This window comes from Leptodactylus fuscus, chromosome 8, assembly GCF_031893055.1.
Source record: "Leptodactylus fuscus isolate aLepFus1 chromosome 8, aLepFus1.hap2, whole genome shotgun sequence".
NCBI classification, from domain to species: Eukaryota; Metazoa; Chordata; class Amphibia; order Anura; family Leptodactylidae; genus Leptodactylus; species Leptodactylus fuscus.
The window spans coordinates 87,685,405-87,757,493 of NC_134272.1; the positions used below are offsets into that span (position 1 = coordinate 87,685,405).

Genomic DNA, 72,089 nt, shown 5'->3' on the forward strand with positions numbered 1-72,089 from the left:
AGCGCAGCTCTGGAGTATAATACAAGATAAGTAATGTAATGTATGTACACAGTGACTGCACCAGCAGAATAGTGAGCGCAGCTCTGAGGTATAATACAGGATAAGTAATGTAATGTATGTACACAGTGACTGCACCAGCAGAATAGTGAGCACAGCTCTGGAGTATAATACAGGATAAGTAATGTAATGTATGTACACAGTGACTGCACCAGCAGAATAGTGAGCGCAGCTCTGGAGTATAATACAAGATAAGTAATGTAATGTATGTACACAGTGACTGCACCAGCAGAATAGTGAGCGCAGCTCTGAGGTATAATACAGGATAAGTAATGTAATGTATGTACACAGTGACTGCACCAGCAGAATAGTGAGCGCAGCTCTGGAGTATAATACAGGATAAGTAATGTAATGTATGTACACAGTGACTGCACCAGCAGAATAGTGAGCGCAGCTCTGGAGTATAATACAGGATAAGTAATGTAATGTATGTACGCAGTGACTGTACCAGCAGAATAGTGAGCGCAGCTCTGGAGTATAATACAGGATAAGTAATGTAATGTATGTACGCAGTGACTGTACCAGCAGAATAGTGAGCGCAGCTCTGGAGTATAATACAGGATAAGTAATGTAATGTATGTACATAGTGACTGCACCAGCAGAATAGTGAGCGCAGCTCTGGAGTATAATACAGGATAAGTAATGTAATGTATGTACACAGTGACTGCACCAGCAGAATAGTGAGCGCAGCTCTGGAGTATAATACAGGATAAGTAATGTAATGTCTGTACATAGTGACTGCACCAGCAGAATAGTGAGCGCAGCTCTGGAGTATAATACTGGATAAGTAATGTAATGTATGTACACAGTGACTGTACCAGCTGAATAGTAAGCGCAGCTCTGGAGTATAATACAGGATAAGTAATGTATGTACACAGTGACTGCACCAGCAGAATAGTGAGTGCAGCTCTGGAGTATAATACAGGATAAGTAATGTAATGTATTACACAGTGACTGTACCAGCAGAATAGTGAGCGCAGCTCTGGGGTATAATACAGGATAAGTAATGTAATGTATGTACACAGTGACTGCACCGGCAGAATAGTGAGCGCAGCTCTGGAGTATAATACAGGATAAGTAATGTAATGTATGTACATAGTGACTGCACCAGCAGAATAGTGAGCGCAGCTCTGGGGTATAATACAGGATAAGTAATGTAATGTATGCACACAGTGACTGCACAAGCAGAATAGTGAGCGCAGCTCTGGAGTATAATACAGGATAAGTAATGTAATGAATGTACATAGTGACTGCACCAGCAGAATAGTGAGCGCAGCTCTGGAGTATAATACTGGATAAGTAATGTAATGTATGTACACAGTGACTGCACCAGCAGAATAGTGAGCGCAGCTCTGGAGTATAATACAGGATAAGTAATGTAATGTATGTACACAGTGACTGCACCAGCAGAATAGTGAGCACAGCTCTGGAGTATAATACAGGATAAGTAATGTAATGTATGTACACAGTGACTGCACCAGCAGAATAGTGAGCGCAGCTCTGGAGTATAATACAAGATAAGTAATGTAATGTATGTACACAGTGACTGCACCAGCAGAATAGTGAGCGCAGCTCTGAGGTATAATACAGGATAAGTAATGTAATGTATGTACACAGTGACTGCACCAGCAGAATAGTGAGCGCAGCTCTGGAGTATAATACAGGATAAGTAATGTAATGTATGTACGCAGTGACTGTACCAGCAGAATAGTGAGCGCAGCTCTGGAGTATAATACAGGATAAGTAATGTAATGTATGTACGCAGTGACTGTACCAGCAGAATAGTGAGCGCAGCTCTGGAGTATAATACAGGATAAGTAATGTAATGTATGTACATAGTGACTGCACCAGCAGAATAGTGAGCGCAGCTCTGGAGTATAATACAGGATAAGTAATGTAATGTATGTACACAGTGACTGCACCAGCAGAATAGTGAGCGCAGCTCTGGAGTATAATACAGGATAAGTAATGTAATGTCTGTACATAGTGACTGCACCAGCAGAATAGTGAGCGCAGCTCTGGAGTATAATACTGGATAAGTAATGTAATGTATGTACACAGTGACTGTACCAGCAGAATAGTGAGCGCAGCTCTGGAGTATAATACAGGATAAGTAATGTATGTACACAGTGACTGCACCAGCAGAATAGTGAGTGCAGCTCTGGAGTATAATACAGGATAAGTAATGTAATGTATTACACAGTGACTGTACCAGCAGAATAGTGAGCGCAGCTCTGGGGTATAATACAGGATAAGTAATGTAATGTATGTACACAGTGACTGCACCGGCAGAATAGTGAGCGCAGCTCTGGAGTATAATACAGGATAAGTAATGTAATGTATGTACATAGTGACTGCACCAGCAGAATAGTGAGCGCAGCTCTGGGGTATAATACAGGATAAGTAATGTAATGTATGCACACAGTGACTGCACAAGCAGAATAGTGAGCGCAGCTCTGGAGTATAATACAGGATAAGTAATGTAATGAATGTACATAGTGACTGCACCAGCAGAATAGTGAGCGCAGCTCTGGAGTATAATACTGGATAAGTAATGTAATGTATGTACACAGTGACTGCACCAGCAGAATAGTGAGCGCAGCTCTGGAGTATAATACAGGATAAGTAATGTAATGTATGTACACAGTGACTGCACCAGCAGAATAGTGAGCACAGCTCTGGAGTATAATACAGGATAAGTAATGTAATGTATGTACACAGTGACTGCACCAGCAGAATAGTGAGCGCAGCTCTGGAGTATAATACAAGATAAGTAATGTAATGTATGTACACAGTGACTGCACCAGCAGAATAGTGAGCGCAGCTCTGAGGTATAATACAGGATAAGTAATGTAATGTATGTACACAGTGACTGCACCAGCAGAATAGTGAGCGCAGCTCTGGAGTATAATACAGGATAAGTAATGTAATGTATGTACACAGTGACTGCACCAGCAGAATAGTGAGCGCAGCTCTGGAGTATAATACAGGATAAGTAATGTAATGTATGTACGCAGTGACTGTACCAGCAGAATAGTGAGCGCAGCTCTGGAGTATAATACAGGATAAGTAATGTAATGTATGTACGCAGTGACTGTACCAGCAGAATAGTGAGCGCAGCTCTGGAGTATAATACAGGATAAGTAATGTAATGTATGTACGTAGTGACTGCACCAGCAGAATAGTGAGCGCAGCTCTGGAGTATAATACAGGATAAGTAATGTAATGTATGTACACAGTGACTGCACCAGCAGAATAGTGAGCGCAGCTCTGGAGTATAATACAGGATAAGTAATGTAATGTCTGTACATAGTGACTGCACCAGCAGAATAGTGAGCGCAGCTCTGGAGTATAATACAGGATAAGTAATGTAATGTCTGTACATAGTGACTGTACCAGCAGAATAGTGAGCGCAGCTCTGGAGTATAATACAGGATAAGTAATGTATGTACACAGTGACTGCACCAGCAGAATAGTGAGTGCAGCTCTGGAGTATAATACAGGATAAGTAATGTAATGTATTACACAGTGACTGTACCAGCAGAATAGTGAGCGCAGCTCTGGGGTATAATACAGGATAAGTAATGTAATGTATGTACACAGTGACTGCACCGGCAGAATAGTGAGCGCAGCTCTGGAGTATAATACAGGATAAGTAATGTAATGTATGTACATAGTGACTGCACCAGCAGAATAGTGAGCGCAGCTCTGGGGTATAATACAGGATAAGTAATGTAATGTATGCACACAGTGACTACACAAGCAGAATAGTGAGCGCAGCTCTGGAGTATAATACAGGATAAGTAATGTAATGAATGTACATAGTGACTGCACCAGCAGAATAGTGAGCGCAGCTCTGGAGTATAATACTGGATAAGTAATGTAATGTATGTACACAGTGACTGCACCAGCAGAATAGTGAGCGCAGCTCTGGAGTATAATACTGGATAAGTAATGTAATGTATGTACACAGTGACTGTACCAGCAGAATAGTGAGCGCTGCTCTGGAGTATAATACAGGATAAGTAATGTATGTACACAGTGACTGCACCAGCAGAATAGTGAGTGCAGCTCTGGAGTATAATACAGGATAAGTAATGTAATGTATTACACAGTGACTGTACCAGCAGAATAGTGAGCGCAGCTCTGGGGTATAATACAGGATAAGTAATGTAATGTATGTACACAGTAACTGTACCAGCAGAATAGTGAGCGCAGCTCTGGAGTATAATACAGGATAAATAATGTAATGTATGTACACAGTGACTGCATCGGCAGAATAGAGAGCGCAGCTCTGGAGTATAATACAGGATAAGTAATGTAATGTATGTACACAGTGACTGCACCGGCAGAATAGTGAGCGCAGTTCTGGAGTATAATACAGGATAAGTAATGTAATGTATGCGCACAGTGACTGCACCGGCAGAATAGTGAGCGCAGCTCTGGAGTATAATACAGTATAAGTAATGTAATGTATGCGCACAGTGACTGCACCAGTAGAATAGTGAGCGCAGCTCTGGAGTATAATACAGGATAAGTAATGTAATGTATGTACACAGTGACTGCACCAGCAGAATACTGAGCGCAGCTCTGGAGTATAATACAGGATAAGTAATGTAATGTATGTACACAGTGACTGCACCAGCAGTATAGTGAGCGCAGCTCTGGAGTATAATACAGGATAAGTAATGTAATGTATGTACACAGTGACTGCACCAGCAGTATAGTGAGCGCAGCTCTGGAGTATAATACAGGATAAGTAATGTAATGTATGTACACAGTGACTGCACCAGCAGTATAGTGAGCGCAGCTCTGGCGTATAATACAGGATAAGTAATGTAATGTATGTACACAGTGACTCCACCAGCAGAATAGTGAGCGCAGCTCTGGAGTATAACACAGGATAAGTAATTTAATGTATGTACACAGTGATTGTACCAGCAGAATAGTGAGTGCAGCTCTGGAGTATAATACAGGATAAGTAATGTAATGTATGTACACAGTGACTGCTCCAGCAGAATAGTGAGCGCAGCTCTGGCGTATAATAAAGGATAAGTAATGTATGTATACAGTGACTGCACCAGCAGAATAGTGAGCGCAGCTCTGGAGTATAATACAGGATCAGTAATGTAATGTATGTACACAGTGACTGCACCAGCAGAATAGTGAGCGCAGCTCTGGAGTATAATACAGGATCAGTAATGTAATGTATGTACACAATGACTGTACCAGCAGAATAGTGAGTGCAGCTCTGGAGTATAATACAGGATAAGTAATGTAATTTATGTACACAGTGACTGCACCAGCAGAATAGTGAGCGCAGCTCTGGAGTATAATACAGGATAAGTAATGTAATGTATGTACACAGTGACTGTACCAGCAGAATAGTGAGTGCAGCTCTGGAGTATAATACAGGATAAGTAATGTAATTTATGTACACAGTGACTGCACCAGCAGAATAGTGAGCGCAGCTCTGGAGTATAATACAGGATAAGTAATGTAATGTATGTACACAGTGACTGCTCCAGCAGAATAGTGAGCGCAGCTCTGGCGTATAATACAGGATAAGTAATGTATGTATACAGTGACTGCACCAGCAGAATAGTGCGTGCAGCTCTGGAGTATAATACAGGATAAGTAATGTAATGTATGTACACAGTGACTGCACCAGCAGAATAGTGAGCGCAGCTCTGGAGTATAATACAGGATCAGTAATGTAATGTATGTACACAATGACTGTACCAGCAGAATAGTGAGTGCAGCTCTGGAGTATAATACAGGATAAGTAATGTAATTTATGTACACAGTGACTGCACCAGCAGAATAGAGAGCGCAGCTCTGGAGTATAATACAGGATAAGTAATGTAATGTATGTACACAGTGACTGTACCAGCAGAATAGTGAGTGCAGCTCTGGAGTATAATACAGGATAAGTAATGTAATTTATGTACACAGTGACTGCACCAGCAGAATAGTGAGCGCAGCTCTGGAGTATAATACAGGATAAGTAATGTAATGTATGTACACAGTGACTGCTCCAGCAGAATAGTGAGCGCAGATCTGGCGTATAATACAGGATAAGTAATGTAATGTATGTACACAGTGACTGTACCAGCAGAATAGTGAGCGCAGCTCTGGCGTATAATACAGGATAAGTAATGTATGTATACAGTGACTGCACCAGCAGAATAGTGCGTGCAGCTCTGGAGTATAATACAGGATAAGTAATGTAATGTATGTACACAGTGACTGCACCAGCAGAATAGTGAGCGCAGCTCTGGAGTATAATACAGGATCAGTAATGTAATGTATGTACACAATGACTGTACCAGCAGAATAGTGAGTGCAGCTCTGGAGTATAATACAGGATAAGTAATGTAATTTATGTACACAGTGACTGCACCAGCAGAATAGAGAGCGCAGCTCTGGAGTATAATACAGGATAAGTAATGTAATGTATGTACACAGTGACTGCACCAGCAGAATAGTGAGCGCAGCTCTGGAGTATAATACAGGATCAGTAATGTAATGTATGTACACAATGACTGTACCAGCAGAATAGTGAGTGCAGCTCTGGAGTATAATACAGGATAAGTAATGTAATTTATGTACACAGTGACTGCACCAGCAGAATAGAGAGCGCAGCTCTGGAGTATAATACAGGATAAGTAATGTAATGTATGTACACAGTGACTGTACCAGCAGAATAGTGAGTGCAGCTCTGGAGTATAATACAGGATAAGTAATGTAATTTATGTACACAGTGACTGCACCAGCAGAATAGTGAGCGCAGCTCTGGAGTATAATACAGGATAAGTAATGTAATGTATGTACACAGTGACTGCTCCAGCAGAATAGTGAGCGCAGATCTGGCGTATAATACAGGATAAGTAATGTAATGTATGTACACAGTGACTGCTCCAGCAGAATAGTGAGCGCAGCTCTGGCGTATAATACAGGATAAGTAATGTATGTATACAGTGACTGCACCAGCAGAATAGTGCGTGCAGCTCTGGAGTATAATACAGGATAAGTAATGTAATGTATGTACACAGTGACTGCACCAGCAGAATAGTGAGCGCAGCTCTGGAGTATAATACAGGATCAGTAATGTAATGTATGTACACAATGACTGTACCAGCAGAATAGTGAGTGCAGCTCTGGAGTATAATACAGGATAAGTAATGTAATTTATGTACACAGTGACTGCACCAGCAGAATAGAGAGCGCAGCTCTGGAGTATAATACAGGATAAGTAATGTAATGTATGTACACAGTGACTGCACCAGCAGAATAGTGAGCGCAGCTCTGGAGTATAATACAGGATAAGTAATGTAATGTATGTACACAGTGACTGCACCAGCAGAATAGTGAGCGCAGCTCTGGAGTATAATACAGGATAAGTAATGTAATGTATGTACACAGTGACTGCTCCAGCAGAATAGTGAGCGCAGCTCTGGCGTATAATACAGGATAAGTAATGTATGTATACAGTGACTGCACCAGCAGAATAGTGAGTGCAGCTCTGGAGTATAATACAGGATAAGTAATGTAATGTATGTACACAGTGACTGTACCAGCAGAATAGTGAGCGCAGCTCTGGAGTATAATACAGGATAAATAATGTATGTACACAGTGACTGCACCAGCAGAATAGTGAGCTCAGCTCTGGAGTATAATACAGGATAAGTAATGTAATGTACGTACACAGTGACTGCACCAGCAGAATAGTGAGCGCAGCTCTGGAGTATAATACAGGATAAGTAATGTAATGTATGTGCACAGTGACTGTAACAGCAGAATAGTGAGCGCAGCTCTGGAGTATAATACAGGATAAGTAATGTAATGTATGTACACAGTGACTGCACCAGCAGAATAGTGAGCGCAGCTCTGGAGTATAATACAGGATCAGTAATGTAATGTATGTACACAATGACTGTACCAGCAGAATAGTGAGTGCAGCTCTGGAGTATAATACAGGATAAGTAATGTAATTTATGTACACAGTGACTGCACCAGCAGAATAGTGAGCGCAGCTCTGGAGTATAATACAGGATAAGTAATGTAATGTATGTGCACAGTGACTGCTCCAGCAGAATAGTGAGCGCAGCTCTGGCGTATAATACAGGATAAGTAATGTATGTATACAGTGACTACACCAGCAGAATAGTGAGTGCAGCTCTGGAGTATAATACAGGATAAGTAATGTAATGTATGTACACAGTGATTGCACCAGCAGAATAGTGAGCGCAGCTCTGGAGTATAATACAGGATAAGTAATTTAATGTATGTACACAGTGATTGTACCAGCAGAATAGTGAGTGCAGCTCTGGAGTATAATACAGGATAAGTAATTTAATGTATGTACACAGTGATTGTACCAGCAGAATAGTGAGTGCAGCTCTGGAGTATAATACAGGATAAGTAATGTAATGTATGTACACAGTGACTGCTCCAGCAGAATAGTGAGCGCAGCTCTGGCGTATAATACAGGATAAGTAATGTATGTATACAGTGACTGCACCAGCAGAATAGTGCGTGCAGCTCTGGAGTATAATACAGGATAAGTAATGTAATGTATGTACACAGTGACTGCACCAGCAGAATAGTGAGCGCAGCTCTGGAGTATAATACAGGATCAGTAATGTAATGTATGTACACAATGACTGTACCAGCAGAATAGTGAGTACAGCTCTGGAGTATAATACAGGATAAGTAATGTAATTTATGTACACAGTGACTGCACCAGCAGAATAGTGAGCGCAGCTCTGGAGTATAATACAGGATAAGTAATGTAATGTATGTACACAGTGACTGTACCAGCAGAATAGTGAGTGCAGCTCTGGAGTATAATACAGGATAAGTAATGTAATTTATGTACACAGTGACTGCACCAGCAGAATAGTGAGCGCAGCTCTGGAGTATAATACAGGATAAGTAATGTAATGTATGTACACAGTGACTGCTCCAGCAGAATAGTGAGCGCAGCTCTGGCTTATAATACAGGATAAGTAATGTAATGTATGTACACAGTGACTGCTCCAGCAGAATAGTGAGCGCAGCTCTGGCGTATAATACAGGATAAGTAATGTATGTATACAGTGACTGCACCAGCAGAATAGTGCGTGCAGCTCTGGAGTATAATACAGGATAAGTAATGTAATGTATGTACACAGTGACTGCACCAGCAGAATAGTGAGCGCAGCTCTGGAGTATAATACAGGATCAGTAATGTAATGTATGTACACAATGACTGTACCAGCAGAATAGTGAGTGCAGCTCTGGAGTATAATACAGGATAAGTAATGTAATGTATGTACACAGTGACTGCACCAGCAGAATAGTGAGCGCAGCTCTGGAGTATAATACAGGATAAGTAATGTAATGTATGTACACAGTGACTGCTCCAGCAGAATAGTGAGCGCAGCTCTGGCGTATAATACAGGATAAGTAATGTATGTATACAGTGACTGAACCAGCAGAATAGTGAGTGCAGCTCTGGAGTATAATACAGGATAAGTAATGTAATGTATGTACACAGTGACTGCACCAGCAGAATAGTGAGCGCAGCTCTGGAGTATAATACAGGATCAGTAATGTAATGTATGTACACAATGACTGTACCAGCAGAATAGTGAGTGCAGCTCTGGCGTATAATACAGGATAAGTAATGTAATGTATGTACACAGTGACTGCACCAGCAGAATAGTGAGCGCAGCTCTGGAGTATAATATAGGATAAGTAATGTAATGTATGTACACAGTGACTGCACCAGCAGAATAGTGAGCGCAGCTCTCGAGTATAATACAGGATAAGTAATGTAATGTATGTACACAGTGACTGCACCAGCAGAATAGTGAGTGCAGCTCTGGAGTATAATACAGGATAAGTAATGTAATGTATGTACACAGTGACTGTACCAGCAGAATAGTGAGCGCAGCTCTGGAGTATAATACAGGATAAATAATGTATGTACACAGTGACTGCACCAGCAGAATAGTGAGCTCAGCTCTGGAGTATAATACAGGATAAGTAATGTAATGTACGTACACAGTGACTGCACCAGCAGAATAGTGAGCGCAGCTCTGGAGTATAATACAGGATAAGTAATGTAATGTATGTGCACAGTGACTGTAACAGCAGAATAGTGAGCGCAGCTCTGGAGTATAATACAGGATAAGTAATGTAATGTATGTACACAGTGACTGCACCAGCAGAATAGTGAGCGCAGCTCTGGAGTATAATACAGGATAAGTAATGTAATGTATGTACACAGTGAATGCACCAGCAGAATAGTGAGCGCAGCTCTGGAGTATAATACAGGATAAGTAATGTAATGTATGTACACAGTGACTGCACCAGCAGAATAGTGAGTGCAGCTCTGGCGTATAATACAGGATAAGTAATGTAATGTATGTACACAGTGACTGTACCAGCAGAATAGTGAGCGCAGCTCTGGAGTATAATACAGGATAAGTAATGTAATGTACGTGCACAGTGACTGTAACAGCAGAATAGTGAGCGCAGCTCTGGAGTATAATACAGGATAAGTAATGTAATGTATGTACACAGTGACTGCACCAGCAGAATAGTGAGCGCAGCTCTGGAGTATAATACAGGATAAGTAATGTAATGTATGTGCACAGTGACTGCACCAGCAGAATAGTGAGCGCAGCTCTGGAGTATAATACAGGATAAGTAATGTAATGTATGTACAGAGTGACTGCACCAGGAGAATAGTGAGCGCAGCTCTGGAGTATAATACAGGATAAGTAATGTAATGTATGTACATAGTGACTGCACCAGCAGAATAGTGAGCGCAGCTCTGGAGTATAATACAGGATAAGTAATGTAATGTATGTACACAGTGACTGCACCAGCAGAATAGTGAGCGCAGCTCTGGAGTATAATACAGGATAAGTAATGTAATGTATGTGCACAGTGACTGCACCAGCAGAATAGTGAGTGCAGCTCTGGAGTATAATACAGGATAAGTAATGTAACGTATGTACACAGTGACTGCACCAGCAGAATAGTGAGTGCAGCTCTGGAGGATAATAGGATCTGTTTTTTGCTGTAGGTATACATGAAGATAATCAGGTGGTGTCAGTAATAACTACATTGGCTGGTACAATATAATAGGACACTCTGCTCCCATCATGTTACTTATTGAGACCTGACCTATCTGGCCAATTGCCAAAAGAAAATTCCCAAACCCTCATCCAGATATTCTGGAGGAACATGTGAAGCAAATTTCATACAAACAGCTCAGAGTTTTCCAGCAATGTACTAATTTATCATGTGCATATGTATGATATGACCGCCTATAGACTGCAGGAGCTGTACAGTGTTACAGACTGGGAATGGGTTGGGAACTTTCTGCAGCTTTCTTCATGGTAATGTCGAGTAAAGTTCACCGATCTAACCGATCTAACCGATCACTGATCTAATTCTTGCTGTTTACGTTACCATTAGGGGGCGCTGCATGCTTATGGTACATTTGCCCCTAGTGGTGGCTCTAAGTAGCTCCTATGACAAGGCCCCTTTCTATGACCCATGGCAGGTACGTGCCTTACCTCTATTTTAATTATAACTCCCCCCATCCCTGCAATACCTGTAATAGTCATAAAGAAAAGACGAGAGATCAGATGGACAGGTTTATTAGCAAAGGCCAAAAAATGGAGAGCACACAGGTGGAGTGACATGAAGAGACAGTCGCACATCTTCTGGGAGAACCAAAGTCCCAGGAAAGGTAACTCCCAACAATCAGTCCCCAAAATACACCGCTCTCTTGATCCGACATCCGCGAGTGCAATATTCCTCTCTACTTTGTAACATTTTTGGAATTTTTTTTTAAAACAATCTTTATTACCCCGGCTTAGGGAACACTCCTTACATTTATAGCATTCGGGTGCTGTAGTCTCTGCCTCGTCTGTAAAGCTTAAAGGGAAAGTCTACCCAAATGTTTATGGGACAGCTACATGTGAGAAGATCCCATCTGTCGTCTCAGCCACCACTGATAGGGCTTTAAAGAAATCTGAACCTCAATGGTCCAGGAATCTGAACCTCTAACCTATCTGAAGATCATTTTGGATTTTTTTCTTTCTTTCAAGACCAATTCCTCAAAAATAAGCCAAAAATGAGGTCAACGCCAGAGAATCTTTCCTGGAAAATCTAAAAATTCTTGGGATCTCCACCATCAAACCTAGTCCCTAGCCGTCATCGTATTGATCTGAAGGTATTCCACAGTGGAATGTGACTACTAAATCTTGCAGTGGACCCCTTACCTACAAACCATAGATGGGACTGATAGGCTTTGGTTAGACTTGTGACCGTGTGAATTAACTTTAACTCCATAGACCTAAAAATGGCAGCTTCAGCTTAGATCTTCCAAGTAACCTTTTCAACATTGGTGTCCAACTGGTGGCTCTCCAGCTGAAGAGCCACAGGCTGGACAACCATGTTCTCCAAGAAGAGGTCAGAGACATAACTGGTTGACTTATATTGTGATATTACTGCAGCACAGGATGGATGTCACAAAGCTGTATCCCCGATAAATTGTAGGAGACTCTGTCGGAATCGGTTTGCCTATATTTGAAGAACATGTCCTACAAAAACGTATGCCTTGGTTGACTACATCCCCCTATTATCATCCATTCTCCATTACTCCTATATCTTCCTGCATCATCCCCATGGTGCCATCTTGTCCATGTTGTCCCTTGTCTTCATCCACCAGTTGCTCCGCTGGTCTAGATATACCTCCCATTAGTCTCACCGTCATCCAGATGGTGGAAAGGGTTTATAAATAAATTAAGGAGTGCTGAGAATACAAGGGTCTAGAACCCATTCCTAACGGCTTAAAAAAAGCTTGACTTCAACCGGGCCTTGGCACTTAGAATTGGTATGAGCACTGCTCTACCTAATCTGCGGTTGGGAAGAGAACAACACAGGCTCGGAAATAGAGATAGCACTTATGGAAGAAATTACACCGGCCGATGCACGTCTTCCTATTGTTCTGCTGCAAGACAAAAGCAAAGAAGATACTTTACCATCTTGGAGACATTGAAGGCCAATGAAAAGGGGTAGGAGGTATTGAGAAGCATTGTCAGGGGCCATTGTACCAATGTTGGAATTAGAGACTGGTTTTTACCAACTGGTTTGGCCAACTGGTTTGTACCAATGTGACAACTTTGCTATGAATCATGGGTTCGCCAAACCTTATGGAAAAATTGTGACTTACAGGATTATACCCAGACAAGGACCGATTTGGTGGAATCGTTTTATGGAGCTGTGCACGGAGTGTTCTACATACAGTTACCTTGCACGATGAGCCGCGCTTCCGAACGTGTTTTCCCGGCTGTAAATCTCACGGTTCCTGACATTGTAGGGGATGTGTTCTGCAGGATCAGTTTGTGACGGTTCCCTCTGGACTCGATAATAACATCACCGCCATTATGCAACAAAACTCCATTTAGACTCCACTGTGGAGGTCTAGACAGAGGAATGGACACTTCGCACTCGAAACAAGCGTCATCGGGGGCGGTGACTCTCACATCTGTCAGGTTTTTATATAGTTGGATGGCTAAACCTGAAAGAGACCAAATCAAAGATTTAGAGACCATGATAACATCTCCTTTTTCCTGGTCTACTGAGATTTTATGGACGTTCTCTCAATCCATATAACCATCTACATCTCTATCCGCATGCATAACTTTTAGGATGTCCATACATATGAAAGTTGGCCAAACTCGTTGACACTGGTAGGACTGTCCGATTGTGAAATGTGTATGGGGGCCTTGACTTTTCCAGGACTAGAGATCAGGCATGTTGGATTTGTAAATGGATACCAATGTTAGCATAAATGTTTCGTGGTGCTCACCCTCCACCAGTAACCGGCCTGAGGTCTGGCCTCCTGTGGTCTTCATAGTGTAGACATCTTCATCCTCAGGACCCACATCATTGATGAACAATGTACGATAAGCATCCTCAGCCGTGATCTGGTACTTGTCAGAAGGAAGGATGACCTGATTGCCTTTTAGCCAAGTGACACGAGCCCGGGCCGGGTTGACTTTGCATTCAAAAATGACTCGGTGACCTTGTAGAACCGTCTTGTCCCTCAGAGATTTAACAATGCGAACAGGTAACTCTAGAGAGAAGATGTGAAGACTGAACAATGTGAATGGTCACCAAACAGATGACATCTCTATACCAATAAATATCATATGTACCATCCATTATGCTTTGAAAAAGGGATCGCGCTTACATCCCGAAACGCGTCAGCTATGAGTGACTTTTTTAACCACGTTGTGCTGTTTTTCTGACTTTTTTCTACACTTTGTATCTCTTTGTATGTGTTGTTTTAAACAAACTTGCCGCACTTTTTGGAGCTTTTTTGGAGTGTTTTTTGTAAAAACCGCTTCAAAAAACGCCAGGCGGTTTTCCCCTCCCGTAAAGTGAATGGGCCGCAAAAAAATGCGTCCCATTCACTTCTATTGCTTTCTTCAGGCAGAAAACACCTGAAGAAAGGTCATGTCGCTTCTTTTTCTGCTAGCACTGACCACCATTGTATGGAAGCGGATTTTGAGGCGAAATCCGCTGTCAAAATCAGCCTCTTTGTCCCCGTGTGAACTAGCCCTTACAATAATCGCTGAATTTCTACATTTCAAGGACTGATCTTCTAAGCACATCCACATACACAAGATGGAGAAGATTTTGCCTCTCACCTTTCACTTTGAGCTTTGCTCTTGACTCTATTCTTCTGGCTCGAAAGAGAATTTCTCCAGAGTCTTCACACTGAGCCCCGCAAATCAGAAGAAAGTGTCTCCTTCCTGCAGAAACATGAAATACATCGCAGTGTTCAATAAAGGTGAGGAGTAACTCTCTGGACCTGGAAACATGGTCAGTAAGATATTGTTGTAAAGATTTGAGTTTGACCGTTTCTAGACTTCAATCAGATTCAAGCTGGGGGCGCTATTGTATTGGCCTCTATGTCAGAATTTGTCCATTGCAGTGGTGAAAAGTGGTACTGCAGGTCAAAATTTTGTATCTGAATTGTAGAAAAATTACAATAAACCATTTGCTAGAAATAACAGGAAAGGATCTAACAAATGATACAGGTCTTATAAGTCTTTTCTATAATTTATGCCACTGAAGAAACTACAGTCGACCTCTGTCTAATGGACAACCGATGGTTCCATAAGCGTCTGTTCACACAGGCACAGAGGGGGCGGATTATGGCCATAACCTCACAATGGTGGTTTATGGAGACCGCCAGGTGGCTTTTTTCCGTGAGTGGCAGGTGGATTCTGCGTCACGGTGAGCTGCAGCGTCCGCCTGGCAGCAGAAACCTCTGCACTCAGCCCATTCATTTGCCGCCACCGCGACAGTCGTGGCAGGCGAGATTTGACCCGAGAGTGACGCGGCTCGCCGTATCACTCTTGGTGCCAAAACCCGCTATACCGCCCCCTCTTGTGAACTTAGCCTTAGGCTATGGTAAGTAGAAATACCTTCTTGTCGGATCTTCGTGGTGGATGTCACTTTAATTTTTTCTCCATTTTTGAACCATTCGCCTTTGGCCTGAGCACAGGATAGTTCGCAGATGAATGCCGCGTTTTCGTTCTCCACTAGCTCTACATCCTGCAGGTCTTTCAGCACTTGTGGTTCTTGCTCTGTTGAATAAAATATCCACGACATTTAGATGCAGAGATCCGGTGTAGTCCAAATTCATCATTCTTAAAGGGGAAGTCTGAACCTTTTGTCTATTCCTTCATACAGACCCCAAACCAGACTCTGTTTTAAATCCAGACTTCAGACCAAGCTCCCTCTCAATAAGGGAACCCCAGGCCAAAATACAGACCCCAGACCAGACCTGTAGATACTTTTCTCTCCTTTTCACCAGTATCATTGTAGACACTACCTTAATGTCAGTACCAGGCATCTACCTGCCCTGCCTGGAGTCCGGGAGAGCTCTCTCTATTCTCTGGAGTCTCCCGAACATCCCAGGTGAGATGTCAAATATTCCTACCAGAACTTACCAAGAACACGCAAGGTGGCCGAGGCGCTCAGGTCACCCACGTGACATGTATATGTCCCCGCATCTTGAGGACCACACTGGCTAATATGAAGTATTCTCCGTCGCCCCACAGAAAACATACGGCACGAAGCGCTTGGCGCTAACTCTTCCCCATCCTGTAAGAAAATCAATATGTTTCTAATGGACGTCAATAATAGTCAAGGGCAGTGTTATAGTAAAAGGATGAACCATTTGTGTTACCTTGTCCCACGTCACAACGGCTTCTTGTTTGGAGACCTCACACTGGAATGTTGCTAGCCCGGATTCATGAATGACAAAGTCCTGAGGTGGTTGAGTGATGGTAAGCGGGTGCTCGGTGACAGTCAGCTGCGCCATGGTGCGCAAAGTGTCGGTGGTAAAAGCGATCACTGACGTATCGGGAAGGGCAAGGTCTAAAAGAGTCAAGAAGTGTTGGCGTCCACTTGATCTGATGGTGCAGCGGTCATCGGTGGTCAGACGGACGCCTCCTTTCCACCATTCTCCTTTCAAATCATCATGGGACAATTCCACCGTAAATTCGACGTCGCTTCCCTCCTCACATCGCACGTCTGTCAATCCTTTCTTAATGGCAACACTTCGGGCTGTTGTGAAGAATAACAACATTTGTAAACCAAGAGGAAAAGGCATTACGGACTTACAAAAGGCACTGGGGCTTACGTAGCACATTCAGGCGGCAATCGGTTCGGTCATGAAGGCTTTCACAGCTGTACCGTCCGCGATCAGATGCCTGGACACCATGAATGGTCAGTGTATGCTTGTGCCCACAGTTCTGGAGGGTAAACCTTTCACTGGGCTGAATCACAACACCTTGCTTCACCCAATGAATTTCCGCCTTCTCAGTGGTGACCTGGACCTCAAAAATGGCATCTTGTTCTTCTTCCACCTCCATATCTTCCAGCCCCTGAACAAACATCACATGAGCTTCTGCGAGGAAAAAAAATAGTCTTGTTATAGGATTCATCAAGTCAAACCCAAGACGTTCCTCCCCTAAAACCTCACACATTACATTGAAGATATAAACAACAAAGTGTCCTGGGAACCTCGAATGTCCTGTGACCGAACATGTGGACAAACCAAATTAATTGACATTGATGTTGACAAACCAACATAGTCGTAGACACAAAAATACATTGCTAAAAAATAATACATTGCTAAAAATGTCCCTAAATGAGGGATGTACCTATGGGGCACTACATCCCAATCCAACTTCCCTTCAATGTTTTTCGTTTTTCCAGTTTTGAACTGGAACTGGATTTGACACAAATTTTCCAAAAGTTTCAGATTCAATAAAAACACAAAACTTTGGAAGTTGGTCATCCATGAACTGGGAATGAAATTATTATACTCTGGATTCTCTTCAGATCCCAGAGTATAATAGGTGGAGGTCCTAAGCTCTTCTGGGCATCCTTATTCCGCTTGACATTCCCTCAGGATCTTCTTCTGACTTCCTAGGTGACATTACACAGAAGGCTGGAAAAGGACCTCAAATGAGCACTGGAAACCACAAGGATGCCCAGAAGAGGTGAGGAAAGGAACCTATCTATAATACATAGTGTATGACACTGTCAGGGCTCCTAGGAACCTATCTATAATACATAGTGTATGACACTGTCAGGGCTCCTAGGAACCTATCCATAAAACATAGTGTATGACACTGTCAGGGCTCCTAGGACTATATATATCTATAATACATAGCATATGACACTGTCAGGGCTCCTAGGAGCCTATCTATAATACATAGTGTATGACACTGTCAGGGCTCCTAGGAACCTATCTATAATACATAGTGTATGACACAGTCAGGGCCCCTAAGGAACCTATCTATAAAACATAGTGTATAACACTGTCAGGGCTCCTAGGAACCTATCTATAATACATAGTGTATGACACTGTCAGGGCTCCTAGGAACCTATCTATAAAACATAGTGTATAACACTGTCAGGGCTCCTAGGAACCTATCTATAATACATAGTGTATAACACTGGCAGGTCTCCTAGGTACCTATCTATAAAACATAGTGTATAACACTGTCAGGGCTCCTAGGAACCTATCTATAAAACATAGTGTATGACACTGTCAGGGCTCCTAAGTACCTATCTATAATACATAGTGTATGACACAGTCAGGGCCCCTAGGAACCTATCTATAAAACATAGTGTATAACACTGTCAGGGCTCCTAGGAACCTATCTATAATACATAGTGTATAACACTGTCAGGGCTCCTAGGAACCTATCTATAATACATAGTGTATGACACTGTCAGGGCTCCTAGGAACCTATCTATAAAACATAGTGTATAACACTGTCAGGGCTCCTAGGAACCTATCTATAATACATAGTGTATAACACTGTCAGGGCTCCTAGGAACCTATCTATAATACATAGTGTATAACACTGTCAGGGCTCCTAGGAACCTATCTATAATACATAGTGTATGACACTGTCAAGGCTCCTAGGAACCTATCTATAAGGATAGTGTAGAACATAGGAACCTATGTTTCATTGATAAGTTCCTAGGAGTCCTGACAGTGTCATACACTACACTACATAGATTAGTGCAGGGCCTAAATTGGCAACCACTGAACTGGAAACAAAAATATTTATTCAGCTGGAATTAGTTTTAATAGTAGCATGTGATAGGTTTCAGCTTTCCATGTGTGGGCAGTACAATCATTCCAATTCCCCTTTGACAATTTTGTAAGACTTTATTCCACCAGGTTGGACTTGTCCCCATTCAATGACATTCATGAGATAGCCCCAGGGGTCTCACACTCTTTGTCCTACCTTGAACTCTTAGTCTTGCCCGTGAGACGATCCCCTCAGCATTAGCAGTGATGGTACCGGAGTCAGACAATCGACAGCCATGTAAGGTTAGAGAGTGGCAGAGCCCGTTACTCGCCATGCTGGCTCTACGGTCCGAATTCACAGGGGATCCATTCAGTTCCCAATGGAGAATCACATCCTCTGGAGATACGACGCATTTAAAGGTGGCGGTGTCTTCTTCCAGGACAGTGACATTCTGCAGCTCTGTGATGAATTCCACCTTCCTTGGTGCTGGAGAGATAGAACCATCAAAACCATATCACACAACTATACATAAGGGCTGATGACATCGCAACGAAGAGTGCACAAGAAGACAAGGTCCATACAAGATGGTCTTTACCTTCCACACGGACTTCTGCATTCAACTGGTCCAAGCCAGCATCACAAGTGTATGTGCCAGAGTCTGCAGGTCGAACACTTTGTATAGTAAGTTGTCGGTGAACTCCTCGAGATGTCATTTTGACCCGTCCAGCAGAAACCATCTCCTCACCATTCTTCAGCCAACGCACCTTAAAATTTGGACGTGATAATTCACAAGAAAGAACCAGGTCATCCCCAGTCATCAAAACATGGTGCTCGGGAGTTCCCGTGTTGCCAACAATGGTGACTGGAGGAGCTACGAGAGAGAAGAAGAAATTAGGGCCAAAAATGGATTTCACAAAATCACCGCAAAATGATCACAAAGCAAATAGTGCAGCCCTTCTCAGCCGAAACAGCAAACGAAACGTCACTACGGGCAATGTCATCTGAGAATAGGCACTGACAGGGAGGCATTGCAAGCACGGGCGGGGGTGACAAGGCTTTGTGCAGGCACAGCACAGTATTGTGGAGGCATGACAGGAGGAGGAAGGAGGCAGAGCAAGGACACAGGAGGGCAGAGGAGGACTGAAGAGGACCCTGGAAATTTATGAAGTGGTTAGCTTGTCTACAAGCAGGCAACATGGATTAGCCGAAGAAAACAAGTTAATATGTTCTGATATTTATGGAACTGAGCACATCGGCCATCATAATGTGGGTGATAAATATAATAGACAGAGCGCAGGGCGTCATTATAGGAGTTAGGATGGAAACTGCACCCAACAATTCCCTTGGAATAATAACCTTTATATAATGTACAATGATCCCGACAACATCCTGCACTACAAGTATCAGCGCGACAGCGCCCCTACCCTGACAAGGCAAGAGGAAGTCCAGTCTCATGTGAATACTAGGCTCATGTACATAGGAGTAGTATTATAGTAGTTATATTCTTGTACATAGGAGCAGTATTATAGTAGTTATATTCTTGTACATAGGAGCAGTATTATAGTAGTTATATTCTTGTACATAGGAGTAGTATTATAGTAGTTATATTCTTATACATAGGAGGTAGTATTATAGTAGTTATATTCTTGTACGTAGGAGCAGTATTATAGTAGTTATATTCTTGTACATAGGAGCAGTATTATAGTAGTTATATTCTTATACATAAGAGGTAGTATTATAGTAGTTATATTCTTATACATAGGAGGTAGTATTATAGTAGTTATATTCTTGTACGTAGGAGCAGTATTATAGTAGTTATATTCTTATACATAAGAGGTAGTATTATAGTAGTTATATTCTTGTACATAGGAGCAGTATTATAGTAGTTATATTCTTGTACGTAGGAGCAGTATTATAGTAGTTATATTCTTATACATAAGAGGTAGTATTATAGTAGTTATATTCTTATACATAAGAGGTAGTATTATAGTAGTTATATTCTTGTACATAGGAGCAGTATTATAGTAGTTATATTCTTGTACGTAGGAGCAGTATTATAGTAGTTATATTCTTATACATAGGAGGTAGTATTATAGTAGTTATATTCTTATACATAGGAGCAGTATTATAGTAGTTATATTCTTGTACATAGGAGCAGTATTATAGTAGTTATATTCTTGTACATAGGAGCAGTATTATAGTAGTTATATTCTTGTACGTAGGAGCAGTATTATAGTGGTTATATTCTTATACATAGGAGGTAGTATTATAGTAGTTATATTCTTGTACATAGGAGTAGTATTATAGTAGTTATATTCTTGTACATAGGAGTAGTATTATAGTAGTTATATTCTTGTACATAGGAGGTAGTATTATAGTAGTTATATTCTTGTACATAGGAGTAGTATTATAGTAGTTATATTCTTGTACATAGGAGGTAGTATTATAGTAGTTATATTCTAGTACATAGGAGCAGTATTATAGTAGTTATATTCTTGTACATAGGAGCAGTATTATAGTAGTTATATTCTTGTACATAGGAGTAGTATTATAGTAGTTATATTCTTATACATAAGAGGTAGTATTATAGTAGTTATATTCTTGTACATAGGAGTAGTATTATAGTAGTTATATTCTTGTACATAGGAGTAGTATTATAGTAGTTATATTCTTGTACATAGGAGCAGTATTATAGTAGTTATATTCTTGTACATAGGAGCAGTATTATAGTAGTTATATTCTTGTACATAGGAGTAGTATTATAGTAGTTATATTCTTGTACATAGGAGGCAGTATTATAGTAGTTATATTCTTGTACATAGGAGTAGTATTATAGTAGTTATATTCTTGTACATAGGAGCAGTATTATAGTAGTTATATTCTTGTATATAGGAGCAGTATTATAGTAGTTATATTCTTGTACATAGGAGGTAGTATTATAGTAGTTATATTCTTGTACATAGGAGTAGTATTATAGTAGTTATATTCTTGTACATAGGAGGTAGTATTATAGTAGTTATATTCTTGTACATAGGAGTAGTATTATAGTAGTTATATTCTTGTACATAGGAGCAGTATTATAGTAGTTATATTCTTGTACATAGGAGCAGTATTATAGTAGTTATATTCTTGTACATAGGAGGTAGTATTATAGTAGTTATATTCTTGTACATAGGAGTAGTATTATAGTAGTTATATTCTTGTACATAGGAGGTAGTATTATAGTAGTTATATTCTTGTATATAGGAGCAGTATTATAGTAGTTATATTCTTGTACATAGGAGCAGTATTATAGTAGTTATATTTTTGTACATAGGAGCAGTATTATAGTAGTTATATTCTTATATATAGGAGCAGTATTATAGTAGTTATATTCTTATATATAGGAGCAGTATTATAGTAGTTATATTATTGTACATTAGAGCCGGATTCTACCGTGTAATGTTTATTGCACCACAATTATTAATATCAGTAGTGACTGGAATTGCTCTTCAGGTCTCTCCTTCTATGATACAATAATGATGATCTTCTTTCATCCTCACTTCTATGTTTCCTTAGCCTAAAGCTTTAGCAATTATTAAAGGTGATTACATCCAAGAGACTTTGATGGGTGAGGCTGACATTCATTATGCCAGGAGGATGCAATATGGGGGTCTCACAGCATAGGCTGGGGGAGGGGTGGATGCAGGGTCTAGGTGTTAGGGGGACAGGATGCAGGGTGTTGGTTGCAGTGCCTCTTCGTCACTCCTGTTACCTCCCACAGTGACATAAAAGCTGAAGCTGTCGTTGCGGGCATCGCACAGATATTCCCCCGCGTCATCACGCACTGCTCCAAGGATGGTCAGCGAGTGCTCTGTGCCCCTCTCCTCCATTAATATGTGTGGATTGTCCTGTAGTCGCTCGCCGTCCTTGTACCATCTCACTTCAGCGTCAGATCGGGACAGAGTGAGTGCCAGCCTGAGGTCCTCAGACACAGTGCACACTCTCCGCGGCATGATCTGGTCACGCTCTAAGATCACCACTATAGCCTCTTCCAAGAACCAAACACCGAGAGGAATTAAGAGTCCCAGGTGAAAACGGAGGAGGGAAAGAATCTAACTGCAAAGTCAATCCCCCTTTCACTTAGGTTGCAAAGACATTGTATTTACAAGATTCATGAGAAAAGTAAGGCAATGTTCACACCACATTCACATCAGACATTGACCACCAAGGTGGGGACAGCTGGTGTAATAGCAGGCTCGCTTCTGGAAACCTCTAGAAAAATCTGATTACTAAGGCAAATTGAGATGGAAAATCACATAATGTGACTGCTTTAGTGCCGACCGCAGTGAGCGAGATACTCTCATGGCGTCTACCTCAGATGTGGGCAAAAATACGTGGAAAATAATAATAATAATAATAATAATAATAATAATGCCTTAAATAAAAAGTATCACCATTTGTTACATTTACTCATTAACCCTTTATGATGCGGGATGTTTGTACGCAACTGACATGTTTTTTTAAATTAATTTTGTTTATACAGTATTATATGTTTATTAAATCTAAAGTTTTAAAATATATATATTGTTGGTTTACTTTGTAAACTTTTTTTTTTTTATTGTACTTTTTCCCTGTCCCTGTTGCTCAGTCTCCTGGTTGCCATTGCAGGTGGGGGGGGGGCCCACCGCGCTACCGCGCCACGTGTGAACGAGCCCTAAAGCACTCAAAACAGTCACGGTTCCCTTAATGTACCACCATAACCAGCACCACCCTGGGGATCCCCAACACCCAACAGACCGGGGGACACACAACAAATACATTACATGTCATCAAAAACTGAAGTAGCTGCTCATTATTGTTCACCAGAGATGGCTACATGTGATATAATATTGTATAATTATTCATTTCAATCAATTCTGAATTTCATTTTGATTTGTTTTTGCTTGGAAATATAAATCTGGAATCAGTTTTACAGATACACTCAGCTGATATATAACAATACAATAAAAACAATAAAAGTACTTTGTTTGTTTTATTTTTTTAACCTCCTTTTTATTTTAATGTAATGTGAACAACATTTATTGTGTTATTTCATTTTAATTTAACCCTTTCATTTTATTGCAAACATTTTTTCATCGGCTTTAACTGTGAAAGTTAACTATTAAATAAATGTCTCTGATCACACTCATTACAATCAAATCCTATCCTACTATTAAGGGTTTGGATGTTTGGGGGGTTGGATGTTTGTATGTTTGTTCCTCAATCAGGGCAAAACGGCCGCATGGATTTGGCTGGAATGTTACACACACATACATTGGGTCCCGGTTTGAAACATAGGCTACATAGTAGCCCCCTGCACGCCCGCACTTTGCCGCTGCTAACGAAAATTTGCCAGTCGGGCTACACTCAAGGACCTAAGATGACGTCATCCCAGATCTTTGAGCCGTTCCTCGATTGGCTGGGCCGACTGTGTGGGCGGAGCTATCAGCCGAACTGCGATCCGAACACAATGGCGTCTTGGCACACATTTGGCTTTGCAGCACACAGGCAGACTTCGCTAATAGCCGGCCGACACACGTGCAGGACTGGATCGCACATGCCGACTTAGCTTGCGGCCATGCAAGCACACGCTTGGCCAAGGACTGCACATGGGTGTCGGCCGGCTATTAGCGAAGTCTGCCTGTGTGCTGCAAAGCCAAACGTGTGCCGAGACGCCATTGTGTTCGGCTCGCAGTCCGGCTGATAGCTCCGCCCACACAGGTGGCCCAGCCAATCGAGGAACGGGACCAGGTGCTGCTCAGCCTGGGTTGTGTCTGGTTGTGCTGCATGGCATAGGCTGTGATGTAGCAGTGCCAACATGCAATGTAGGGGTAGGTTTGTTGAGCGGTTTGGTGGTGGTGTGGGGGTTGGGGGGTGCTGGGGGGAGTTTGGGGGGGGGTTGTTTGGCTGGCCTCCAAGGGAGGGGCAACCGGCGGGGACCAGTGCCGCAGAGAGGTGGGGGAGCACGCAAGTGGGCGGGGCGGCTGCAGTTGCACCACAAGGGAAGGAGGGGCATGGGCGCGAGCAGGCGTGCGGGAGAAAAAGCGGCATGGGCGCGGGAGCGCGTGCCAAGGGAAAAGGGCAAGATGCGCGGGGTTAGGGGTTAGAGCCCAGGTAGGGGGGCGGTGGAAAGTAGTAAATAGGGAGGGGACCCAATGGTGTAAGGAGTGCGGAGGATCATAGCCACCATGAGTTCGCTACATAAATGCGGCTCAGCGCCCCAACCAACCCGCAGACGAAGTCGCGGGCACATGTTAGTAAAAAATAAAGTAAAAAATAAAAATATTCATTTTATTTTTAAATATTTTTTTATAACATTTAAACACAATTTATTATGTCATGTATATTTAATGTAGCTATTCATTTAATTTTATTGAAAAGAATCTACAAATTTGTAAATTTTTAATAAATTTCACAAATCGCCAACATAACAATAAGATAAAAAAAATTCAAATATTCACTTTTTTTAATCTATTTTTTATTTTATTTTAATGAATTTTAAACCAAATGTATTGTATTCGCTAATTTTAATGTAACTTATTTAATTGTAAAAATTTTCATTTGGTTTCACTTGGAAATGTAAAATAAATAAATTTGGAATAAGTTTCACTGACCACATCCATAATAGTAAAATGGCACTAAAATTTTTTTTTAAAAAAATAAGAACAAAAAATCATGATAAAAATTTCCAATAACAATACTTAGCTATGTTTGATGGGGGAAAAGATTCCCATTGTGTGAATGGAGTTGTAGAGCAAATGAGCGGCCATGTCTTCTTTTACTTATATGGTACCAACATGGCAGTGACACAAATACAATATTTCTTCATTCACACAATGGACTCAGGTATGTTCTTGTTCAAGTGTTGGAACCCTAGGGATCAAACGATAATTTCCTATCCTCTACCCCTTTAAATGGAGTCTGTTACCTGAACTCAACATAGCAACCCAACCCCGCAGATAGATAGGTTAAGGTCACCTGATTCGAACGCTAACCTATCTATCTTCGGGGTTGGGTGGATCTTCTGTATTCGGTTGATAGACTCCTTCTAAGAAAGTGAAGTCCAATGAAATGCTACTACAGTCTTTGACCATCGCACATCGACAAGCCTTTCTATGCTCTTACTCACCATCCACTTGAACTTGGAAGGTCCGTGAGTCGGTGGCGACATTGCACACGTATTGTCCGGCGTGCTCCGGCTGTGCACATAGAAGGCTTAGCGTGCACTTCTCTCCTTCATCATCCATAGTCAGATTTCCATCTGGCGTCACTTCTGTCCCATTCTTAAACCAGCGAATAACATCCGGAGCACGAGACAGTTCACATTGTATGGTCAGGGGGTCCCCCTCGGTGACGTGTAGGACAGGAGCCGAGCAGCCGCTGCTTATGAACTTGGCCGGAGGTTCTGCAGAATAGGAATAAAAACACCAAAAAGGAGAAGGAAAAATAAATGTGTATTCAGAGAAAATAAGGGGTTAAAAGATCAGTGCAATTGGGGTTCCCAAGCTTTTATGGGGTTGTCATTCAGCCGATTTCCTAGCAGATACCATAGTGCACTGTTTCCAACACTATTGGTCATGACCTTGGGGGACACGTAAACCTCTCTGGGAGGGGGTTGCAAGACAAGTTGACAAACGTCTTCTTTGGATTTTGCAGGGAGGTGATTGTGTCGGCAGTAATGTGGGTGCAGCAAAGCTGAGAAGGTGGGAGGAAAGTGGAGGCAGCAGAGCTGAGTTTGTGGTGGGAATATAGATGTAGCAGGAATGACAGTGTGGGGGAAATTTGGATGTATAAGAGCTGAGCATGTGCAGGCACCGAAAGACAGCAGAGCTAAATGTATGGAGGCAGCATGGAGCAAACATGAAAGTAGCACCATGGTTGTCCTGGGTGGACGGAGAGGTAGCAGAGCTGTATGTGCAGGAAAGAAAACATATGGCCAGCAATATCGTGTGTGTGCAGGAGAAAACATAGTGGGTGGTGTACAGCTAACTGTGGATATGGAGTACAACAGAATTGTGTATAGGAAATGTGGAGGTAGCAGAGCTGTGTGCGTGACAAGTATGTGCGAAGAAAGAATGAAGAGAACTGAAGCAGCAGGCAATTGAACAGTGGCCGAATATAGCTGACTATTCTGTGTTCAATCAAGACTAAGTATGTGTGTGTATATATATATATATATATATATATATATATATATATATGGCTATGGAGCAGAACAGGTCACGTATAGCTGTGCCATTAACTACAGATATCGGAGATCCTTCCTACCAACCACGGTCAGGCTGTATAATCAACATCAGGCTAAGCGAAGATCACTCCGCACAGAGAACTAAGTGATCCTGAGTCCGTCTTTTCCTTCTTAGTTGCTATGGCTCCTAGTATCTTTTCTATCTGCTATGAGCTTGTATGTGTTTTCTGTATTGTAATATATTACTGTATTATCCAGGCTGCTGTAACACTGAATCTCCCCATGGTGGGACTATTAAAGGATTATCTTATCTATCTTATCTACTGGGAAGAGAACTGCCAAGTCAGGCTGCATGAAGACAATGGCCTATAACTTTACAAGGTGGATAAGGAGTAGGGTGGGAGTTGTAGTCATCGAGATACAATTGGAATCTCCTTACCAGATATCTTGACATCGAATGTGATGGAGTCGCTGTCCGTGTCACAGATATATTCCCCAGAGTCATCCACATTGGCTCCAGACAGGATCAAGCAGCGACGCGTTCCCTCTGAGAGCACCCGCAGATTCTCATCTTCGTCGACTTCCAGTCCATCTTTGAACCAACGGACTTTTCCATTGCTACGTGACACCTCCAGCGCCAGCTCCACCCTCTGCCCTACAATATACTCCAGGTCTTGAGAATGGACTTCTGGGAACACAATCTTAGTGGGAGGCTCTAGAGGGGCACAAATAGTCACAATAATAAGGACTGGGAATGGAAAGTGGAGGAAAACACAAAATAGGCATCTAAAGTCAACTATAACATTAAACTGGTCCACAGGTCTCGTAGTTACACGATCACGGAGTCACATTCAGACAAGAATCGTGGAGTTATGATGATCATGGAGCAGGGCATGGCTTGAAGTTGGACTTTGACAATATTGAAAGAGGGTGCAATTTGTTAAGATAGAAAGAAGGTGGAGTTTGACAATATGGAGAACAACATTAAGTGATAATATGGAAAGAGGGTGGAATTTGTCATGGTGCAAAAAAGCTGGTGCTTGTCAAAATGGTAAAAGAGTTGGACTTTGACAATATTGAAGGAGGGTGCAATTTGTCAGTTTTAAAAGAGGGTGGAGTTTGACAATATAGAAAAATACTGGAGTTTATCAGTTTGGAAAAAGGGTCAAATAAGTGGTTTAAGTAGTGATTATATAGAAAGATGGAAAGATGGAAAAAATTTCAGGAGGATGGAGTGGTGCAGGGAAGAGGAGCAACATGGTGGCTCAGTGCTTAGCAATTCAGCCTTGCAGCACTGGAGTCCTGGGTTTGAATCCTGCCAAAGACAATATCTGCAAGGAGTTTGTATGTTCTCCCCGTGTTTGTGTGGATTTCCTCACATACTCCCAAAGACATACTGATAGGGGAAAATGTACATTATGGGGCTCACAATCTACATTAAAAATAAAATAGTGGAGCATGCTGCTATACGAGGTGCAAGTGGTCAATCCTATATAAGAGTTGGTGTCATTATGGGACTTTGGGAAGCCATAGGAAGATGGTATCAGGTGGAAATGCTACAGTCTTTTATGTTATCATGTAGGTGGTGTTATGTTATTACATGGGCCCCTGATATGATGCAAAAAAGTAAGGGGTCAGCCAAAGATTTGGGACAGCACATACATTCATTTAGTAAGATATTTTAGGTTTTGTGCTCCATCCTATGGTAAAGTGTTGGGATAAGACGACACTCCATGATCCCATATTCTCTCCTACCTGTCACTAATACACTGTAGAATACCGCATCATCTCCTGCATCACACACATATTCTCCCGAATCTTGGGCCTCTGCCGAGTGTATAACCAGTCTGCGTATTCGGCCATCGGACTCCACCTTGATATTGTCGCTCTCCTCCACCTCGACCCCATCCTTGTACCAGCGCACACGCGCATTCTCTCTAGACACTTCACAACTTAGCACCATTGGCTCCCCATTCACACAGGCCATCTCTGTGTCTTCACGCGTATTCACAAACTTCACCGGTGGTTCTAAAAAAAACAACAGCAAAAAGTTACCAAAAATATAATTGACCTTGTCAGGCACTGATAACATATCGAGATGAGATGACAATGTATGACCATTGATTGCACATTTGTAGACCTGACTCAAAAAGATTTACCCTTGTGGGACGAGTTGTGACAAGTAATAGTGAACGCTCGGTGAGAATTGGGTGGATTTCACAGATTTCCATCGAATTTGTTGTATTTAGTACAAACAGCAAATTTTGTGAATCGCGCATTGTGGCGGGAAATCAGATTGGGGCAAACCGGAGTCCTAATGTCAATGCTTTACATAGTACAACCACCATAAATAGAATGGTTGATATACCATGTCGGTGATGTAGACCATAAAACATACAGGGTGCACATACTTTTATAGGGCAAAACCGTCTCTGCTTACCGATAACTTTTACATAATAACAGATGGAGTCGTCTCCAGCCTCACAGACATACTCTCCTGAGTGCTGAGTTTGGGCAGATGAAATCATAAGTCCACGATGCTTCCTGTCCGATTCCAGCTTTATGTCCTCCAGATCTACTACCTCATGTCCATCCTTGTACCATCGTACAGAGGCGTTCTCTCTAGAAACCTCACAACTCAGCTCCACCGTCTCCCCAGTCAGATACATCATCTCTGTGTCAACGCTGGTGTTCACCAGCTTCACTGGAGGTTCTGGAAAACAGGACAGTAATAGATCATCACCACTGAGCTAACTAGGAATGGTTCTTCAAGGAGGAGCCTCCAACCTCCAGCTATAGGTTATAGAACCACTGAGCTAACTAGGAATGGTTCTTCAAGGAGGAGCCTCCAACCTCCAGCTAGAGGTTATAGAACCACTGAGCTAACTAGGAATGGTTCTTCAAGGAGCAACCTCCAACCTCCAGCTAGAGGTTATAGAACCACTGAGCTAACTAGGAATGGTTCTTCAAGGAGCAACCTCCAGCTAGAGGTTATAGAACCACTGAGATAACTAGGAATGGTTCTTCAAGGAGGAGCCTCCAACCTCCAGCTAGAGGTTATAGAACCACTGAGCTAACTAGGAATGGTTCTTCAAGGAGCAACCTCCAGCTAGAGGTTATAGAACCACTGAGCTAACTAGGAATAGTTCTTCAAGGAGGAGCCTCCAACCTCCAGCTAGAGGTTATAGAACCACTGAGATAACTAGGAATGGTTCTTCAAGGAGCAACCTCCAGCTAGAGGTAAGAGAACCACTGAGCTAACTAGGAATGGTTCTTCAAGGAGCAACCTCCAGCTAGAGGTAAGAGAACCACTGAGCTAACTAGGAATGGTTCTTCAAGGAGAAACCTCCAGCTAGAGGTTATAGAACCACTGAGCTAACTAGGAATGGTTCTTCAAGGAGCAACCTCCAGCTAGAGGTTATAGAACCACTGAAATAACTAGGAATGGTTCTTCAAGGAGCAACCTCCAACCTCCAGCTAGAGGTTATAGAACCACTGAAATAACTAGGAATGGTTCTTCAATGAGGAGCCTCCAACCTCCAGCTAGAGGTTATAGAACCACTGAGCTAACTAGGAATGGTTCTTTAAGGAGCAACCTCCAACCTCCAGCTAGAGGTTATAGAACCACTGAGCTAACTAGGAATGGTTCTTTAAGGAGCAACCTCCAACCTCCAGCTAGAGGTTATAGAACCACTGAGCTAACTAGGAATGGTTCTTCAAGGAGGAGCCTCCAATCTCCAGCTAGAGGTTAGAGAACCACCGCCTATGATATGACACAACTGTAAACACTAAGAGTAAACATCATGCAGAAAACCTCTACTCATGAATGTCTTATTAGACCAGTGGAGATATGGAGGAGATTCAGGAGACCACTGACCTGATACAAGAACGTTATAGAAGACACAGTCATCCTTGGCATCACAGACAAACTCTCCAGAGTCTTGCACTTGGGCCTTATGGATGATGAGTCTACGATGCTTTCCATCAGACTCCAAAACAAGGCCCTCACTTTCTTCTACCTCCACACCATCTTTGTACCAACATACTTTGGCATTCTCTCTAGACACTTCACAGCTCAGTATTACTTGCTCTCCAGTTAGACTCTTGTGCTGCGCATTATCACTTGTGTTCACGATTTTCACTGGAGGATCTGAAAGGAACAAGACAAAAACAAGTTTATAGGTTCTGGGTCCAGAATAACAAATACTTGGGTGCTACATGTTCTAGAGCCCCAAGTGTCATTGAGAATGGTCTCAACATTTGGGGCAACTGTGCATGATGACAGTCACATAAGGGATAATTTAGCCTGGTTGTCCCCAGAACAAATGTGCTGGAGGTGCAACCATAAAAAGATGATATACTTATGAAGGCCTCTGACCTGTCACTGTCACATTGTAGAATACTGAGTCATCCACTGCATCACACACAAACTCTCCCGAATCTTGTGGCTGTGCACAGAGGATGACCAGACGCCGATGTCTCCCATCAGACTCCAACCGAATCCTTTCACTCTCTTCTATTCTCTCTCCATCTTTGTACCAGCGGACTGGGGCATTCTCCCGGGACACCTCGCAACTCAACACCAGCTCTTCTCCACTAAGACATCTCTCATCAGTGTCGTCATCTACATTCAGGATCTTCACGGGGGGCTCTGAAAAAAAATAAATACAATTAGATTTCACTAATAAAGTCATTGCCGTTGCCTATTGGTATGGAATCGGTTTGGACTCCTACGATGAGATGAGGTTGGCACATGACAACATTGGTTCTTGATGTTACTGAGTGAGGAACCAGGATGAAGTTGCCATTGAGGTAGAGTTTTGGCACTACAATGGGAATGCGACTAACACAGTACTGCTTTGTCTCCTACTGGTCATACAAGACATATAATATCATGTGAGAGCCAGGACATGACGTCACGTGACAACCGTAATATCACAACTTTTATGGACCAAGAGATTTCTAAGTTTTTGATTCCAGGCAGTGTTTGTCGTCCTGGCAGTTGTGGGTCTCCGCACCATCGACCATGAAATTGTATGTCAAAAATTACAAACAAATAAGTTGGATGATGTCACTGACCTGTCACAGTCACCGTGTAGAAGACCGAGTCATCTCCAGTGTCACAGACAAACTCCCCTGAGTCCTCCGGTTTGGTACGTGTAATGATCAACCTGCGATGTCTTCCATCGGTCTCCACTCGGATGTCCTCACTCTCTTCCACCTCGACCCCATCTCGGTACCAGTGCACATGGGCGTTCTCCCTGGACACCTCACAACTCAGCACCACGGGTTCTCCACTCACACATTTATGTTCCGTATCATCATCTGTGTTTATGATCTTCACTGGAGGATCTAGAAATAGAAAGAAGAGAACCATGAGCTTAGTCAGATGTGTAAGACATCTCAGAGGCCCTAGAATGTGGTTTCCCATTCCAAAACATGTGATATTACTTGTGGGTAAAGTATGGCAATTAATGTGGTTAGCTGTGCAGCTTGCACCTCCATGCGACTTTAACCTTGAATGGTTTTTTTTTGGATTGTTTGGTTTCAATAACAGGATGAAAAAATTGCAGATCCCTGATAACACAATACTTATATGTCTATCCCAAACTGACCTGTTATAGTCACATTAAAGATGGCGGTGTCATCAATGACATCACAGACAAATTCTCCAGAGTCCGCTGTCTGTACTGAAATAATAATCAACCGGTGGTGACATCCATCCGCCTCCAGTATGATGTTCTCACTTTCTTGCAATTCCTCATCATCCTTATACCAATAGACCTCTGCGTTTTCTCGTGACACCTCACAGCTCAGCTCCAGGCGCTCTCCACTGAGCAACTCCTTGGGATCGTTCTTGTTTAATATCTTGACAGGCGGGTCTATAGAGAAAAAAAAAAGATACAGAATAGCAGGGGTTAAATATTAATCTGTCTATGACACAAAAACAAGATTAATTTAGGTCATGTTTGCAGATAGGACAATGTAAATTAGGACAGGGTGATATACTGGTTCTGGTGACAGTAACCTATCTATCTGCAGGACTGGGGTGATATACTGGGTCTGGTGACAGTAACCTATCTATCTGCAGGGCTGGGGTGATATGCTGGTACTGGTGACAGTAACCTATCTATCTGCAGGACTGGGGTGATATGCTGGTTCTGGTGACACTAACCTATCTATCTGCAGGGCTGGGGTGATATTTTGGTACTGGTGACAGTAACCTATCTATCTGCAGGGCTGTGGTGATATTTTGGTTCTGGTGACAGTAACCTATCTATCTGCAGGGCTGTGGTGATATGCTGGTTCTGGTGACAGTAACCTATCTATCTGCAGGGCTGTGGTGATATTTTGGTTCTGGTGACAGTAACCTATCTATCTGCAGGGCTGGGGTGATATGCTGGATCTGGTGACAGTAACCTATCTATCTGCAGGGCTGGGGTGATATGCTGGTTCTGGTGACACTAACCTATCTATCTGCAGGGCTGTGGTGATATGCTGGATCTGGTGACAGTAACCTATCTATCTGCAGGGCTGGGGTGATATGCTGGTTCTGGTGACACTAACCTATCTATCTGCAGGACTGGGGTGATATGCTGGTACTGGTGACAGTAACCTATCTATCTGCAGGACTGGGGTGATATGCTGGTTCTGGTGACACTAACCTATCTATCTGCAGGGCTGGGGTGATATGCTGGTTCTGGTGGCAGTAACCTATCTATCTGCAGGGCTGGGGTGATATGCTGGTTCTGGTGACAGTAACCTATCTATCTGCAGGGCTGGGGTGATATGCTGGTTCTGGTGACACTAACCTATCTATCTGCAGGGCTGGGGTGATATGCTGGTTCTGGTGGCAGTAACCTATCTATCTGCAGGGCTGGGGTGATATGCTGGATCTGGTGACAGTAACCTATCTATCTGCAGGGCTGGGGTGATATGCTGGTTCTGGTGACACTAACCTATCTATCTGCAGGACTGGGGTGATATGCTGGTTCTGGTGACACTAACCTATCTATCTGCAGGGCTGGGGTGATATGCTGGTACTGGTGACAGTAACCTATCTATCTGCAGGGCTGGGGTGATATGCTGGTTCTGGTGACAGTAACCTATCTATCTGCAGGACTGGGGTGATATGCTGGTTCTGGTGACAGTAACCTATCTATCTGCAGGGCTGGGGTGATATGCTGGTTCTGGTGACAGTAACCTATCTATCTGCAGGGCTGGGGTGATATGCTGGGTCTGGTGACAGTAACCTATCTATCTGCAGGGCTGGGGCGATATGCTGGGTCTGGTGACACTAACCTATCTATCTGCAGGGCTGGGGTGATATGCTGGGTCTGGTGACAGTAACCTATCTATCTGCAGGACTGGGGTGATATGCTGGTTCTGGTGACACTAACCTATCTATCTGCAGGACTGGGGTGATATGCTGGGTCTGGTGACACTAACCTATCTATCTGCAGGGGTGGGGTCAATAGCTATATACAATCTACTAATAGTAAGATGTTACTAACCTTTCACAAATACATTGTAGAATATAGAGTCATCTCTGGCATCGCACATGAACTCTCCCGAATCTTGGGGTTGGGCAGACAGGATGATCAGTCTACGGTGACAACCGTCCACCTCTATGACAATATTGTCACTTTCCTCCAGCTCTTCACCATCTTTGTACCAGTGCACCACAGCGTTCTCTCTTGACACTTCACAGCTCAGCACTACGCGTTCTCCACTCACGTGGCGGTGTTCTGCATCGTCATCGGTGTTGACAATCTTTGCCGGAGGATCTTATAAGAAAAAGAACCCTGGTCAACGCCTTGAGTGATTTTTGTGCTGCAAAATGGCCTGTCTCTGCTTTTGATCTTCTGGGGTGGGGCTTAGAGAAAATGGGTGGGGCTAACGAACGTGGGATGTCTTATTTCAAAGGAGAAATATTGCAGGTTAAGGGTATTAGATTTTGGGTGAAGACTAGTTGATCTGGGGTTTTATGCTGATTGCCCCTTGGGTTACATAAGGAAGGCTTAGGTTTTGCTTTTTTTTCTACATCCTTAAAATTTTCCTCACGTTCCGGTTCCAGCCTAGAACTTTCCATCACACAATGTATACTAAGATAAAATCCTTTCCCAGAACTCTCTGTACTCTGCCTCCCAAATAACGCGGCGTTCTTCTATTATTCTGTCACATTATTATGTTGGAGAACACATTTGCGGAGATAATCTCCATCTCTAAGCCGCAGGACGCAGACGGCAGAGGGAGAGGAAGGAGTGATGTGACTTTGAGATGTCTTCCCGTCTGTAGAGGGTCACTGACTTATACACTGGATTCTGCCATCGTTGACACTTTCGCGGCTGCTGCCTGACACTGTGCTGACACATTCACATTCTTATCTTTTATCATAAAAAGTTCTTTGAATTCTGAAGCGACCGACTATAAAGGGGCGAAAATCCCCGGCGGGTAAAAAAAATAAAAGATATCGGAAACTGAATAATAAAATAGGAAGAGAGTTTAGAGATATAATGACTCCAGAGGATAGTCTGAAACTGTATAAGGAGCTGCAGACCTGAAGACCATCGTATCTCCATGTGTTGTGATGTCAAAGGAAACGCAACGCTACAAGCAAAGCTAAGTCCCTAATGAAACAGTATAGACCAGCCCCTCCCCCCGCCCCAACCATCGTGGAGTAGGGGAGTTAGTGGTTACCATACAGGCGCTCGTCCCCAACACCCACAAGGGTCAATTGTCTCTACGGGGACTCGCTATATTAAAATGAGCAGTAGTATAGTCAGGGCCCGGGGCCCACCGAGGGATTCCCCGGTGCCCCAGTGGGCCAGTCCGACCCTGACGGGGTAATTTAGGGAGGAAACTCACACAAATACAGAAAGAACATACAAACTCCATGCAAGACTTCCATCCCAGAACTACACTACATCTCCCCATATGAGTCAGCGGACTACTCCATGCAGCAAAATTCCCTATATTTTGGCACCCACACAGTATACTGCTTTACTCTCCCCAATACAGTATAAGGCTCCCTTTATGGGCCCCCACACAGTAGGATGACCCCCTTTTTGTGCACCCACATAGTATAATGTTCCCTTAAGGGGATCTCACACAGTACGATGACCCTTTTTTCAGCAGTCGCATAGTATATTGCCCCCTTTACTGGCCCCAACACATTATAATGCTCCCTTTATGGGCCCCCACACAGTATAATGACCCCTTTTTGGACACCCACACAGTACAATGTTCCCTTTATGGGCTCCAACATAGTATATTAACCCCTTTTTTTAGGCAATCACATAGTATATTTCCCCCTTTACTGTCCCCAACATAGTATAATGACCCCTATTTTTTGATAGCCACATAGTAAATTTCCCCCTTTACTGTCCCCAACACAGTATAATACCCTCTTTATGGGCTCCCGCACAGTATCTTGCCTCCTTTACTGTCCCCAACAGTATAATGCTCCCTTTATGCCCTCCAAATAAAATAATGTTCCCTTTACTGGTTCCACATTGTATAATTCCCCCAATTTTTATCAATCTATTTTACTTTCTAGAACAGGCTCTAAAGTTCTCCTCGACAGCGTTCTAAGAGATGCCAGGGAGAATCCATCCCAAAGACACTGGTTTATATCACCTAGAACATTGGTTCTTGTGTTATATGAAAGCTGAGTTCTAATATGCCACCAAGACTGCAATGCAATTCACTGGAGAAAGTGTCTTTTTGTAGAAGGTGGGGCAGTGCGGTGTCAGGTGGGGCGGTGTGGTGTCACTCACTTACCTGCCACAGTCACATGGTAAAATATGGAGTCCTGCCCAGCGTCACATACAAACTCCCCAGAGTCTTCTGGTCTTGCAGCAGATATAATTAACCTCCGCTCCCTTCCATGTGACTCCATTTTGATGTTGCTGCTCTCCAGAACCTCCATACCATCTTTGTACCAATGCACGGGGGCGTTCTCTCTGGAGACCTCACAGCTCAGTACCACGCTCTCTCCACTCGTAGACTTGTGCTCCACATCATCACTAGTGTTCACTATTTTCACAGGGGGTTCTAAGAGAGACAAGTAATACCAAGGTGAGGAGTTAAAATTGGGGAGGGGGGTCTCTGATTCGACACTGAATCAATTATGCAGGGAACAGCTTCCCTCTTTCTCTCTCTCTCTCGCTGGAGGACTCGGCAATTACATGGACAGTCTATTGGTTACAGGGGTAATCATGTAATACCTCACTTCTCCTGTGGAGGCACTGCAGGGAATCTCAATACCTCCTACAGGATTTTCTGGCTAAACACTATTTAATCTTCACGCACCAGGAACATTTCCAAATATATTTTTCCGAATATTTTGTTATAATGTAAATTTTTTTCAGAATTTTGTATATTTTTTTTGCTAGTTTAATACGAATATAGAATAAAATGATTATTGTTCTAAATATTTGTGTACATGGTTTGGGGGTTTTCTTTATAGCCAAGTTTGTCACAGATCCTTATGGGATTTGCTTTTCCTTCGCCCCAACCCAATGGGTAAGTCAGATCCTAGGGACTGATCTGTGAAAAAATGTCCTATTAAGAGCATGTCCTATTAAATTCCCTACAGCGCCACCACAGGAGGATTAAAGCATTACACAGTGTCCACTAATATCAATATGTTGTCTGTGTAATGCAGGAGAGGACAAGTCCTCCGAAGTGAGACACTTTTTGCAACCCGTCTTCGCCATGGCCAAGATACGAACATTCTGAGAATTTGGTAAGGAAACTTTCTCGTTCTTCTGAGCTACAACACATTGGTTATTTTCACAATTGTTTTTTCATGTCCGACCCCTAAATCACATCATGGAAAATTTCCACTTGTTTTGTCCCCGCAGTGATGACGTAGAAATTCCAGCCTTCAGATAACGGGTTAATGGGGGTAACTTGAGCCGGATCCACTTGTCTTATCCAGCACCCTCTCCACTTCTCTCCTTTGTTGTACCCATCTTAATACCCAATCGTCCGCCCATTTGTATCAGCCGCTATTTATATCTCTGGTCTCCGGCCAAACCCATAGACATTGGAATTAGTTCATTGTTACAGGAAGACAAAGGTGCGAGCGCTCTGGAGCTTGTCACTGACCTGTCACTGTCACATTGTAGAAGACTGAATCATCTCCAGCATCGCAGACAAACTCCCCCGAGTCCTCTGGTTTGGCACATGGAAGAATCAATCTGCGATGTCTACCGTGTGATTCCAGCCTGATGTTCTCAGCCTGCTCCACCTCTACCCCATCATGGAACCAGCGCACATGGGCGTTCTCCCTGGACACCTCACAGCTCAGCACCAGAGGGTCTCCGATCACACATATATGTTCTGTGTCATCACTTGTGTTTAGGATCTTTACTGGGGGATCTGTAGGGAGTAGAATATACGGAGGTATATGGATAGATAGATAGATAGATAGATAGATAGATAGATAGATAGGAGATAGATAGATAGATAGATAGATAGATAGAAGATAGATAGATAGATAGATAGATAGATAGATGATAGATAGATAGATAGATAGATAGATAGATAGGAGATAGATAGATAGATAGATAGATAGATAGATAGATAGATAGATAGATAGGAGATAGATAGATAGGAGATAGATAGATAGATAGATAGATAGATAGATAGATAGATGATAGATAGATAGGTAGATAGATAGAAGATAGATAGATAGATAGATAGATAGATAGATAGGAGATAGATAGATAGATAGATAGATAGATAGATAGGAGATAGATAGATAGATAGATAGATAGATAGATAGATAGGAGATAGATAGATAGATAGATAGATAGATAGATGATAGATAGATAGGTAGATAGATAGAAGATAGATAGATAGATAGATAGATAGATAGGAGATAGATAGATAGATAGATAGATAGATAGATAGATAGATAGGAGATAGATAGATAGATAGATAGGAGATAGATAGATAGATAGATAGATAGATAGATAGGAGATAGATAGATAGATAGATAGGAGACAGATAGATAGATAGATAGATAGATAGATAGATAGATGATAGATAGATAGATAGATAGATAGGAGATAGATAGATAGATAGATAGATAGATAGATAGATAGATAGATAGGAGATAGATAGATAGATAGATAGATAGATAGATAGATAGGAGACAGATAGATAGATAGATAGATAGATAGATAGATAGATAATAGATAGATAGATAGACAGGAGATAGATAGATAGATAGATAGATAGATAGATAGATAGATAGATAGGAGATAGATAGATAGATAGATAGATAGATAGATAGATAGGAGATAGATAGATAGATAGATAGACAGGAGATAGATAGATAGATAGATAGATAGATAGATAGATAGATAGGAGACAGATAGATAGATAGATAGGAGATAGATAGATAGGAGACAGATAGATAGATAGATAGATAGATAGATGATAGATAGATAGATAGATAGATAGATGATAGATAGATAGATAGATAGGAGATAGATAGATAGATAGATAGATAGATAGATAGATAGGAGATAGATAGATAGATAGATAGATAGATAGGAGACAGATAGATAGATAGATAGATAGATAGATGATAGATAGATAGATAGATAGATAGATAGATAGATAGATAGATAGGAGATAGATAGATAGATAGATAGATAGATAGGAGACAGATAGATAGATAGATAGATAGATGATAGATAGATAGATAGATAGATAGATAGGAGATAGATAGATAGATAGATAGATAGGAGATAGATAGATAGATAGGAGATAGATAGATAGATAGATAGATAGGAGACAGATAGATAGATAGATAGATAGATAAATAGATGATAGATAGATAGATAGATAGATAGATAGATAGATAGATAGGAGATAGATAGATAGATAGATAGATAGATAGATAGATAGGAGATAGATAGATAGATAGATAGATAGATAGATGACAGATAGATAGATAGATAGATAGATAGGAGATAGATAGATAGATAGATAGGAGATAGATAGATAGATAGATAGATAGATAGATAGATAGATAGATAGATAGATAGCAAAAAGTATTGCACATTGGTGAACATAAACATCTATCTATGAAGAAACAAATTGACTATCTAATACTCTGGAGTTGCACTCACTATTGTGCTGGTTAGGTTGCAAAATAATGAGTGCAGCTCTGGAGTATAATACAGGATAAGTAATGTAATGTATGTACACAGTGACTGTACCAGCAGAATAGTGAGCGCAGCTCTGGAGTATAATACAGGATAAGTAATGTAATGTATGTACACAGTGACTGTACCAGCAGAATAGTGAGTGCAGCTCTGCAGTATAATACAGGATAAGTAATGTAATGTATGTACACAGTGACTGCACCAGCAGAATAGTGAGCGCAGCTCTAGAGTATAATACAGGATAAGTAATATATGTAGACAGTGACTGTACCAGCAGAATAGTGAGTGCAGCTCTGGAGTATAATACAGGATAAGTAATGTAATGTATGTAGACAGTGACTGTACCAGCAGAATAGTGAGCGCAGCTCTGGAGTATAATACAGGATAAGTAATGTAATGTATGTACGTGACTGTACCAGCAGAATAGTGAGCGCAGCTCTGGAGTATAATACAGGATAAGTAATGTAAGTACACAGTGACTGCACCAGCAGAATAGTGAGCGCAGCTCTGGAGTATAATACAGGATAAGTAATGTAATGTATGTACACAGTGACTGTACCAGCAGAATAGTGAGCGCAGCTCTGGAGTATAATACAGGATAAGTAATGTAATGTATGTACACAGTGACTGCACCAGCAGAATAGTGAGCGCAGCTCTGGAGTATAATACAGGATAAGTAATGTAATGTATGTACACAGTGACTGCACCAGCAGAATAGTGAGCGCAGCTCTGGAGTATAATACAGGATAAGTAATGTAATGTATGTACACAGTGACTGCACCAGCAGAATAGTGAGCGCAGCTCTGGAGTATAATACAGGATAAGTAATGTAATGTATGTACACAGTGACTGTACCAGCAGAATAGTGAGCGCAGCTCTGGAGTATAATACAGGATAAGTAATGTAATGTATGTACACAGTGACTGCACCAGCAGAATAGTGAGCGCAGCTCTGGAGAATAATACAGGATAAGTAATGTAATGTATGTACACAGTGACTGCACCAGCAGAATAGTGAGTGCAGCTCTGGAGAATAATACAGGATAAGTAATGTAATGTATGTACACAGTGACTGTACCAGCAGAATAGTGAACGCAGCTCTGGAGTATAATACAGGATATAACTCTTTATCATTCCCAAGTCTTTTACTCACCTGAAATGGACACATTGTAGAAGACCGAGTCATCTCCAGCATTACAGACAAACTCTCCAGCGTCTTCTGGTCTAGCACATGCAATGATCAATCTTCGATGTCTCCCATCTGACTCCAGCCTGATGTTCTCAGTTTCTTCCACCTCTATCCCGTCCCGGTACCAGTGCACATGGGCGTTCTCCCTGGACACCTCACAGCTCAGCACCAGGGGTTCTCCGCTCACACACTTGGGCTCTGTGTTATTACTGGTATTTATGATCTTTACTGGAGGCTCTAAAAACAAAGAAGTCCCATTATTATTACTATTATCTCCAGTCTGAATAGCGCAGTAGTCACATACACACGACCTATCATTCAGGTAAGAAGAGCTAGGTCAGGAAAAAGGTTCCCACTTGATGAAAGGGCAGTATATAGGGCATGATGTGCAGGGCTCTTGTCTACCATAATGTACATGAATGGTAACGCGAGGGCGTCTATTGCTCAGTGCCCAATAAGATTTCTTAAAATGGTCCATGGGTAAATCATCTTAATGATCCAAGGAAGTCAATTGTCTTTATTATGGGATAAAGTCAAATTGTTGTGTCCCCCATGGTGCACACGTCACTAGAGGATAACAAAGGTTCTTACCGGACACGGTGACAGTGAAACTGGTGCTGTCATTTCCCAGGTGACAGGTGTAGGTCCCACTATCTAAGGAATCCAGTGAGGAGATCAGAAGTCTTCTCATTCTGCCGTCCGCCTGGAGGGAGATGCGTCCTCCTGCCTCTACTTCTTGGCCATTCTTCATCCAGCGCACTTTAGCCCCTGAGCTGGGCACCTGGCAGCTCAGACACACGGGCTGCCCAGCATCCAGAGTCCTGTTAGATGGTTCTCCAGAGGCCGGGGCAATGCTGGAGCCCTTGACTGAAGATAAGAAAAATTGTCATGTTCTATTTTGCATTTAAATATGTTTATGAGAGAAACAATTTAACCAATGGAAACCAAGAAAGACTAGACAATGGAGACCAAGAAAGACTAAATAATGGAGACCAAGAAAGACTAACCAATGGAGACCAAGAAAGAGTAAACAATTGGGACCAAGAAAGACTAAATAATGGAGACCAAGAAAGACTAACCAATGGAGACTAAGAAAGACTAACCAATGGAGACCAAGAAAGGCTAAATAATGGAGATCAATAAAGACTAAATAATGGAGACCAAGAAAGACTAAACAATGGAGACCAAGAAAGACTAAACAATGGAGACCAAGAAAGACTAACCAATGGAGACCAAGAAAGAGTAAACAATTGGGACCAAGAAAGACTAAATAATAGAGACCAATAAAGACTAAACAACGGAGACCAAGAAAGACTAAACAATGGAGACCAAGAAAGACTAAATAATGGAGACCAAGAAAGACTAAATAATGGAGACCAAGAAAGACTAACCAATGGAGACCAAGAAAGATTAACCAATGAAGATCAGGAAAGACTAAATAATGGAGACCAAAAAAGACTAAACAGTGGAGACCAAGAAAGACTAAATAATGGAGACCAAGAAAGACTAAACAATGGAGACCAAGAAAGATTAACCAATGGAGACCAAGAAAGACTAAACAATGGAGGCAAAGAATGACTAAACAATGGAGATCAAGAAAGACTAAATAATGGAGATCAAGAAAGACTAAACAATGGAGGCAAAGAAAGACTAAATAATGGAGACCAAGAAAGACTAAATAATGGAGACCAAGAAAGACTAAATAATGGAGATTAAGCAAGACTAAATAATGGAGACCAAGAAAGACTAACCGATGGAGATCAAGAAAGACTAAATAATGGAGACCAAGAAATCCTAAATAATGGAGACCAAGAAAGACTAACCAATGGAGACCAAGAAAGATTAACCAATGGAGATCAGGAAAGACTAAATAATGGAGACCAAAAAAGACTAAACAGTGGAGACCAAGAAAGACTAACTGATGGAGATCAAGAAAGACTAAATAATGGAGACCAAGAAAGACTAAATAATGGAGACCAAGAAAGACTTCCCTTCATAAAGAGGTTTTCCAATACTACAATATTGATCTCCATTTCCTTTTCTGAGGCCAATGACATCTCATCTGTTGGTCACATGACCATTTCTCAGTCTCATTCAAATGAATAGGGTTGAGCTGTAATACTGAGCATAGCCACTGCACAATGTAGGGCGCTGTCCATGGTAAGTAGTGAAGAGGCTGCAGAAATCAATATCATAGTCCGGGACCTTTACAGTCTATCCTTATACGATATATTATAGGATAGGTGAGCCCTATAAATAGCTCCGCACCCTATTCCCCGACCTTCCATGTAAAGGAACAGAATTTCTTTGTATTGTACAAAAACAACAGTATGTATTTCTCATCATGACGAAAATGGAAATAAAATAATAAGATACATTAGTCAGTATATCTAAGCCTATAATACTTGATACTGTATCTAAGCCTGGCATGCATGATAAGATCCGATGAGCTGTATCTAAGCCTCTCACATGAGGTTGTGTTTCTAGACCTAGCCAAGAGTTACTCCGGCCAATGCTGAGCCCCTTTGTTACACCTATTGCAGGACCTGAGGGGGCGGAGCATGACACTGACCCAATGACCACCACAGAGGAAGCCCTGTCTCATCCCCCCCCCCCCCCCCCAGGCAAAACATAGTATCAGTTTTGTATTCCAGGCTGTTCCTTTAAGTAAAATTTCCTATTATGGCAGCAATGGATCAGACGCCTTTAAGAGTGAGTGGAGAAGAGATTGAGCTGTCATGATTCAGATTGCTGAACATAAGGAGAAGCATTTGGTTATCTCATTAGTCAGACATGGAACGTTACAGCGCCACGTGGGATTTCGTTACTTCAACAATATTCATAGAAGAGGTGGCTCAGCACTGCAAGATGTACCCGAGGATTAACCCCTAAGTGCCAACAGCTCCTTGCCAAACAGTCATATACATAACAAGCAGCACCAGGTTTAACTCTTAAAGTGATTCGCACCTGTAACATCGCATCGTGGTAATATGTCTCATATTCTGCGCTGAGAATACATTTCTATAATGGTCAGGGCTTCATTTTCTGATACTTATATCCAAATCCCCTGCCTAGGTTTAGAGATAGCGATCCACCATCACTGGGGGGAGCACAGGAGCTAACTGCATTATTGAATTCAATGCATATACAGTACACAATGTATTCCATGCACTCCTGAGCTCCCTCTAGTGGTGACTGCAGACAGTCAGAAGGTCATAATTTGGTGTCCCATAGGACGTGGTCACATTTTTCCAGCTTGTGATGTTCTCCCATAATTCCACTTTATCTTGGAATAGACCCTTAAAATTGAAGCTAAGTAAACCCCAAACCTTACTACGAACCCAAAACAATCCATATGAGCCTTCACTCAACCTCATACCCCACTAGGGAGAGTAACTGATACCAGGACCCTGTAATATAATGGTCTCATTGATGGTACCTACCTTTCACCCGCAGATGACAGGAGGACTCAGAGAGCCCGGCGTGGAACTGTATGACACCGGCATCTTTTTGTGTCACCCCGACAATCACCAATACGTGGGTCCTTCCAAAACTTTTCACCACCGTTCTATGATCCTCAGAAAGGATGTGACCATCATGGGTCCAGCCGACCTGCTCCACTTCACTCTCCGTCTCAGCACAAAATGCTGCGTTTCCACCTTCGGCAACCTCCAGACGTCGGGGCAACTTCTTCACAATGGGCCCTGAGAGAGTCATAGCATATTGTGGTCATAAGGGTGTATAGTACAATGGGCTCCTTTGGTCTTTTGCCAAAATGAAGCTAGTATGGGCAAATGGACAGGGCCACCGAATTCCCACACTTATGTGAAATGGGCACTATATTGAGAACCAGCGCCCGTTTTGACCCTAAATATGGCCTATACAGTGACTGGTTGGTAGTGGCAGGTCGCAGAGAATTTGGCCTTTGGCCCCAGTTACCCTGATAGCAAGAACTTCATAAAAAATTCACAAAAATTTGTAAATGCATCTGTAGACCTCACCTCTTACAGCAACTTCTGCAATACTCTGGGCCCCTCTATGAGTCTGGCACACATAGACCCCATCATCATCAGTCCGGGCCCCTCGGATTATCAGTCTTCTCAGGGTGCCATGTTCCTCCATATGATGCCGTTTTCCTGGATGAAGTCTCTGATCCTCCAGGTACCACGATGTCCGGGTCCCTTCTGGAACTGAACACTCCAAAATGGCGTCCTGTCCCTCCCTCACCGCTATGTCTCTCAAAGGAGCTGGAAAAGGGTCTCCTACTTCTGAAAATAAGAGAGTATGTGAGTGATAATGGTCAGGTAGGGGACAGAAAAGGTGCTTGGGAAAATCCAAAAATTCGGATAATCCGGTATCTGTTTCTCGCTTGGTACTGGGAAATAAGGCAACTTTGCAAATAGTCTTGATTTCAATCTCCTTCCATTTTGTTTTTACAGCTCCTAGGCAGACTTATGTGTCTCCATGGTTACAGACAACAATCAGACCTGGTGTAGTCTGATCCTGCACTCATGTTTTGGGTACTTTAAAGGGGCGGTCTCAGGACAGACATCGATGACAAGGATCTCACCGATATGACCTCTAGCAGGCTGCATGGTCAATGACTGGCCCCATAGTCATATTCCATCAATATCTGTCCTAGGAGAACCCGATTTAAAGGGGTTCACCCACATCGATGGTCAGGCGATCATTGTCTGGTTGGGGTCTGACCTCTTAGCAGTGAACATCTTGGACTGGTTGAAGCATTGGCTTCTATGTTTAGGTTATTGGCCCTTCAAATAGATCTCAATGGTAACTACTGAGCAATATTTACTAGCAACTTTGCCAGTGTCACCGTCACATGAGCATCGGGTGCCATTTTTGGTGTCCTAGGTGCATTCTGTTCCACACATTACTATGACTTTTTGATGCACTCATGTAGTTTGGCCTACGAAACCAGAAAAGCAATGGATGACCAACACAGAAACCAATGGCAGCTCAGAAAACAACAATACTACATGCCATCTTATGGACTGGGGTAGGGTATTGAGGAGCGGCAGATCTTTCGTCAAGGGCTTCACATTTTAAACCCTTGGGTGTAGAATGGAGATGCTGGATGGACGGACAATGTGAAAGCATCCTATACCAGCCCAAACGATAACCTAGGGACCACTCCATTTTCTATGGGTTTGGTAGCGTGTAGGGTCAAGGGAGCAAGTAGTGCCCCCTTAAAGAGGACCTTTTAGCACCTCCACCAACTCCAGCGTAGTTGGAATATTCTCTCTAGCCCCCACCATTCCAGAGCAATCATTGCTCTTAATTACGGCCCCCAATATGCTATTTAGGCTCCCTACTGTCATGTGGGTGGTCCTTGGCGGGGGAAGAGAGACCACCTACATGACAGTGGGGAACTTAAATAGTATATTGGGGGCTGAAACTAAGACCACCGATTGCTCAGGAACGGTGGGGACTAGAGAAAAAATTCCAACTGCAATGGATACAAAGAGTTGGAGTTGGTAGAGGTGGTGGAAGGTCCTCTTTGGCAATCACATAAGTTACATGCAACTATTGCCGGTTCCCCCCTACATACCTCTTACATGTAGCATGACAGCACTGAGTGTGTTTCCAGCTGTGTTTGAGGCACCGCACACGTACAAGCCTCGATCTTGTTGACGACAAAACAGCACCTTCAGTATAAAGTGTCCATCACGGTCTTCGTAAATGAGAGTTCGGCGCCCAGGGCTGACGGCACGTCCATCTTTGCGCCAGACGATCTCAGGCCTTGGTTTCCCAGTAACCAGACAGCGAAGCTTGGCATGTTTTCCTTCATTGACTGTGAACACTTTTACCTGAGCCGGGGGGTCCCCTGGACTTGGTTCAGGACCTTGGCGTGGGGTTGGTTCCACCAGTAGTACAGCTGCAGCCAAACACTGCCCAACAGAGTTACTGGCCCGACAAACATAGACGCCACCATCAGGAGGGCGGATATGAGAAATATTTAAGGTGTGACCCCCAGGAGACAACTGGTAATGAGATCTATCAAAGATCTCTTCAAGGCCTCTTCCATCTTTCTCCCAACGAATTGTAGGTTCTGGTTTTCCTGAAACTTTGCATGCGAATTCCCCACTTTGACCACGGGTCAACCTCTGTGACTTTGGTAGGAGCAGGAAATATGGAGGATAGTCTGGGCCTTCAGAATGGAGGTCATCACTGTTGGGCGCATCCAATGGAGTTAGCTGTTGGCTTTCAGCAGAAGGCTCCAGGATGGAAAACTTTGGTGATGGAAATACTTCATTTGGTAGACCGATACATGGCTCGTTGACCAGAGCGCTGTTGAGGGTCACGGTGAGTTTGGCGCCGGCATATCCTTCTCCCGACCAGTTACTAGCCCTGCACATATAGTGGCCCGAATCCTCCAGCTGCAGGTCGCCAATTACCAGCTGGTACCAGTCCCCATCTCTCTGAGCGTAGCATCTATTCCCCAGCTCAAGGCGGATGTTTCCAACGCGTTCCCACACTACACTGGGTGCAGGGTCTCCACTTATACGGCATCTCAGGACAGCATGGGTGCCAATGGGTGCTGTGACGGACCGTGGAAAACACAGAAAGCGAGGAGCGCTCCCCGGCATGTCTAAACCCACGTGTGAGCTCTGTGGCGGGAGGGACAAAGCCGCCATCTACCTGCAAGACAAACACCGTGACCATGTAAACGACAGCAAGAAGACAACTTTATAGAGCAGAATTCAGACAATCCTGAGACCAAGATGGCGGAACTATTGGAATTTTCAATGAATATTCCATTTGGAGGCTTTGTTTGTAGCGCACAATGAACGAAGCCAATGTACCCCATTATATATCTTTGGGGTACGTCAGGCACTATTGGTGACCATCTTGTGACAGATTCTACTCTCCATCAAGTTTGGTTTTCTAACATAAGACTGGAAACATGAATTCAGATGTGAACTGAGCCTTAGTAGAGAGTTCACTGGATGGTATAAATTCTGGGCAGTCCTATTGGAGTTACGTTGCGTTCACCAGAAAATCTAATAAACCGGATCCGTCTAATGCCAGACAATATCGGATCTGAAGAGACCCCACTGACTATATAATGGGGTCTGTTGGGTTAATTTCTCACTAACATGGCTGGATGACACAGTAGCGTCCGCAGGATTCTTTGTCTGTGTTTTCAGACGGACTCCGATGCCAATGTGAACACAGCCTAATCCAATCTGAACTCCAGAACTATGGAATGGTTGGGTTTATTGTCAAGCCTGGATACAACTGTAACAAGAAGCAACAAATCAGGAAAGGACCTGGCTGTATACATGTATACTCCACTCACTGACAGCAAGCAGAGAGGAAAGGAGGCACAAAGTCTATAGGAAACCGCAGAACCTTCCATTACACGTCTGATTTAAAGGGACGAAACGTGGATCAAATTTGATCAAAAATAAGCAACAGATGAGATCTTGCAGGATCAGCGGATTTGCTTCTTTGATGAATTATCATCCTACCAACTTTCAGGGCATGCTGGGAGTTGTGAGTTGGAGTCTAGTAACAAGCTATTGCCTATGGAGCCGGCTCGATCCTGGGAATGGATTATCTTCCTGTGCGTTCTTAGTACATGGAGGTTGTTTAGGTTTAGGTTCGCTCTTTAAGGGCTGACCTGGCTCCTATAAGAATTTTTTACATAAGTTTTCCATATATAACCGTCATTGCAGAGAGTATACGGACCCATTCACTTCTTTGGCCCCTGTATACATCTGTAGGTTTTACGGATCGGCAAAATTTGGAGCATGTCCTGTTTGTGGCACCGACTCGCCATACAAACTTCATATGGGGTCACCCAACCTGTGAGTATAGATGGTATATGGATGCAATGCAAAATTTGAGGATATGTGCATGGGGTCGTAGGGGAAGAACTAAAAACCTAATAAAGTATTGGGGTAGAAAGTTACCCCTATAGAGGTATCACCGAACTGGCGGAGAAGAATGGACGACATTCCCAATGAACATCTCCTTACTCCTCCTTACCTTAGATGTTGCAGAACTTTCCCTCCCAGCGGTCGGCTCCGGTGACTTCTAGGGTCTCGTGAAGGATCCTTTGTCCAGGGGTCTCGGTGGCGTGTGGATCTGAGCTGCGGAGACACAGACGACTCCAGCTCCTCCTCACCCAGAAACAATCCTAATTTTAGTCTCCAGATAAAGTGTTCCAGCAGCTGATTCTGTCATAACCCCCCAGAAACACAGGAGCGAAGGAGCTGACGGCCCGGCAGAAAGGGTTGTAATGCAGAAACAGGTGGACGCTGAGCCCGGGCATGAACGCCTCCTGCTGGGATCTGTTTCATACTGCGGAGTGTGTGGCGGCCATGCCTGTGATTGATTGGTACAGATAGGTATGCCGCCCGGGGCGTGTGACATGGATTTTTTTGAGTATAAGATAACGTAATGGTCATAACACCCCCCCGATGGAGCGGATGAATGTCAGCAATGCATTCCTCTCCTATCACTTCCGACATAATCACAGCACTTTACTGGTCTGCCATCCATCACACCAGCTCCTGTGGGACAGTCCGACACCCCCCTCTGGACAGGAACACGACAGACAGGGACACAAAAAGATATTCGGCGTGTGGCATGAGCCTGTCACAGCATGCCGCCTGGCACCGCTCACATACCAACCTGTTACAGTATCTCTGACCTGCTCTTATAATACACTGCATGGCTGATCCCACCCGAATCAAACCCCCGGATCGTGTAACATGTCAAACTACAAGTCGTCTCCTGTAACGCTTCACATACCTGCCCTGTGCCACCACCCCATAACTGATGGCTCAGCGGCTGGCACTGGGACGCTGATCCCAAGGCAAGAAGTCAGAGGGAATTCTGCGGGGCATCTTTATGACGGCCGCAAGACCATCCCGTGATTCATTTCCATACCAAAAGTCATAAAATTCTAAGTATAGCGGCTTAGTATTCTTTTTCATTATTTTAGATTTCAAGTGTCCAGCCAGAGACAGAATCAGTCTCCTTCCCCTTCTGGCAAGACGGCCCCATTCTCTGACCCGCACAGTCTCTGCTCCTCTCCTGACAAGCCGGCCCAAAAACTATTCCTATTGTCTGCCCTACAGTGATCAGAGGGTCACGCCTGGCTGTAGAGAGTGACTGAGCATGTGCGTCCACCAGCACTCAGCTCTGTAGGTGGACGTGTTCATTGCTATTCACTCTGAACACCAGTTGGCGCTCTAATATGTCTAAGCGTCCGGCTCAATCTTTAGGGTCGGTCATTGCAGTGTCGAAATGGCGGTGGATGAGCATGCTCACTAGCACAACATTCACGTTCAGCATTTGGATGAATGCTACGGGTCCGACCCCCGAAAACCCCTTTAAATAGTGGAACAACCCCTTTAAGAAAGTTGGTCAAGATTTGAAAAACACTGCCGCCTTAGTCAGACTCATCACCACTCTTAACCTTGACCTGTTCTAACTAGAATGGGGCTGATCTGCAATACTAGGCACGGCCTGTGCATAAGGGGATCGCTATAATTTTTTCCATTGTAGCCACCTATTAGGGGGTGAGTTTTGCACGGTGGTCCAGGGTGTCAGGAATGGGGCTGACAACTGCTCTGAGGACATTTGGTTGTCACAAACTCTAATAATGATGACCTGTTCATAAAAGGGGTCATCAATGATTGATTATTGGGGTCTGATATCTGGGACTCTCGCCGATCTGCATATTAACTCCTAGAATGCCTTACTTGTCTGTACGCTGGGACCTCCCAGATGATACATTGTAGCGAACCCTCAGTTGTGAAAGAAGGACGAGGCCAGGACCAATTGTCTAAGATCGGCAATTCATTGACTGCAAGCAGAGATCTTGCAGATTAAAAGGGGATTAGAAGGATGTCGTACAGATTTGCAGATATAAAGGGACATTTTATGGTATTTTAGGGGGTCTCGGATGGAAAGTGGGGCAGCTCAATATTTGGGATGGAAAGGTTAAGAGGTGAATGTGCCCCATGTGAATGTATTGGAGGAACGAGCTGACCCCAGACAGGGGGTGTCACCCCAGCGGGGTGGTGGTACCTGTGTGCGGAGCAGCTTCAGATACATCACAAGAGGCGACAAGGAGGGGGGAGGGGGGACTGCAGCTGCCATTCCCAAAAATACCACACTGATGACACAGAAGAGGGTCAGTCTGCCTATTCCAAGCCTCAGCCCTATGTATAGAATCCCGGCAACATGAGAGCGGCCCTGAAACGTGCTGAGAAACCCAGAAAAAAGGGGCAACCTCTGCAAACGCCCTCTGAAGTGACCCGACAAAGACCCCGCTCTCCCATGCTGCACTCACCCACATGTCCATGGAGGTGAACCTATAAATACACCGCAGGACCCCTGGAGAGCACCCGCGCTGACCTCATGGAAGGTCCCTATATAGACTTCACAGAATCACTGGCCACTTCCCAGAGCTCCCATATACATCTGACTACCAGCAAGGTTACCCTATAGGGGAGGGGGTCCTGCCGCCAAATAAAATGAGCAAAACCAGGACACAAGAGTACTGGAGATCTTCCTTCTTGAGTATATCTGTTTCTGAGAAAGCTGGGTGATATCAGATATAGTTGCCTATGATTTTAGGACAGGTCATCAGTTGAGGACCACCCGGGATCAGAGATCACATGATATCACATGGTCTGTTTGCAACTCAGTCCCATTCAAGTGAAAGAGACTGAGCTGCAATACCAAGCACAACCACTATGTAATGTACAGCGCTGTGCTTGGTGTTCTGAGAAGAGGTCGCAGCCCTCACCCAAATCCTGCGGTCTCTTCAAACAGCTGATAGGAGGGGTCCCCGTTGACCTTTGCTCTTTAGGATACATCATCAATTATTAAGCCCCCTTTAAGTTTTTGCCAAACTTTACATAAATCAATAGTACAAGTGGATATAAGAAGCTTTGTTATATATATACTCAGGGAGAAAGGCGCCTCCACCTCCCCTAAACTCTTCACTCACCTTCCTACTGAATACATCTTAGTTTCCCAAGACAGACTGTTAGCTAACTGACTTATCAGATTACGTGCCTATAGAAGTCTATGCATAGGGAAGGGGAAAGTGAGTATCAAAGACACACATTAACATGATGCTGCAGATAATGGTAAGTTTTATGTCTCTCCCCAAACTTTATACTGTCCTCCATGGTGCTCCTGGGTGAGTGAGAGAGTTGGGGAGCAGAATCTCCTCTCATTATGGTCTATGGGAGACATCACAACATCAAGTCTCCCCCACTACCTCAGTGACGACATCTGTCCCACCCTGTTAGCCACCGTGATGCCACTGGCTTAGCTGGACAATTCAGAGTGAGTGTTGGGCGATGGGTCAGACCTCAGCTAAGCTAGTCGGGTTATAACAGCTTCCTATTATCTCATATTACAACAGCTTAGAGGCCACTTCATCTTCTCTCCAGCGCAAGGAATCCAATGAATTTGAGGAGAGGGGAAAATGAGAGGTTAAGTGGCACTTCCATGAGCTAAGTATCATAGATAAGTGAAGACGAGACAGAGACCTGAGTATATAGGGAAACCGCGAGGGATACATCATGGAAACATCCATCCTATCCCACAGCCCAAGCTCCCGAGGGATATAGACAAGCTCTGGGGGGCAGGAAGGATTAGATACATTGTATACAAGAATGTCTCTGATATAATATAATATAATATAATAATTGCACCGTGGTGCTGCCATCTAGTGCTCGTATGGGGTATTATTAGGACAATATTTATTCCCTTAAAGGGGTAATATATACCCGTATTATTAGGATATATGGGCACCATGGATGGAGGGTCTTTGCTCAGTATTGACTACTGTTTAAGATTTTCATCCCTGGAGAACCCCTTTAAGACATCCATGTTTTTTGAGCAGATAAACCCATTTCCTGGTCCTATGTTAGGCGGTCTCCTCAAGTGGAAACAAAGCGCCCCCTACTCCCCAAGATCATATATTACCTGGACATCCATTAATCTGAATGGCTGCCATAGAATACAATGGTCACTGAGGGGTGGGGTGGGGGGGGTTGGGGGGGGGGGGGGTCCGGACACCCCAGTGATCAGTTCTAAAAAGTTTTAGCAAATCTAAATTCATACACTGGAACTTCCCCATCCAAACCACAATGGATCGGGAACCATAGAAACAACGAACCGGATTAAAGTAGGCTAGAAGTTGTCAGAGCTTAGAGAGACAATGCAACGCACCGGCCATGAACTGCGGATACTGTAGCGCTATGTACTAGGTGAGGATATAATAGACCGTACAATGCGTGTATACACAAAAGGCAGCTGCGAGACTTATCACGGCCATAGATTTAACCCTATAATGCACATTACAAAAATGAACATCCCCAGAGGATCACAGAGATATCCTACAAGTCCCACCTATAACAATGGCAAAGTATGACGTGACACGGGACATAATGGAAAGCCGACGCGTGAAAAAAATAAATTGTGTCTTTTTGTAGTCCCCACTAGGGGGAGCTCAGGAGCTGATCGCATATTGTAGTAATAAAGCTTCCTCTAGTGTTTTATTCAATGTTCCCTAGGGGGCGCAGTTGATGAGTAAGTAATAAGGGGCGGTCATTTGCTGAGCAGACAGTATATAGGCAGCGATCCCCCATCATTCATCGCTCCTGCTCTGATCCAGTAATAGCAGGAAATGTTTAATAACCGGTGGCAAAGGTCAGGGGTACATAACAGTATGAGCCCTGGCAGCAGGGCGGGGGAATGTCAGAGATCCTAAATGACTGATGTACTAATTGAGAATCACTGATTGCCTCATGAAGACGTCCATATGTGCAGGATTACACACTTGGCAGGATGGAAACATCTCACGGCACAAAACAAGTGTCATAGAGATATTCTGAGCCCAACACTCCCTGAGCGAGATACTAAATATTTATCACCAATGGATACAGAGGACACCGGCGCAAGATCCTTACATGTCCTTACCACAAGAGGAGATCTCATGTCCATTGTCACATCTCTGGTATACGGTATTATGTCTGATCTCCCAAGAGGATCATAGAAGACGAAATTCTCTAAACATATTCATGGCAATCTAAACTGGAAACCTATCTCTAATCACATAGGTGGCAAACCTATAGCAATATATACTATAATACTGCCACTTACATACAAGAGTATGACTACTATAATACTACTCCTATGTACAAGACTATAACTACTATAATACTGCTCCTATATACAAGAATATAACTACTATAATACTACTCCTATGTACAGGAATATAACTACTATAATACTACCTCCTATGTACAAGAATATAACTACTATAATACTGCTCCTATGTACAAGAATATAACTACTATAATGCTGCTCCTATGTACAAGAATAGAACTACTATAATACTACTCCTATGTACAAGAATATAACTACTATAATGCTGCTCCTATGTACAAGAATAGAACTACTATAATACTACTCCTATGTACAAGAATATAACTACTATAATACTACTCCTATGTACAAGAATATAACTACTATAATACTACTCCTATGTACAAGAATATAACTACTATAATACTGCTCCTATGTACAAGAATATAACTACTATAATACTACTCCTATGTACAAGAATATAACTACTATAATACTACCTCCTATGTACAAGAATATAACTACTATAATACTGCTCCTATGTACAAGAATATAACTACTATAATACTGCTCCTATGTACAAGAATATAACTACTATAATACTACTCCTATGTACAAGAATATAACTACTATAATACTGCTCCTATGTACAAGAATATATCTACTATAATACTACCTCCTATGTACAAGAATATAACTACTATAATACTACCCCCTATGCACAATAATATAACTACTATAATACTACTCCTATATACAAGAATATAACTACTATAATACTGCTCCTATGTACAAGAATATAACTACTATAATACTGCTCCTATGTACAAGAATATAACTACTATAATACTACCTCCTATATACAAGAATATAACTACTATAATACTACTCCTATGTACAAGAATATAACTACTATAATACTGCTCCTATGTATAAGAATATAACTACTATAATACTACCTCCTATGTACAAGAATATAACTACTATAATACTACCTCCTATGTACAAGAATATAACTACTATAATACTACCTCCTATGTACAAGAATATAACTACTATAATACTACCTCCTATGTACAAGAATATAGCTACTATAATACTACCTCCTATGTACAAGAATATAACTACTATAATACTACCTCCTATGTACAAGAATATAACTACTATAATACTACCTCCTATGTACAAGAATATAACTACTATAATACTACCTCCTATGTACAAGAATATAACTACTATAATACTACTCCTATGTACAAGAATATAACTACTATAATACTACTCCTATGTACAAGAATATAACTACTATAATACTACCTCCTATGTACAAGAATATAACTACTATAATACTACTCCTATGTACAAGAATATAACTACTATAATACTACTCCTATGTACAAGAATATAACTACTATAATACTACCTCCTATGTACAAGAATATAACTACTATAATACTACTCCTATGTACAAGAATATAACTACTATAATACTACTCCTATGTACAAGAATATAACTACCATAATACTACCTCCTATGTACAAGAATATAACTACTATAATACTACTCCTATGTACAAGAATATAACTACTATAATACTACTCCTATGTACAAGAATATAACTACTATAATACTACCTCCTATGTACAAGAATATAACTACTATAATACTACTCCTATGTACAAGAATATAACTACTATAATACTGCTCCTATGTACAAGAATATAACTACTATAATACTGCTCCTATATACAAGAATATAACTACTATAATACTACTCCTATGTACAAGAATATAACTACTATAATACTACCTCCTATGTACAAGAATATAACTACTATAATACTACTCCTATGTACAAGAATATAACTACTATAATACTACTCCTATGTACAAGAATATAACTACTATAATACTACCTCTTGTTCTCCAGTTGAATGGTATGACTTTAGAAGTAATATGGATGTATTACGGTATAAGTACTATAGGTGAGTATTTATGTGCATATAAACATATTTCCATTGCTCGCCACTAGGTGTCACATGTACTCAGTGTTATTATGATGACATCATTCTATCACTCTGACCCTGGTGCAGCTATAGGGGATGTAGCGCTGGTACATGATTTCCATCTGTTACATCATAATATATACGATCTTCAGTCTGTAGAGCAGGAATACATAAGGATGGTAGTATCTGACAATCATGGTGTATCCATATATATATACTGTACACACACATACACACAGATGTAGCAGAGTTAACCTGAACTTCTGCAATGGGTTAAACAGTTGCAGCGGGATATCTTATTATCTTATCACAGGGGACAACAAAAAACAATGTCTTCTATGATCAGATATCTCACTGCAGCTGTTTAACCCATTGCAGAAGTTCGGGTTGTCTCTGCTCCATATATAGGGCCGGTTTCTGTCCTGACATAGGTTTGTTGCTTGTTTGTCCCCTTGTCCTATAAAGGGTAATGTGACCCCTGGGCCACTCTCCCCATATTTGTGGGGTAATGTAAAGGTATCTGTGTGAAGTGGGACAACTGGACCTCAGGAGTGTTACTTGAAGATTTTGGGCCCTCAAGAAAAATCTATAACAAGTCCCCCATTATCTACATTATGTGCCACTTGTACTACTTTTGTTTTTTCTTATATAGCAGAGGGGCTCTTGGGCCCCTCAGACACCTGGGCCTGGTAGAGACCCCATATAGCTAAGGCCCTGTTGAACTTCATCCCCACATATTACAGCCCATGGGAGATTCCAGGCCTCTTTATGGGCGGTATAAACTTGCACAGTCCCCGCCCCTCTCCCAGCTCCTCGGGGGCGGACCTTATTGATCATACGCCTATGATATTAGTTGACGTTGTTGTAGCAAAACAGTAAAAATGAAATTTGTCTTTGTAGTAGAGGATCAGGAGGATCCTCGGCAGTAGAAGAAGCAGATTGGGCTTTCTTGGAACAAGTCTTGAAGCGAATGGAACGTCCATTAGAAAGTGTGTGACCTGCGTGGGAGAGAAGGGCGGCGATTTCCTTCTGTTGCCATAGTAACTGCATACATGGTCTCTGTACGATGGGTCCGGCTGATTTTCCTTGTCACACGTAATATTGTATTACATTAATTTATTCCATTCAAATTTCTTCTCATTCACCTGCGGGGTCTTGTTATCGCCAAATCCTTCACTACAGGGCCGGGAGGAAGCGAGATAAGCGGATGTCAGAAAAATACGAAAACTACAACCCCAAATCGGGGCGAGACTTCACCACATGTCACATTGTAGATGGGGCTAAAAATGGAGTCTCTTAAAGGGGTTTTACATTATTTATAGATATGTCTAATTATTCTGTTCTTAAAGGGGTTTTCTGGTGGAATAAATATTTACTGCAAAGGGACAGAACGGGTTGAGAAAATAAAAAACAATAACAAAAAACATTACTCACCCCCCCCCCCCCTTCCCCCCAACACAGGACCAATGTCTGGAAATACCTTCTCAGACTGTCAATGGGGCGGGGCCAGGGCACTGCCTGTAGGAGTCTGAAAGGACTTTTCTAGCCATTCCTTACGTTTTTCAAAAATAAAAATAAAAAAATCAGCTCATTGCGGTCATAGAACATGTCACTGGAAAATATCTGTTATAGGAAGTATCCAAGGAATAATGAAGATTTCCTGCACTGGCACTATTACTATGGGCACTGTATGACACTATTACTATGGGCACTGTATGGCACTATCACTATGGGCACTGTATGGCACTATCACTATGGGCACTTTATAGTACTATCACTATGGGCACTGTATAGTACTATTACTATGGGCACTGTATAGTACTATCACTATGGGCACTGTATAGTACTATTACTATGGGCACTGTATGGCACTATTACTATGGGCACTGTATGGCACTATTACTATGGGCACTGTATGGCACTATTACTATGGGCACTGTATAGTACTATTACTATGGGCACTATATAGTACTATTACTATGGGCACTGTATGGCACTATCACTATGGGCACTGTATGGCACTATCACTATGGGCACTGTATGGCACTATCATTATGGGCACTGTATGGCACTATTACTATGGGCACTGTATGGCACTATTACTATGGGCACTGTATAGTACTATTACTATGGGCACTGTATGGCACTATCACTATGGGCACTGTATGGCACTATCACTATGGGCACTGTATAGTACTATCACTATGGGCACTGTATAGTACTATTACTATGGGCACTGTATAGTACTATCACTATGGGCACTGTATGGCACTATCACTATGGGCACTGTATGGCACTATCACTATGGGCACTGTATGACACTATTACTATGGGCACTGTATGGCACTATCACTATGGGCACTGTATAGTACTATTACTATGGGCACTGTATAGTACTATCACTATGGGCACTGTATGGCACTATCACTATGGGCACTGTATAGTACTATTACTATGGGCACTGTATGGCACTATCACTATGGGCACTGTATGGCACTATCACTATGGGCACTGTATGGCACTATTACTATGGGCACTGTATGGCACTATTACTATGGGCACTGTATAGTACTATTACTATGGGCACTGTATGGCACTATCACTATGGGCACTGTATAGTACTATTACTATGGGCACTGTATGGCACTATCACTATGGGCACTGTATGGCACTTTCACTATGGGCACTGTATAGTACTATTACTATGGGCACTGTATAGTACTATCACTATGGGCACTGTATAGTACTATCACTATGGGCACTGTATAGTACTATTACTATGGGCACTGTATGGCACTATCACTATGGGCACTGTATGGCACTATTACTATGGGCACTGTATAGTACTATTACTATGGGCACTGTATAGCACTATCACTATGGGCACTGTATAGTACTATTACTATGGGCACTGTATGGCACTATCACTATGGGCACTGTATGGCACTATCACTATGGGCACTGTATGGCACTATCACTATGGGCACTGTATGGCACTATTACTATGGGCACTGTATGGCACTATTACTATGGGCACTGTATAGTACTATCACTATGGGCACTGTATGGCACTATCACTATGGGCACTGTATGGCACTATCACTATGGGCACTGTATGGCACTATCACTATGGGCACTGTATGGCACTATTACTATGGGCACTGTATGGCACTATCACTATGGGCACTGTATGGCACTATCACTATGGGCACTGTATAGTACTATTACTATGGGCACTGTATAGTACTATCACTATGGGCACTGTATGGCACTATCACTATGGGCACTGTATAGTACTATTACTATGGGCACTGTATGGCACTATCACTATGGGCACTGTATGGCACTATCACTATGGGCACTGTATGGCACTATCACTATGGGCACTGTATAGTACTATTACTATGGGCACTGTATGGCACTATCACTATGGGCACTGTATGGCACTATCACTATGGGCACTGTATGGCACTATCACTATGGGCACTGTATAGTACTATTACTATGGGCACTGTATAGTACTATCACTATGGGCACTGTATAGTACTATTACTATGGGCACTGTATAGTACTATTACTATGGGCACTGTATGGCACTATTACTATGGGCACTGTATGGCACTATCACTATGGGCACTGTATGGCACTATCACTATGGGCACTGTATAGTACTATTACTATGGGCACTGTATAGTACTATCACTATGGGCACTGTATGGCACTATCACTATGGGCACTGTATAGTACTATTACTATGGGCACTGTATGGCACTATCACTATGGGCACTGTATGGCACTATCACTATGGGCACTGTATAGTACTATTACTATGGGCACTGTATGGCACTATCACTATGGGCACTGTATGGCACTATCACTATGGGCACTGTATAGTACTATTACTATGGGCACTGTATAGTACTATCACTATGGGCACTGTATAGTACTATTACTATGGGCACTGTATGGCACTATTACTATGGGCACTGTATGGCACTATTACTATGGGCACTGTATAGTACTATTACTATGGGCACTATATAGTACTATCACTATGGGCACTGTATGGCACTTTCACTATGGGCACTGTATGGCACTATCACTATGGGCACTGTATGGCACTATCACTATGGGCACTGTATGGCACTATCACTATGGGCACTGTATGGCACTATCATTATGGGCACTGTATGACACTATTACTATGGGCACTGTATGGCACTATCACTATGGGCACTGTATGGCACTATCATTATGGGCACTGTATGACACTATTACTATGGGCACTGTATGGCACTATCATTATGGGCACTGTATGACACTATTACTATGGGCACTGTATGGCACTATTGAAGTGAGCTCTGTATAGCTCTATTCCTCTGTGCATAGTATGGCACTATTGATGAGGTGACTGTATGGCACTATTCTTCTGAGCACTATATGATACTATTTATGTGGGCACTGTATGATACTATTGATGTGGGCACTGTATGGCACTGTTAATGTGGGCACTGTATGGCACTTTTCCTCTGGGTACAGTATTGCACTATTCCTGTGGGCACTGTATGACACTATTGATGTGGGCACAGCATGGCACTTTTCCTATATGAACAATATGGCATTATTCCTCTGGGCACAGTATTTTACTTTTTCTATTCACAAAGTATGGCACTATTCCTGTGGGCACAGCATGGCACTATTGATGTGGGCACTGTATGGCACTATTCCTATGAACACAGTATGGCGCCAGTGATGTAGGCACAGTAAGGCACTATTGATGTGGGCACAGTATGGCAATATTTCTATGGACACACTACGGTACTATTCCTGTGGCACACTGCGGCACTATTTCTATGGCACACTACGGTACTATTCCTGTGGGCACACTACGGCACTATTTCTATGGCACACTATGGCACTATTCCTGTGGGCACTCTACAGCAATATTCCTGTGGGCACACTACGGCACTATTCCTGTGGGCACACTACGGCACTATTTCTATGGACACACTACGGCACTATTCCTGTGGGCACGCTACGGCACTATTCCTGTGGGTACACTATGGCACTATTTCTATGGCACACTACGGCACTATTTCTATGGCATACTGCGGCACTATTCCTGTGGGCACACTACGGCACTATTTCTATGGCACACTATGGCACTATTCCTGTGGGCACACTACGGCACTATTTCTATGGACACACTACGGCACTATTCCTGTGGGCACGCTACGGCACTATTCCTGTGGGTACACTATGGCACTATTTCTATGGCACACTACGGCACTATTTCTATGGCATACTGCGGCACTATTCCTGTGGGCACACTACGGTACTATTTCTATGGCACACTATGGCACTATTCCTGTGGACACACTACGGCACTATTTCTATGGACACACTACGGCACTATTCCTGTGGGCACACTACGGCACTATTTCTATGGACACACTACGGCACTATTCCTGTGGGCACACTACGGCACTATTCCTGTGGGCACACTACGGCATTATTTCTATGGCACACTACGGCACTATTCCTGTGGGCACACTACGGCACTATTCCTGTGGGCACACTACGGCACTATTTCTATGGCACACTACGGCACTATTCCTGTGGGCACACTACGGCACTATTCCAGGGGCACACTGCGACACCATTTCTATGGCACACTACGGCACTATTTCTATGGCACACTACGGCACTATTCCTGTGGGCACACTACGGCACTATTCCAGGGGCACACTGCGACACCATTTCTATGGCACACTACGGCACTATTTCTATGGCACACTACGGCACTATTCCTGTGGGCACACTACGGCACTATTCCAGGGGCACACTGCGACACCATTTCTATGGCACACTACGGCACTATTTCTATGGCACACTACGGCACTATTTCTATGGCACACTACGGCACTATTCCTGTGGGCACACTACGGCACTATTCCTGTGGGCACACTACGGCACTATTCCTGTGGGCACACTACGGCACTATTTCTATGGCACACTACGGCACTATTCCTGTGGACACACTATGGCACTATTTCTATTACACGTTTCCTATTTCAGTATGTCCTGGAGCTTTGGAAGAAACAGGACACATTAGTGAAGAGTTGAAATAAATTACTTTAATGAAGAACGGGGAGATATTTACAGGAGACGTCGGGTCGGGGTTTGGCACAGATAAAAATATTTCAAACAAGAAAATGTCTCCCTCCCAGCGGAGCTCAGGCGAGCGTCTTCTCACATGCAAAATCCTCTCACCCACAGACACAGCTACACACCCGGCGAGGCCTGTCACATCACCGTCTCCATAGCATAGTATGTAATACAGGCAGCCATTTTGTCAGCCTCGTCCATCAGCGATGTCTTGTGATCACATTTACAGCAACCTCACGACCTCCCACAAAATGGCTGCCTATACATGGCCCTCTTACCAGGGAATACCACATAATATGACCCCACATAAGCAGAAATCTTACGGCTCGCGGTCCATGTGCTGACCCCCAACCAATTTTCTTAATTCGCTGCCGTCTATTTGTCATTGATGTTTCGGCACACAAAATGGCTGCCCGCATTGTGACTTAAGCAATCGGTTTCACTTTAAGGAATTGTACATAATGCTCATATTCATCTCCTACAATCCCGAACTCTGTATTGACTACATGACGTAATAGATTGTGGTTGTACCAAATGAGATGACCGCCATGATGGGGGCACTTTGGCGAATTTTCCCTGCAGAAATATGTGATGACGCGGCCAATGATATCTAAATACGGGGTAAATGACTCGGCAGGCAACCAATAAGCGTTGTCCGTTCATTGTCTGAACTGCGCCGGATCGCTTGCTATGGGTAACAAGGCACATTGGCCTCATGTATAAAAAGTAGTGCAGACTAAAAAGGATCGGTGTTGCCCATAGCAACCAATCTGACAACCAATCATATCTTCAAAATACACTCTGCATGAAAAATGGAGTCTAACTGGCGTCTAGAAATCCCATAGACATGTTTATCGCAGTGTTTCTTGTACACATTGTACCATAAGTATGGCGGCCAAGTGCGCCATTCTATGACTTGGGGTCCAGGATTCGGCCATATCACAAACCATTCGCCAACTGACTTAGAGAATAGACTGTTTAGTACACGACTCTTTGACATGTCATTGAGATATCTGAAGAAGGTATTCGCGGATGAGCCGAGTTCCCCTCGACCCCATTGGACAGGCCTGTGACGCTCCTCAGGAGCCCTGTGGCCTATAGCTAAGGAAGATGTATACCTCCAACCTACGTCAAAGGCGTTTTATTCAATAGGGATGTAAGATGGAAGACCCCAGGTCAAGGACCTCCTCCGATGTCATCACACGGCCATGGACACTGCAGTAATATGGCCACCAGATGGCTGACCACCTCCGATGGTATCACAAGTGGAGGTACTCTCAACCACGGCCATGGATACTGCAGTGATGAGGCCACCAGACTGACCAGAGTAATAAAACCCAAATATGTAAAGGTTTTCAGACAATGGTTCTGCTGATCATGACCAGGTTACCGAGAAGTACTCTTAAAGATGGCCATGGACAATGCAATGGTATGGCCCATTGGATGACTGACCAGATTGGTAAAACCCAAACATTGGCAGGTTTTCAGACAACGGTTCTTCTGATTGTGACCATGTCTTTGTGTTTATGGCCACGGAGACTACAGAAGGTAAAAAAACCATCTCAAACATTGGTGGTGGCCTAACAAAGTTCTGACCCCTGGTTCAAGAAGGGATAATCATCTCAAGGCATTATTATAACCTTAAAGCAAAGGTTAAGAAGGACTCTGCATATATAGGCCATGTACACAAGAAGAACTCAGGGGATAGTCAATGAAAACAGGAACAAGCGTCCATCTGATGGTCTTTGTTGGTTTAGGGGGGATCTTGTTATCAAGGAGCCATTCACACTTGGCCAGGTATATTATAGAGGTTCTTTATCTTAATTTGGATTGAGATGGAGATTGTCATGGCTTTACTCCTACCTGCATTTAGGGTCTATCACGTGTCAGGTCTTCATCTCACGTCTAGACAGTTATGAGAGCTCAGATCATGGTGTTCTCTATCTCTTGCCACCACATCAATCAAATTTTTGCAAAAAAGTATATTTGGTTGGACAAATTCTTTAAATGCCAATCTAAAGTCTCATACACACTACTGTACCTCAGCTCTGAGGCCTACTGTACCGTCATATGCCTCATTAGATGTAGTATTACCATTAAGGTCCTGGAGGCTCCTACAAAAATTGGTGACCTACCAGAGTCCAGAAGGAGCGGCCAAATCTCCTAGGCCCAATGGATTGGTAGTACTGTATATCACATAAGCACGTTATGTGCCCATCATGTCACAATTAAAGGGGATGACATGGAATAAATGGAGGCACATCATGTCTCAAAAGGGGTGAATCTTTTCTAAAAGGGGGCATGACCACTGGAAACATTTGATCGTGCTTCACGCACTGGGGGTCCTGAAAATCTAGTACCAAAAGTTGGGAGCCTTGAGTGTTAGAAGGATATTTTTTCCGAAAACGGCAGCTTCTGTTGGAGAATATCTTGGTTACACATGGTTGTATGATGGCACCATACTGCGACTTACAAAGAAGAGGCTGTTGGGGCTCTGTGTGTCTCCATAACTTGTAGGCTAGATAAATTGGATTTGCAAAATTAAGTTTGTGGTATTGTATAGGCAAACCCTTTAAGTCAATACAAAATATCCTGTTAGACCAGCCATGTTACCACTACCTCACTGTCCTGTGTTGATAAGACAACTGGCTGCAGCAGGAGCCTCTCCCCCATATGTCCAATCTGCAGCACTGGTTAAGCCACGTGTCTCAGCCAGTCCTAAAGGGAAAACGGAGCGATTAACCCTCTTTATCATTTTTAGTTTTAGTGTCCAATCAAAAATTCAACGCCGTTTCTGTCCCTAGGGGGCGGTATTATAGTAGTTAGTGTTGTAAATGTACTCTACGTATTTTATCAAGCAGGAACTGAATGGTGGTGAAAAGTGGGCTCAGAGCAGTTACTAGTTCCTTCAGAAGGGGGCAACAATGAGCACTGAAAATATTATGGGGAGTACTCTGACTGCGAGAAGACCAATGGCCACCACCCGTTACCATCTCAGGCCACAAACATTTGTATACGACATAGGATTGTACAAAACTGTGCTCTCATTGGACAGAATCCACAAGATGATACATTGTCGCACTGCATGATGGGTCGTAAGCACGTAATATCTACAGGAAAATGAGAAGGAGGAGTATGAGGCTCGTGACAATGACTACCGTGTCTTCATCCTTCTGTCCGTCATGCGCCACTACCAACCATACCGCAACACGCATAAGCCGCTCACTTCGCCACCCACCCTAACCCCATAACAATAATTTAAAAAACATCCATTGAAAAACTTCAGAAAATTCTAATTTCACCATCCAAATCAGTCTTGTGGCTTTTTTTTCCTGAAATTGATGTTTTTGAAACCTCTCCCGCTGGATCTTAGAATTCCTCTAAATTAATTTTTTTTTTTTTTAAATAATTTAAATAAACTTTTTCTTGACTTATAATATACACGACAAATCCTGGTCCGTACATCTTCACATGGAAAAGGAAAGGGAACATGCCCGGTTGTTCTTGAACACGACCATCGGCCGACACTGTTGCAGGCTCGGGATGGGAGATAGAGGGGACAGAGTAGGTTGGTCGGGTCGATTCCCATTGTGGTCCTTCGCCCGGTGGATCCAGTTCTCTAGGGGAGAGGTAATGGAGGTTCATGTAAGGAGAGATCAGAGCTTGAAGTGGGACCACAGGGAGGTAGGTTGGAATGTCCATGTGTGTGGTGTTCATAGAGAGGTAGGTGGGAGTCATCGCACAGTGTATGCAGCGTTCGTAGAGTCTTCAGTAAGTGTCTGCTCACCAGTATACAATGTAATATGTCATGTAACTCCGATGGGTTGTCATTGTCACAGTGTTGGAGTTTTTACAGCGCAATGTCTGTGTGTCCTTGTGATTTCCTTTCCTCCCGGGTCTTCCTCCCTGCTCCTCTCGCTCTGTGCTATACTCGTACGGCTGATGCTGCTCCGGAGGTTAGTGGTACCCTGGAGCCACAGTCATAGTCCAAATCCACCACCGTGTGAGCCCCGGTCATACGGCCCCGAGAGGAACCAGACTGCTGGTCTCGAAAACTCTGAATGTAGCTCTGCAAAAAGATGGGATCACATTAAAATAAGATTCCTCCCCCCAAGACAAATGTAAACTACTTGGAAAAAATAGTTTTGAGAGGACATTAGGAGCTTGTAGTCGCCTCCAGGTCCTGGTGCCTGGCACAAGAAGACACCGGAATTATAGATGGGGCACATCACAGATTCTGAAGGAGGGATCAGGAGCTTCAAGGTAAACCTAAAATATCAACACTATATTGTTGGTAGATTGGGCTGACCCACTAGAGCACCAAAGTAACTTCTAGTGGGCCAAGGTTCTAACACAATAATGGTCCTACAGAAGCCTCCCAGATATGAAGGTGCTATGGTCTATTTCCTAGGACTTGAATCATTTTATCTGGTGGGCCAAGGAACCTCAGTCCAAAGCTGTTTGGTAGATCGACTTAGAAGATCAGCTTTTGGGTGACAGCTTAGTCCTCCGCCCCAACCCCAGTTCCTCTCTATTTAGATATTCTGAACCAGTACTCACCGGGGAGATCACATCACCATCAAATCGCCGAATAGGAGTGGGTTTTCTGCGGAAGGCTGGCTCCGGTGGGTGCGCTGTTTTGTGCTGTGGGTGAGGAGGATGATGGTGAGTTCTCTTCTTTTTCTTCTTTTTCTCCTTACGCTCCTCTCTCTGCTTTATTTTCATGAGTTGGACCCGACGCTGCTGCCGACTGATGATAACTGAAAGAAGGCAAGAATGACAAAGTGACTACAGGACACGAAACATATTATGTTATAGCTTATACCGGCTGTGTATATATATATATATATATATATATATATATATATATATATATATACAGTCCTATGAAAAAGTTTGGGCACCCCTATTAATCTTAATCATTTTTTGTTCTAAATATTTTGGTGTTTGCAACAGCCATTTCAGTTTGATATATCTAATAACTGATGGACACAGTAATATTTCAGGATTGAAATGAGGTTTATTGTACTAACAGAAAATGTGCAATATGCATTAAACCAAAATTTGACCGGTGCAAAAGTATGGGCACCCTTATCATTTTATTGATTTGAATTCCCCTAACTACTTTTTACTGACTTACTGAAGCACAAAATTGGTTTTGTAACCTCAGTGAGCTTTGAACTTCATAGCCAGATGTATCCAATCATAAGAAAAGGTATTTAAGGTGGCCAATTGCAAGTTGATCTCTATTTGAATCTCCTCTGAAGAGTGGCATCATGGGCTACTCAAAACAACTCTCAAATGATCTGAAAACAAAGATTGTTCAACATAGTTGTTCAGGGGAAGGATACAAAAAGTTGTCTCAGAGATTTAACCTGTCAGTTTCCACTGTGAGGAACATAGTAAGGAAATGGAAGACCACAGGGACAGTTCTTGTTAAGCCCAGAAGTGGCAGGCCAAGAAAAATATCAGAAAGGCAGAGAAGAAGAATGGTGAGAACAGTCAAGGACAATCCACAGACCACCTCCAAAGAGCTGCAGCATCATCTTGCTGCAGATGGTGTCACTGTGCATCGGTCAACTATACAGCGCACTTTGCACAAATAGAAGCTGTATGGGAGAGTGATGAGAAAGAAGCCGTTTCTGCACGTACGCCACAAATAGAGTTGCCTGAGGTATGAAAAAGCACATTTGGACAAGGCAGCTTCATTTTGGAAACAAAAATTGAGTTGTTTGGTTATAAAAAAAGGCGTTATGCATGGCGTCCAAAAAGAAACAGCATTCCAAGAAAAACACATGCTACCCACTGTAAAATTTGGTGGAGGTTCCATCATGCTTTGGGGCTGTGTGGCCAATGCCGGCATCGGGAATCTTGTTAAAGTTGAGAGTCGCATGGATTCCACTCAGTATCAGCAGATTCTTGAGAATAATGTTCAAGAATCAGTGACGAAGTTGAAGTTACGCCAGGGATGGAGATTTCAGCAAGACAATGATCCAAAACACCGCTCCAAATCCTCAGGCATTCATGCAGAGGAACAATTACAATGTTCTGGAATGGCCATCCCAGTCCCCAGACCTGAATATCATTGAACATCTGTGGGATGATTTGAAGCGGGCTGTCCATGCTCGGCCACCATCTAACTTAACTGAACTTGAATTGTTTGTCCAAAATACCTTTATCCAGGATCCAGGAACTGATTAAAAGCTACAGGAAGCGACTAGAGGCTGTTATCTTTGCAAAAGGAGGATCTACTAAATATTAATGTCACTTTTCTGTTGAGGTGCCCATACTTTTGCATCGGTCAAATTTTGGTTTAATGCATATTGCACATTTTCTGTTAGTACAATAAACCTCATTTCAATCCTGAAATATTACTGTGTCCATCAGTTATTAGATATATCAAACTGAAATGGCTGTTATAAACACCAAAATATTTAGAACTAAAAATGATTAAGATTAATAGGGGTGCCCAAACTTTTTCATAGGACTGTATATACTGTATATTATATGCAGGACATACCCAGGTTATACCAGTTGTACATATATATAATTATATACAGTATATACCCAGATTATACCGGCTGTACATATAGAATTATATACAGGAGATACCCAGGTTATACCGGCTGTACATATATAATTCTATACAGTATATACTCAGGTTATACCAGCTGTACATATATATAATTATATACAGTATATACCCAGATTATACCGGCTGTACATATAGAATTATATACAGTATATACCCAGGTTATACCAGCTGTACATATATAATTATATACAGTATATACCCAGGTTATACCAGCTGTACATATATAGTTATATACAGGAGATACCCAGGTTATACCGGCTGTACATATATAATTATATACAGTATATACCCAGGTTATACCAGCTGTACATATATATAATTATATGCAGTATATACCCAGATTATACCGGCTGTACATATAGAATTATATACAGTATATACCCAGGTTATACCAGCTGTACATATATAATTATATACAGTATATACCCAGGTTATACCAGCTGTACATATAGAATTATATACAGTATATACCCAGGTTATACTGACTGTACATATATAATTATATACAGTATATACCCAGGTTATACCAGCTGTACATATATATAATTATATACAGTATATACCCAGATTATACCGGCTGTACATATAGAATTATATACAGTATATACCCAGGTTATACCAGCTGTACATATATAATTATATACAGTATATACCCAGGTTATACCAGCTGTACATATATCATTATATACAGTATATACCCAGGTTATACCAGCTGTACATATATCATTATATACAGTATATACCCAGGTTATACCGGCTGTACATATATAATTATATACAGTATATACCCAGGTTATACCAGCTGTACATATATAATTATATACAGGAGATACCCAGGTTATACCAGCTGTACATATATAATTATATACAGGAGATACCCAGGTTATACCAGCTGTACATATATAATTATATACAGTATAAACCCAGGTTATACCAGCTGTACATATATAATTATATACAGTATATACCCAGGTTATACCGGCTGTACATATATAATTATATACAGTATATACCCAGGTTATACCAGCTGTACATATATAATTATATACAGTATAAACCCAGGTTATACCAGCTGTACATATATAATTATATACAGTATATACCCAGGTTATACCAGCTGTACATATATAATTATATACAGTATATACCCAGGTTATACCAGCTGTACATATATCATTATATACAGTATATACCCAGGTTATACCAGCTGTACATATATCATTATATACAGTATATACCCAGGTTATACCGGCTGTACATATATAATTATATACAGTATATACCCAGGTTATACCAGCTGTACATATATAATTATATACAGGAGATACCCAGGTTATACCAGCTGTACATATATAATTATATACAGGAGATACCCAGGTTATACCAGCTGTACATATATAATTATATACAGTATAAACCCAGGTTATACCAGCTGTACATATATAATTATATACAGTATATACCCAGGTTATACCGGCTGTACATATATAATTATATACAGTATATACCCAGGTTATACCAGCTGTACATATATAATTATATACAGTATATACCCAGGTTATACCGGCTGTACATATATAATTATATACAGTATATACCCAGGTTATACCAGCTGTACATATATAATTATATACAGTATAAACCCAGGTTATACCAGCATGGTCCATATCACTCTATACAAATAATTGATATCAACAGTCTCTTTATAAAAGCACTAAACACATTATAGTTACAGGCAGGGGGTTTGAGTATCTGTTTGCGGGGGTCACAGTGCTTGTGGGGGCGCTATTTCACTCTCACCGTTTCTGCTATCTACATTGTATCTGCTGTGCAGGGAATGAAAGCTTTTCCCCATTCACATGAGGAATGAGAAAGCTGTAATTCCCTCCACCGCTGCTTCTATGGAGACGGATTACACATGAAGCAGATGCAGCGCTCACACAAGCACTGCGGCCCCTGCTACACCGCCGATCGGGGGGTCCGGATTTAATACCCTGAAGATAGATCATCAATATCCTGCACCTAGATGATCCCTTTAATCTGCTTCTTTCCTTTAATCCTATTTTATCTCCTTTTACCATTAAAATTTACAAATTTTGAATGCGCCCCAAGAGGTCGGTCATGTGCCCCTCCTCCTCCTCCTCACAATCCTGTGCCTGGCTGCAGCAGGAGCTTCCCCCCTTTGTCCAGTGAACACTAGCCTAACCGAGAGTACAAATATATGTAAGAGTCAGAAGAAATAGCTGTCAGCCAAATAATGAACGGTGCGCGGGCCTCTAAACAAACTGCCTTAAGCTCGATCTACTGACGTCTACAAAACCTCCTTAAAGGGAGTGTTACTAGAACCCACTATAACATCCCAACCCTGCAGATAGATAGGTTACACTCCTGTGAATCAAACACTGTTTTCTCCTTGTGAATCGCGGCCTCCGTTGCCGAGATATCGCTGTTTTTGGAAATATGCAAATTAGATTTTTTAGAACACGGGGGCTGCCATTGCTCAAAGAGCTCATTTGCATACAGACAAAAACGGTGATATCTCGGTAACGGATACACCAATTTAGAAGGGGAAAACACTGTTTGATTCGGGTGACCCTAACCTATCTATCTGCGGTTCTGGAATGATGCGCTGGGTTCTTCGGACAGACCACCTTTAAGACCCGCCTTCTTGTCTGAACCACATCCCTTCTAGGGTTTCCCAGCTGAAAATGGAAGAGAGAACGCAGGAAAGTGGGAATTCTTCTGGGCAGGATGGTAATAAATTATAGAGCCGCTCGTGTGATGATGGAGAATATCTGAGCGTGTAAGCTCGGGCTCCGTACAGACGCCGCAGTCGCTTTCATTAGGACACAAATCCCTTTAATCTTCGCTGTGATAAAACGTCTTTTAAG

At 42.5% G+C, this 72,089-nt stretch overlaps 2 protein-coding genes across 3 annotated transcripts in view; both read right to left on the minus strand.

Moving 5' to 3' along the window:
* Nucleotides 1-11,701: 11,701 nt before the first annotated feature.
* OBSL1 (obscurin like cytoskeletal adaptor 1) lies at nt 11,702-49,882 on the minus strand. Of its 2 annotated transcripts, XM_075284566.1 has the most exons (28): nt 49,296-49,882; nt 46,852-47,942; nt 45,284-45,550; nt 44,726-44,986; nt 41,874-42,149; nt 41,247-41,519; nt 38,023-38,295; nt 36,691-36,963; nt 34,422-34,694; nt 32,523-32,789; nt 31,987-32,259; nt 31,286-31,558; nt 30,785-31,057; nt 29,348-29,620; nt 28,663-28,935; nt 27,347-27,622; nt 25,849-26,124; nt 22,453-22,728; nt 19,294-19,569; nt 18,915-19,184; nt 16,787-17,053; nt 16,331-16,710; nt 16,092-16,245; nt 15,564-15,725; nt 14,781-14,885; nt 13,937-14,203; nt 13,376-13,645; nt 11,702-13,075 (listed from the first exon to the last, which is right to left on the minus strand). In XM_075284566.1, exons 2-28 carry the CDS (start codon nt 47,936-47,938, stop codon nt 13,065-13,067), a joined length of 7,605 nt encoding a protein of 2,534 aa, XP_075140667.1. In that variant the 5' UTR covers nt 47,939-47,942; nt 49,296-49,882; the 3' UTR covers nt 11,702-13,064. The 2 variants fall into 2 exon arrangements, with proteins under 2 accessions (XP_075140667.1, XP_075140668.1); XM_075284567.1 differs by lacking the exon at nt 22,453-22,728 and having other exon boundaries at nt 49,296-49,880.
* A 15,629-nt stretch (nt 49,883-65,511) lies between these two features.
* Nucleotides 65,512-72,089, minus strand: part of TMEM198 (transmembrane protein 198) — a 24,045-nt gene continuing 17,467 nt past the window's right edge. The window contains exons 4-5 of the mRNA XM_075284568.1: nt 67,164-67,363; nt 65,512-66,672 (exon numbers count right to left, since the gene is read on the minus strand). Of these exons, the coding sequence (XP_075140669.1) occupies nt 66,529-66,672; nt 67,164-67,363 (344 nt within the window). The 3' untranslated portion in view covers nt 65,512-66,528. The remainder of the gene's footprint in view (nt 66,673-67,163; nt 67,364-72,089) is intronic.

Coding starts and splice junctions, on each gene's coding strand:
- OBSL1 (XM_075284566.1), bottom strand. CDS start 47,938: ATGGCGGCTTTGTCCCTCCCGCCACAGAGCTCACACGTGGGTTTAGAC. Junction 31,058..31,285: donor CTACAATGTGACAGTGACAG/GTCAGAGGCCTT, acceptor TGTTCCTTTCAG/ATCCTCCAGTGAAAATCGTG. Junction 22,729..25,848: donor CTTCCAAGTTCAAGTGGATG/GTGAGTAAGAGC, acceptor GGTTCTTGGAAG/AGGCTATAGTGGTGATCTTA.